At 46.6% G+C, this 71192-nt stretch overlaps 1 protein-coding gene and 2 non-coding genes across 3 annotated transcripts; 1 reads left to right on the top strand and 2 right to left on the bottom strand.

Moving 5' to 3' along the window:
- Positions 1-6491: 6491 nt before the first annotated feature.
- TRNAQ-UUG lies at positions 6492-6563 on the bottom strand. The gene has a single exon. It is a non-coding gene; the product is annotated as a tRNA-Gln (tRNA).
- A 7766-nt stretch (positions 6564-14329) lies between these two features.
- B4GALNT2 (beta-1,4-N-acetyl-galactosaminyltransferase 2) lies at positions 14330-35469 on the bottom strand. Its single transcript, XM_032871344.1, has 10 exons — positions 35237-35469; positions 34552-34689; positions 27360-27466; positions 26125-26162; positions 24528-24708; positions 23308-23394; positions 18391-18578; positions 17307-17447; positions 15103-15322; positions 14330-14614 (listed from the first exon to the last, which is right to left on the bottom strand). Exons 1-10 carry the CDS (start codon positions 35458-35460, stop codon positions 14409-14411), a joined length of 1530 nt encoding a protein of 509 aa, XP_032727235.1. The 5' UTR covers positions 35461-35469; the 3' UTR covers positions 14330-14408.
- On the top strand, positions 23826-23929 carry LOC116876127. Its single transcript, XR_004384345.1, has one exon. It is a non-coding gene; the product is annotated as a U6 spliceosomal RNA (small nuclear RNA).
- Positions 35470-71192: the final 35723 nt, after the last annotated feature.

A 71192-nucleotide genomic window follows, 5' to 3' on the forward strand; every position in this document is an offset into this window, starting at 1 on the left:
AAACCACTGGAGGTGACATCTGGTAATACGGAAGGAGGGGAGTCCGAGAAGGATGACTGTGTGGGGCAGGATGGGGAGAGCCCAGCGGTGGCGCTTGGAGAACAATCAGGGACTCGGGATTAAGTGGAGAAGGACGGGCCATGGAAAGGACCAAGTAGGGAGGGTCATGCTGTGAGGAGGCTAAGCAGAGACCGGGCCATTGAAATTCTAATGATTCTGAGCGATAAAGTGATGCTAAGTCAGGAAAAGGATTCTTGATTTCCCGGTCAACTAACAAACAGCTGAATCGTTTTCAAATTCTGTCACCTTCCTTCCATGCTCCATATTCACCAGAGTCCCTGGGTGGGATCCCCGGGCCTCAGAAGGAAAGGAGGGGAAGAAGGGAACCGCTGTCTGGTTAATTCAAGGCTCAGCACCTAGGGCTCGGGGCTGGCCACAGCTAGAAATCCTTCTTAGTGGATCAGGCAGCCCAGCACCCCCAACCCTCCCTCCCCCCACCCCCACCCCCGTCTTCCGTCTTCTGGGTGTTATCCTTGCACCTGGAGGAGTTGGGGGTGGGGAGGGGAATAGGCTGCTTAGGATCTTGGTGCTTTAGGCAGAGGATATTACCCAACCCTGATCTCAGGGCCTCTAGGAAAATCAGTCCAAGCCCCCACTGCCTGCCCCTACTCCAATTCCCTACCTGAGCTTGGGGCCTGGGAACAAGACCAGTTTTTATGGGTGCTTTCAACCTGTGCTGTCCCATAGGGCCTCCTACTGAGAAGGGCCCCGTGCTTGGTGTAACACTTTCCTTGAAAATTTTTTTTAAGATTTTATTTATTCTTTTTTAAAAATTTTTTATTTATAAGATTTTATTTTATTCTTAATTTTTTAAAAAGATTTTATTTATTCATCTGAGAGAGAGAGAAAGAATGGGGCACGAGCGGCGTGGGGAGAGGCAGAGAGAGGGAGAAGCAGACTCCCCGCTGAGCAGGGAGCCTGATGCTGGGCTCAATCCCAGGACCCGGAGATCATGACCTGAGCCGAAGGCAGAGGCTTAACCACTGAGCCATCCAGGTGCGCACTTTGCTTGAAATTCTGAATGATTTTTGAACAGGAGCCCCACATTCTCACTTTGCTCAGGGTCCCGCATATTCCATATCTGGTCCTGTGTAGGGAGGCAGAGGCTCCAGCCTGATGGAGGAGGCAGGATGCTTACTGAGGAGCAGAGTTCAAGGCAAGGTTCAAAATAACACCCTGATCACCTATTCCCTGCCCTCCTCCCTGATCTCTGAGGGTTAGAAGAGGAGGTGGGGGAGGCAACTCTGAAGTGGTTTCTCAACATGCCCTTGGCCTCTCTGTCTTCTGAGTCCCTAGTGTGTCCCCCATACTCCCCCACCTACTGCTTTTCGTTTTACACACTACTTTATTTTATTATTATTAAACCATTAACAGACAAGACCTACAGATTTATTTCATCTTGGACACACCCACCATGCACACCCTACTTTAAAAAAAAATTTTTTTTTAAGATTTCATTCATTCATTTGACAGAGAGAGAGATCACAAGTAGGCAGGCAGAGAGAGTGGGGAAAGCAGGCTTCCCGCTGAGCAGAGAGCCCGATGCGGGGCTCGATCCCAGGACCCTGAGACCATGACCGGAGCTGAAGGCAGAGGTTTAATCCACTGAGACACCAAGGTGCCCCTACACCCTACTTTAGTCCTCATTTTATCAGCCCAGATTTCAAGCACCCTGAAGGCTGAAGTCGAGTCTTTGATTTTTGTATTTCTGGCACCTTGAGCACAGGTGCATGTTAAATGACTGTGTGTGTCCCATAATTTATAGACTTTGTATGTGTCTGGCATTGTGATAAGTGTTGTATACACATTATCTCAGGCACCAACGAATAAACAAAGAAGATAATAAACCGACAACTCTGGGAATCAAGCATGAGGGAGAGAGAGGCCAGGCAAGGCACAGACCTGGCTTCCCTGGTGGCCTGGCCCTCTGCCCTCTTCTGGTGACTCTGGTCAATCACAACGTAGGACAGACACTACCTTCTGGAAACTGCTGCCTTTGGGTGAACCTTTCTGGGGATAAAGGCCTTGGGAGGGGCCCCTCAGACTGTTGGAGGAGAGAGAGGTTCTTTCCTGAGCTAAGAGGGATAGAAAGAGATAGAAATGTGGAGAGGCTCTCAGAGAATCTGGACCTAGGAGAGGAAGGACGGAGTGGGCTGAGGTGGGAGTGGCAAGTTTTGTAAATGTTTTCCTAACTGTGGGTTAAGAGACAAGAGTTATGAAATCAATGTAGTGATTTTACTGAAGTTAGTGAGTTATGAAATCTATTTAGTAGATCGGGACCAAGGTTTAGAAATCGTCCCACACCTCTCGGTGACAATGACCTTCGAGCACCCCCAGAAGACTTCCAAGCATGAGATGATCAGAATTCCTCAGCCTGTTCTGTGGATGGACAGCAGGAATTGTTAGAAAGTTCTTCCTACTGCTGCTCTAACTTCCACCCACAGGTTCTCATTCCCTGCCTCTGTTGCTACCCTTCAAGTTTGGTTTTCCTCCCCAACAAAAGCAGGTGTTTCTTTTCTCAGGAGCCTGGGCTTCTGTAGTCCTCACTATTCTTTCTAGCAGTTACCATTATAGAGCCTATCTTGGCTCAGGTGCAGAGAAGACAACTTTTGCTTACGATTTTACTAGTTCCTGACCCCACTGCTATGCAAAAGGCATGTCCCTTTTCCTTTACAAATGAGGCTCCTAATATTTCTTCCCAGATTTATTGGGATGTAATTGACATGTACGATCATATAAGTTTAAGGTGTACAAGAAAGTGATGTGTTTTACATGTGAATTGTGAAATGATTACCACAATAAGTTTAGTTAACCTTTCCATCACCACATAGTTACGATTTCAGAACATCCGAATTGCTTACCCAAATGCACCCAGACAGCTAGTGACGGGGTGATATTCATCAGTGTTCTCCTGCAATGCCTAGGATTGAAGCTGATCCTTAGAATGCCCTTGGGCTGGCTCAGGGTAGAGGATCTCTATCCTGACTCCCCAGTCTGTGGACAAACTTTTTTTTTTTTTAAAGATTTTATTTATTTATTTGACAGACAGAGATCACAAGTAGGCAGAGAGGCAGGCAGAGAGAGACGGAGAAGCAGGCTCCCCGCCAAGAAGAGAGCCCAATGTGGGGCTCGATCCCAGGACTCTGGGATCATGACCCGAGCCAAAGGCAGAGGCTTTAACCCACTGAGCCACCCAGGCGCCCCACCATAATGTGCATTTTAACAAATTTTTGTCGTGAATAAGCTACGTAACCTCCACCCAGGACAAGAAATAAAATAATACCAGTACAGGGTATCTGGCTGGCTCTGTCAAGAGAGCACATGACTCTTACTCTTGGGATCCTGAGTTCAAGCCCTGCACTGGGCATAGAGATTACTTTAAAAAATAATAATAATACCACTACCCCCAGAAGACTGTTGTTGACCCTTTTCCAGTCATGGCCCTCTCTCTTCTCCAGAGATACTGGATATCCTCACTCACGTGGGAATTTTTGCTTTGCCTGATAGTTGTACCGTCTAAGTTTACAGTTCTAAACAATATACAGTAGTTATTTTTGCCTATTTAGCAATTTTATATAAATGGAGTCATATATTATTTACTCCTTTGTATCTGCCTTCTTTTGCTCAATACTTTTTTAAAAAGAAGACTCATCCATTTTGTTGCTGTATAATATACTTTCGTATGGCCTTACAATAAATTATTTATCCATTCTGCTGGACATTTGAACTCTTTCCCATTTTTGGCTATCGTGTAGCCAAAACCATTCTTATACATGCCCACCTTTCTGCAGATATAGGTACAAGACTGAAATTGCTAGATTATAGGGTATGAGTATCTTCAGTTTCAATAATTAACATCAAATTAGTTTCTCCAGTTTACATTCCCGTCAGAGTTCACGTTATTCTCTACTCTTAAAAGGAGTCAGCATTGTCATTCTGGCGAGTGTATAGTGGTATTTCATTGAGATTTTAATTTGCATTTTGATATGATTAATGATGCTCTACATCTTTTCATATGTATATCAATTATTTTTCAAAAGGTTTTATTATTTATTTATTTGACAGAGAGAGAGAGCACATGGTGGGGAGGGGCAGAGAGAAACTCAAGCAGGAATGTCCCCCGACTCTCTGCTGAGCACAGAGCCCTATAGGAGGTTCCATCTCAAAACCCTGAGATCCTTATGGACATTGGGGAGGGTATGTGCTATGATGAGTGCTGTGAAGTATGTAAACCTTGAGATTCACAGTACCCCTGGGGCTAATAATACATTATATGTTTATAAAAAAATTAAAAATTATTTTAAAAAAGGGGGGCACCTGGGTGGCTTAGTGGGTTAAAGCTTCTGCCTTTGGCTCGGGTCATGACCCCAGGGTCCTGGGATCGAGCCCTGTGTTGGGCTCTCTGCTCAGTGGGGAGCCTGTTTCCCTTCTTCTCTCTCTGCTGGCCTCTCTGTCTACTTGTGATCTCTCTCTGTCAAATAAATAAATAAAATCTTAAAAAAAAAACAAACCCAAAAAAACAAAACAAAAAAACCCCTGAGATCACCAACTGAGCCAAAACCAAGACCCTGAGCCTTAACCCACTAAGCCACCCAGGTGATCCTTAAGACTTTAAAGTAATCTCTACACCCAACTTGGGACTTGAACTCACAACCTCAAGGTCAAGAGTTACATGCTCTATCCACTGAGCCAAGCCAGGTGACCCTATGTCAGTTATTTGGGATTTCCTTTTTTTGTGCAGTGCCAGTTCAAGTATTTGCTATTTTTCTAGTAGGTTGTCTTTATTCTTACTGATTTTTTAAAAATTTTAATTTTATATTCTTACTGATTATTACAAGTTCTTTGGCGGTCATGCATTACAAATATCTTTTCTTATTCTGAGGCTTGCCTTTTCACTTTCTTACTGGGTTTTTTTGATATGAAGAACAGAGTATCATATTAATATAGTGACGGAGACTAAGCTTTTAGAACTTTTTGCGTTTTGTTTAAGAGGACTTTCCCTACCCTGAGGTCATAAAGATATTCTCTTATGTTCTCTTCCACAAGCTTTATTGCTTTTCCCTTCCTGTTAAGGTCTATGATTCACATGGAATGTATTTCTGTCTTTAGTGTAAATTGGGAGGAATCTGATATCATACTTTTCCACTTGGACTCCCAATTCTCCCAGAATAATTTTTTGAAAAGTAGATTCTTTCCCCTCCTGCTCTGCTGTGCTACTTTGTCCTGAATCATTTGTCCAAATATGTGTGGGGCTGTATCCGGCCCACCCCCTTATGTGCCATTGGCATGTTTGTCTCTCCTGCACCAGGACCACACTATCTTAATTGCTATAGTTTATAGCTGATAATAACCTTTAATGTCTGGTAGAGCAAGCCCTCCCACCTCTCATGCCTACGTATTTTCGAGGCTGGGATCTTTCATACACACAAATCCATTCAAACGTATTTGCAGTGTATGGGGGCGGAGGGGTGGGGAGGAGGAGTGCTTAGGGGAAAGAGAAACGAGCATCCTGTTTCCGTGGCATCCTCCCAAGGGGCGGGCACGTAGAGCCACAGTGCCAATCACCCTGTGGGGAGATCACAAATGCGTCAATGGGCTCCCTCGTCACTCATCCCAGGGGGCCAGACAGCTCTCAAAAAACCCAGATACAACTCAAAAGAAGACAGCACTCCAGGCGCGCCTCTTCCCCTCCATCCCAGAGACTCACCCTTGCCTGCAAATCAGGAGCGGCTGGCCAGCACCTAAAACACCAGTCCTGGACAGATTCTCCAGGAGACGTGCTCAGCCCTGTGGTGAACCCCATAGAGATTCCTACCCTCTAAAGGATCAACACCCCATCCACGGGGTGAGAAACCGCGTGCGGAGATCCCCTGACCGGCTGGCATGGCCTTAAGAATCCACATGGACAACCTCACTGCCTACTGCCTGAATCAGACCCACTTCACCATCTGACCGCCTAGACTCACAGGCGGACTTGGCCCCAAACACACTCTCCTCTCCCCAAACACACTGCCCTCTCCCCAGCCTCCTACGGGTTCCCGCGCCCCTTGGCTCCGCCCAGCATTTCATTCCCGGTTGATAAAGGAATAACTGATCGCACTCTGCACATCAGCCAATAGGAAGAAGGGACTCCCAGCAGCAGGAGGGAGGTGTCGGAGTCCCGAAGGCCGCGGTCTCAAGCAGGCTCACCGGGTTCGCTCGGCTTCCTCCGCCCTCCTTTTCAAGGTAAAATCACTCTCGGTCTCCACCAACACTTTTCCGCCCGAACTCTCACGCATGCGCACTGCGACCCACAGGCCGGACCTAAACGAGAGAGGAGGAGGGACCCTAAACCGCGATCCCTTAGGTCACGGGGGTAATGGCACAGCCCGAAGTGGCCGCCGCCGCCAGCAGTCCTCAAAACAGTAATTGTAGAACCAAAAAGTTTGAAGAGGTCCCACCGAGATTTGAACTCGGATCGCTGGATTCAAAGTCCAGAGTGCTAACCATTACACCATGGGACCTGCTGGCGGCTTGAGGCGGCCGGGAGGCTTCTCAAGCCACATGGCGCGCTGAACAGCCTTTCAAGAGCGGCGGCGGCGTCGGCGTCGGCGTCGGCCCGGTTCCCCCGGCCCGGGCTGGGCGCTCTGGACGCGAGGCCGCTCGGGCGGGCGGAAACAGCAAGGGCTGCCGTGGCCCCGATGTGGCCAGTGCCGGGGTGTCACCTCTTGTCGCCGCTCTTCCTGCTCTTCTCCCGAGGTCCTGACCTGCGCCCGGGGAAGCCGGGAGGACGGCGGCTGGGGGCGGAGACGGCCGGCGGCGGAGGCGGCGGCGGCCCCTGCCGGGAGCGGAAGGCTACGCGCACGCAGCCGGACCCCGGACTCGTTTATTTATTTATTTATTTATTTCCACGAAACGTTGTCTGCGTGGCCCCTGTGGCCAAGTGGGGAGGAGAGTGGGCTGGCACGTGCTAGGACAGCGGTTCAAAGCCCGCGTTCCTTTAGTGGGACTTGAAACCACGGCTTTCTGCGGAAACCCAGAACATTCCGTAGACCCTTGGTGGAACCTACGGTGGTGGGTGGTACATTTCAACCTGTAGGTCTTAATGAGTGGGGGACTTATCAAACCGTTTTGGGGTTTTCCAGGTTAACTGCCTAGTTAACCTTTTATAAGATTTGACTCCGCAGTTTCACTTTTGTAACTTTATCCTAAAGGACAATGAGGACCAGTGCCAAGTGTTCAAGGATGTTCTCAGCGGTGATGTTCACAATGGTAAAGAAGAGAATATAAAAGCGAAAATCGATTTAGTAAATATTGACAATATCTATATGATTAATACTGTGCAGGAATTTAGGGGATGAGTTTTTATTGTATTGACATTATTTTGATGTATAGGACATTGATTTATTGTATTGACATGAAAAGAGCGATAGGTCTACCCAGATGGAACCAACACCAAAAATCTCCCTACCAGTTAGTATGCATAATAAAGTCCCACTTTTCTACAAACAGAAAAACTTCATACATGTGTAATAGACATTTGTCATTTATTTGTCCCATCACATCTGACTGGCTGCCTTTCTTGAGGGATCCAACATGGTGTGGGTCTGCGTGACAGCAGAGTGACTCTGTGTCCTTTAGCCTGGCCAGCTGGACTTGGAATCCAAAGCGACTGATGCCCAGAAGTGGGGACATTTTAGAACTTGTTCTGCTCCTCGTGGTAGCTGTGACACACAGTGTCTCAAGGGCAGTGACAGCAGCCATGCCATCTCCACTGGCAGCAGAAGCTGGGTCCTAATCAGACTGCCCTGGATCCTGACCTTGGCTGGGTTCCTGGTTGCTTAGGTCCCCTTAGTTCTTGTCTGTTTTCTTGAGTTGCTTTCCCTCATGCTATGAGCTATCCGACTTTCTTCCAAGGAGTACTGTTCCTGTTTAAAGTACCCGAATCTGTTTCTTTTCTTCTGTCAAAAACCTGCTTGGGGGGCGCCTGGGTGGCTCAGTGGGTTAAGCCTCAGGCTTTAGCTCAGGTCATGATCTCAGGGTCCTGCAATCAAGCCCCACATTGGGCTCTCTGCTCAGCAGGGAGCCTGCTCCCGCCCCCCCAACTTGTGATCTCTGTCAAACAAATAAATAAAATCTTAAAAAGAAAAAAAAAAAAACCTGCTTTGCTCAAATCCAAAAAGGTCTGCTGTGGACAGATATCCCCGGGAAATACATTTATGAGGCCCCTTTCTTACAGTTTATGATTTATTGTATTGCTTGAAAAAGTATTTGATAACTCTTGTATATTGTCAGAAGAAACATTAAAGCTTTTCCATTTTGAGGAGTGAACCAAACTCCCATTGTGTTCCCATGGTGAGATAAGGGTGTCTCTTCATTAGGCTGGAGTAACAACACGGAATTGACTTGATATCAAATGGCTTTAGTCTCTCGTTTCCCATCTATTTCCTTCTTACAAGCACTCTGTACCCGTGAAGGTGTATTGAAATTAATTTTTCAGAAGCTACGTAAAAATCCTAAAGAATTGTGATTATGCCCTTTGAAAGTGTACAGGAGGTAGTTCCTTCTGTCCAGTAGGAAGACTTCTCCCTCCTCCCATTCCCTAGTTCTTCCTTTCCGGTTCCCTCCATCTTCTCAGCTTGAAACATCTTACTTGCCCAAATGAGACCCTTCACTGAAATCCCCACTCGTGACTTCCTCAAGTTACGCAGAAGGATCCTCTCCCTGACAGCTCTTGTCATTACTTGCTGGAGTTATAGGTGTTTGTGTTCTGTGGCTCAGTCTCTCCCTTCCTCCCTCCCCATGTCCCCTTTGGTTGGACTGTGAATTGCTCTGGGGTCAAGGCCCAGGACTGGCTGATTTATAAATGTGGCTAGTGCCATACCAGAACTCAGGAGGGAGAAAGAACATTCTCTTTTTTTTTTAAGATTTTATTTATTTATTTGACAGAAAGAGACACAGCGAGAGAGGGAACACAAGTGGGGGAGTGGGAGAGGGAGAAGCAAGTTTCCTGCTGAGCAGGGAGCCTGATGTGGGGCTCGATCCCAGGACACTGGGATCACGACCTGAGCTGAAGGCAGACGCCCAACGACTGAGCCATCCAGGTGCCCCAAGAACATTCTTTTTAACATCACATTGGTTATTTGAGACAACAGAGAAAACAGAGACAATATGTAATCCCCCTGCGTGCCCATCACTCGTTTCTTTTAACATAAATCCGTAATGCATGACACCCCAGAGATGGCATCCCAAGAAGGCTCTGAGCACAGACCCTCAGCCTCCACAAGGGGGCTCCTCACACGTGGGGAAGTCTGGGCTCTGTGGGAGGCGGGGTTTGCCTGGCTTCAGCGGTGCCACCCGGGATTGAGGGCTGAACAGAGGCAGAGGGTGGCCCAGAAAGTTTAATGAGGTCAGAGGTTAAGAAAAGACAGCTCAAGGGGCGCTTGGGTGTCTCAGTGGGTTGAAGCCTCTGCCTTCGGCTCAGGTCATGGTCCCAGGGCCCCGCATCAGGCTCCCTGTTCCGTGGAGAGCCTGCTTTCTCCTCTCTCTCTCTGCCTGCCTCTCTGCCTACTTGTGATCTCTGTCTGTCAAATAAATGTAAATCTTAAAAAAAAAAAAAAGATTTTATTTATTTATCTGACAGAGAGAATGAGTGCAAGCAGGGGGAGCAGCAGAGAGAGAGGCAGAGAGAGAGCAGAGAGAAGCAGGCTCCTCACTGAGCAGGGAGCCTGACGTGAGACTCCATCCTAGGACCCCAGGATTATGACCTGAGCCGAGAGCAGACGTCCGAAGGACAGAGCCACCCAGGCACCCCCTGACTATAATTTTCTGCTCTCAGAGGCAATTTCTGATGCTCTCCTTCTAGAGATATTTTATCCTTACACAAATATACATGAATATGCATACTCCTTTCTTTTTCCCACCTTTTAAAAAGTAAGCCTTATGCCCAACATGGGGATTGAACTCACAACCCTGAGATCAGGAGTCTTATGCTTCACTCATTGAGCCAGCCAGGCACCCCATATTCCTTTTCTTTTAAAAAAGTAGAAACACTGGGGGTGGGTGGCTCAGTGGGTTAAAGCCGCTGCCTTCAGCTCAGATCATGATCCCAGGGTCCTAGGATCGAGTCCTGCATTGGGCTCTCTGCTCAGCAGGGAGCCTGCTTTCCCGCCCCCCCCCCGCCCCCCTGCTTACTTGTGATCTCTGTCAAATAAATAAATAAAGTCTTAAAAAAAAAAAAGTAGAAACACTGTTCCACACTTTGTTTTACTCACTTAGCACTGGATCTTGAAGATTGTTCCATAATAGAACAAAAATCTAATTAAATGGTATTTTATTAAGATGTCATTTACATAAAGTAAGCACAGACCATTTCCCTGATAGCTAATGATGTTGAACCTCTTTTTTACATGCTCCCTAGCCATTTGGATGTCTTCTTTTCTAAGTGCTTCTTCAAGTATTTTGCCCATTTAGAACAACTGCCCTTATCTTATTGATTTATAGGAATTCTTTGTATATCTGGGATATGCAACCTTTTGCCAAATATTTGTATTACAGATCTTTTCTTTTCCCAATCTGTAGCTTTTCTTTCTTTCTTTTTTTTTAACATTTTATTTATTTATTTGCCAGTGAGAACAGGAACACAAGCAGGGGGAGTGGGAGAGGGAAAGCAGGCTTCTTGCCCAGCGGGGAGTCCGATGCGGGCTCGATCCCAGGACCATGGGAACATGACCCAAGCTGAAGGCAGATGCTTAACGACTGAGCCACCCAGGCGCCCCTTCTTTTCACTTTCTTAGTAGTGTCCTTTGATTGGCAGAAGGCTTTAGTTTAATTTCAACCAAATCAAATATATCCTTTTGTTTTCCTTTTATGAGTCATGCCTTCTGTGTCCTTGCATGCAGAGAGCTGGGATCCTTTGCCAAGCACACGGGATAGGAGAGGGACAGATTATTCAGTTACATAATTAAAACTTTGGTAATCTCTTGATAAAATTTCAAGTGGGATAAGAGACATACATTTTGTATGGGAGACTTTTTGAAGCCAGAGCAGGAAGGCTGAAGGGCATGAGGCTGGCTGGAGCATCTAGGCAAAAGATTAAGAAAAAGAAGAGCCGGGGCACTTGAGTGACCCAGAAGATTAAGCCTCTCCCTTCGTTCAGGTCATGATCCCAGAGTCCTAGGATCGAGCACTGCGTTGGGCTCCCAGCTTTGCGGAGAGCCTGCTTCTCCCTCTCCCTCTGTCTGCCGTTCCCCCTGTTTGTGCCCTCTCTCTCTGTCAAATAAATAAATAAAATCTTTACAAATAAATTTTAGGGGCGCCTGGTTGGCTCAGTGGGTTAAAGCCTCTGCCTTCGGCTCCGGTCATGATCCCAGGGTCCTGGGATCGAGGCCCGCATCGGGCTCTCTGCTTGGCGGGGAGCCTGCTTCCTCCTCTCTCTCTCTGCCTGCCTCTCTGCCTGCTTGTGATCTCTGTCTGTCAAATAAATAAATAAATAATCTTTAAAAAATAAATAAAAATAAAAGTAAATAAAAATAAATTAAAAAACAAAGAAAAAGAGCTGCATTCAGCTATGACTCCTCTGTGAAGGTCATTCGATATACGGCTGAGTGGAAGAGATGCAGTAGAGACAGTGACCAACTGGGAAACGGGTGATTCTGAAACTTGCTGGTGTCCAGAACAGACTATGTGCCTATCAAGACTCTAGAATATCAGGAATGAGAACTGGAAGGAAAAACCAGCGTGCTGGCATGTTAGTGATTTCCTGCAGTAGTCTTTAGGATGGTCCCATAAGGAAGACAAGCTTCAGGCTGAAGTGCCCAGTTTTAAAGCAGGTGTAATACGGTTTCTTTAAGAGTGGCTTGCAATCCTAGCTTCCTGGAAGTCCTGTAATTTGGAGCCTTGCAGGTCCAGAAGAGCTTAATTCTCTACCCCAAGAGAAAGCACCAACAAAGACAGGAGACTTAGCAGGAGACCAGGTTAAGCAAGAGACCAGCCTATTTACATTGTGATGTTTTCATTATTTTCTGCGCACAAAGAGGAAAAGCCTGGGAGCAAAGAGCCAATTACAGTTTCTTTGTCCTTCAGAGGAAGGTTTTGAACAGCCTCAAGGCAGAAGCCATTTAACTGAGTGCCAGAGGGTAAAGGAGGCACCCGAGGTGCCTCCTGGGGTTACCAGAATGGGTTTCCCAGTCTCAAAGACTATGTCTAGGGAAGATTTCTGAAATTGACTGGAAATGACAGAAAAACCTCTTAAGTTTTAAGGAACTGCTAACAAAATTTCATTAGCAATTCAATTCCCTTAAAAACCTTACTGATAACTTCCAGTGAGTTTTACCTCACGGCCATTCCTGGGCACGTGAAGGGCACTAACAGGAAGTGGGCAGATAAAGCTTTGACAAGCCACAGAAGGGTCACCCTGCCCCAGGACCACTCAGATGGGGATATGGACGATAGTGGACAAGGGCACCCCTCCTTGACAGAAGAACCTGGAACTGCCAGATGGGCTGAGCAAGGCACCCCCTCCTCTTGCCAGGCTTGGAATCCCTGATCTTCCTCCTGATCTCAGCACACCTGTGGTCTGCCCTGCCTCTTTATCCCACCTGAGACTGTTCAACACAAGTTTAAACTTGGGTCAAGTCTCTGGTACTTGTAGGTAAAAGCATTCTAATAGATAATCTTTTCATAGTGGCTTATATATACTTTCGGTATATACTGAAAAATATATATTGAAAAATCAAAAACAGGGCCACCTGGTTGGCACAGTTAAGCTTCTGACTCTTGGTTTCAGTTCAGGTCCTGATCTCAGCGTCGTGAGTTCGAGCCCCGCCTCCGGCTATGCGCTCAGCACCAGAGTCCTCTTGAGTTTCTTTCTCCATCTCCCTCTGCCCCTCTCCCACTCGTGCTCTCTGTCAAATAAATAAATAAATCCAGATAACTAACAGTTGGGGTAGGACCTTCCCGGGTGGAGGAGAGAATATTCAGAAGAAAGCTGATCCCGGTCCCATTTCCACTTCCGGCCACGTGAAACACACACACCCACACATGCCTGGTGGCCTGCAGTTCCCTCTTTCCTGAAAGTCCCAGAAGCAGTTTTCCTTTCCTGAGCAGGGGATGTGGAATGAGCCGGTGGAGGGGAGACAGTGAGAGCAGGCTCGAGCTCCACCTGGAGGCCCGTACAATGATTTACACCAACTTGTCCTGGAATTTGGGGTTTGACCAGAGTCTCAGGAGAGATGACTTCACTGTCCTTTAGTGTCACTTCCCTGGAAGTGATACTTCACTGTCCTGCAGTGTCCTGGAAGGAAACCTCTGTCGCCGGTCTGATCTGGGCTGCTGGGTTTGTGTCTGAAATGCAAGACTGGACGGAGGTCCGTGTGGCTCTTATCGTCTGTTTCCTGATTTTTGCTTCCAAACCACCCAAGGAGAAAACTTTTTAGTTACGCTTTTCTGTTTTGAAAACAGGCAGACACACAGAATGGTTGTATTATTCGGAACACTGTGGTTATAAATAACAGGAGCCAACTCAAATTAGGTTAAGCAAAAAGGAAGAATTATAAGGGTATAGTGTTTCACAAAATCCCAGGGCAGGACTGTAGCCAGACCTCAGGAAAGAACCAGAAGGCTGTTAGGAGGCTCTCATTTCAGCTCCTCTTTGTGCATATGTTGCCTTTTTTTTTTTCCTGGCTGAAGGCTGGCTGTCTCAGCTCCTGTCACATGGTGTAAGGAATACATCGTCAGCTCCTGAGTGTGATGTCTGAAGTCCAGCCATCCACAGAGACTTGCTTTGCAGACCCAATTCAAATTTTTTTTAAAGATTTTATTTATTTATTTGACACAGACACAGCGAGAGAGGAAACACAAGCAGGGGGAGTGGGAGAGGGAGAAACAGGCTTCCAGCTGAGCAGGGAGCCCGATACGGAGCTTGATCCCAGGACCCTGGGATCATGACCTGAGCCGAAGGCAGAGGCTTTAACCCACTGAGCCACCCAGGTGCCCCTAGAGAGGATATTTCTGACTACGATATCATCTCTCCCAAATAACCCTCAAAAATCCCACAGCCATTCCTAAGGAATGACTAAGGGAGCCAACCCATACTCTACTCTTTTGCAGGAGATCCAATAGGGGATGTGCAGGTGTTCCATAAACAGTACGCATATAAAAATAACGATGGGCTTCTGTTGCCCTTCTCGGGGACTGGTCCATTTCTAATGAGCCTCTGATGGGTATTTGTAGTAACTGAGCCCCACCCCCTGCCCCACCCACTGGCTTGTCCTCAACAGCCTTGTCTCATCAGGTGTCCCACCCCCAGTTCCAGTGTCTTAGGTACTCAACCCCAGTAAGCCTAGAGCTTTTCTGATGCCCAGGAGCCTTCACGAAGAGCACTGGAGATGGTTCTTGAAGTAGTGGAGTGCCAGCTTGAATTGGACCTGTTCCTTGGTGTTGGTCCGGAATGCGCTGTAGGTCCTCTCCAGTGCGGCCAGCTCCGGGTCGGTCACTGGAGACCGGGCCTGGTGACCTATGATCACTTCTGGACATGACCCCACGAGCAAGCTCCCGAGCCCGTCAATAAAGAACTCTGCCAAGAGATGGAGAGCGTAAGCTTCAGCCAGAGACCCCGGGGCCATATTCCAGGTCTGGGGGGAGAGGCGGGTGGGGAAGGGTGCGGTGTGTACCCACGGGGAAGTTGAGCGTCAGGCAAAGCCCCCTGCTCAGGCTGATGAGTGGGAAGGAAATAAGTAAGCACATTTCTCCGAGGTGTGGCCAGAGAGGCAGAGAGACCCAGAACAGCAAACTCCAGAACTGAGGGAATCAGAGGGGAGTGAGGGAGGGGACAGAGCTGCAGGGGAAGGGTGTCTCACATGGGAGCAGCAGACGGGAGATAAGAAATCACAGTGAGAGGAAGAAGGGAGGCAAGAGAGACCCTGAGCTCCCTCGTTGGGGGAAAGGGAGAAGAGCCCACTGTTGCCGGCAACGACCATGATCAGTGACTCGCAGCTCTTGGAAAGGACAAACGCCTGAGGTTAGTCCACGGGCCAGCACCTTCCCCACTCAGCTTGTCCCCACCTGAGTGAGCCACCCGCTGTAGGCGGGGGTCGAAGCCAACTCTCTGGAGCCGCTCCGTGTGGGCCAGGAAGAAGTTGACAACGCCACTGGTCACCACGCAGTGGGGGAAGCCATCCAGAGGTCCGAAAGCGCCTGGCCTCCGGTGAAGACAGTCCCCATTCTGACTCTTCTCCAGCAACAGCTTAAACTGGAACACATTTCCAAGTACACTGCCACCGACCTAACCGGTGGGCAGAGAAACGCATGTTAGAGAACATAGACTCGACATCCACGTTGCCTCTGCCAGGAAGCCTTCCTGGAATGAACCTGAGTTACAACAAGAATCACACCTGTTCTGTATCTACCCTCCATACTAGTCCTTGGATATTCTCTTGTTGCTGTTGTGGCCACAGTCTTCCAAACACCATGGCTGGGTCCCTTGATCTTCTCATCCTGCTCACCGCAGAAAATCTCCTTGGTAGGAGCAGAAAGCGCCAAGTCCAAAGGGCACACGACTCTGCTCCACTCACCCGACAGCAAGTTCACTCTTTCCAGAAGGTAGGTCACTCCCTTTCACAAGGAGGAGCAGTGTTTGCGTGCTGACAAGCAGCAGCCTGCGTGCACACGGGTCCTTTTGTGGAGTCCCCACGGCCAGGCTTCTTGCAACAAGCCGTGTGCCGTGTGTCTCAAGCTGCCTTCCTCCCACTCCTCTGCTCCTGGCTCTCCTCCCTGAGCTGTCTGTCCACACACTCACGGAAGATCTGTGCATTTCTACGTGTGAGCCCCAGCACAACAGGATGAGTCCTGAACCCTCATAATCCTCTAGGGTGGCCCTTAGTCCACCTGTCACTAGTTCCTTCCTTCTTTCTTTAGCAAAGAGACCCTCCGAGTTGTAAGTGGACTAAATGAAGAGAGCCAGCTACACCAGTAAAGACGGACTCTTCCCCACTTCCCTTGCGAGGTCTGACCATGTGTCTAAGTCCTGGCTGAAGGGATGTGAGTTAGAAGGGATGTCTGCAACTTCTCACACATTCTGCAAAGGCAAATGCTTGTCCTTCATGTTCTCTCCCCCTTTCTTCCGGCCACACAGCCGAGGACCGTGAGGACAGCACAGCACCGAGGGAAGGAGGCTGGTCCAGGAGGACCCTGGAAACAAAGTTAAGGGCCAGCTTGGATTTTCACACGACAAGAGTTCTGCTTTCTACTCCACTGATGTACTGTGATCTGCTCTCTGGAAGAGTAGCCAGGAGATACCCTGGTCTTTTCTTGTTGTTTGTTTTTTTTTAAGGTTTTATTTATTTGACAGAGACAGGGAGAAAGGGAACACAAGCAGGGGGAGTGGGAGAGGGAAAAGCAGGCTTCCCACTGAGCAGGGAGCCCAATGTGGGGTTTGATCCCAGGACCCTGGGATCAGGACCTGAGCCAAAGGCAGACTTTTAATGACTGAGCTACCCAGGCACCCCTAGCCAGGGGACATCTTAGTCAATACAGATGTCTTGGGGACTGTCCTCCTGGAAGAGAGAACTGTGATCTCAATGCCACTGATTTTCTTATCTATTTCCTGTTTTTCTTTTCTTTTTTTTAGAAACAGCTTTTATTGAGCTATCTTTGACACATTAAAATTGTACATATATTTTTAATCCTACATATTTAAGGTGTAGGGTTTGATGTTTTGATATGTGTAGACATTGTGAAACCACCGCAATCAAGCTGATTACCATATCCATCACCTGCATTGTAACCATTGTGCCCTCAGCCAGAAGACTGAAGATCTGTTCTCTTCACAGATTTCAAGAATACAATACACTATTATTAACTGTAGCTGCCTTTTTCTTTTCTATGAAGCAAATGACTTTTGATGTTCTCATTCTTTTCTTTCTTCTTTTTTAAATGTCATGAGGGCGATGTGTGCTTTTTAGAACTTTGTACCATTTGCATTTTTTTTTTTTTTTACATCAACACACCATTTTAAAGACAGAACGAGGGTTAATGTGGCTGGGGGGATGTAATTTGCCCAAAGAAAAGAAAATTTGGAGGCAGAAGCCGAAACCACACAGCTCCTGATTCCCACCGAGCTGTGCCAGCTTATTCCTCTTCTGCCCCAGACCCTCCCCCGACCCTCCCCCTCCTTCCCCTTCCCTCCCCTCTCCCCCTCCTCTTCCCCTTCCCTCTCCTGACGGGCTCTACAGGTTGCAACTGGGGTGAAACTGGCCACTTTCCCTTACCACGTCCAATTCTGTTTTCTCGAGGACATCCACCAGCACCTCAATCTTGGTGTCGTTGTTGAAGAAGAAATCGTCATCCACCCAGAGAACGTATTTGGTGGTGACCTGAGAGATGGCCAGGTTCCTACCAGCAAACCAACCCTGCGGGTGGAATGAGGTCAGATCAGCGGTTGCCATCCCCGGCCACATTTTAGAATCACCTGGGAGCTTTCTAGGGGGGCACCTGGGTGGCTCAGTGGGTTAAGCCTCTGCCTTCGGCTCAGGTCATGATCTCAGGGTCCTGGGATCGAGCCCCGCATTGGGCTCTCTGCTCATCGGGGAGCCTGCTTCTCTCTCTCTTCTCTGCCTGCCTCTCTGCCTACTTGTGAGCTCTCTCTCTCTCTTCTGTCAAATAAATTAAATCTTTAAAGAAAAAAATAAAATAAATTCCCCACCGCCAGGCTGCACCCCAAACAGCAGTTGAAAACCACTGAGTTCAAGGGAGCTCGTGTCTCAGAGACATGGGAGGAAGGACAGTGACTCCCTGAATCAAAGGCTGAGGCGGGGAAAGGCTAGGAAGTTCTCCCTTGGTCCTAGGACCAGTGTGGAAGGATGGAAGTCCTTTTTCACCCGAGTCTCTGTGGCTCTCCTTCCATTTCCCCTGATGGTGCCTGGAAGGTGATGGAGGGTGGGGAGCTACAGTTTGTATAATATCCATTTCCTTGTGTGTCCTGGAGGAAAGAGGGTATGTGTGCGGGAGAGAGAGAGCGAGCCTCTAGCCTGGGAGGAATCCTAGGGATCACAAGTTTCTCTGCATGTCAGGAATCCCCAGAATGTCAGACACCTCAAGTCACGTAGAAGGACCTCAATTAATGTCCGTACCAAAGACAGATTAACCACTTCATTCATGCAGAAACATGAGGGTGGTCCGATTTCCCTGTGAACTTGGAAGTTGGCGAAGGGACACAGAGGAAAGTCCCATCCCCTCTGCTCCGGCATCATGCCATCCTGGGAAAGCCACTCAAGCATCCCCATCCGGGGCAGAACCTGACTCCAGGGCCCTCTTTCCCAGGACCAGACACCTCCCCATGTGGGCGGTATGTACCTTCCTGAAGGGCATGGGGTAATATTCCACATGATTGTCATCAATCTTCAGGGGCTCCTTGCTGTCATCGGCCACGATCACTGTCAAGTCTGGGTAGTACTCACGAAGGCTCCGGAGCATGGTCATGAGCTTGTGGGGACGGAGGAAGGTTTTGGTGGCAACGGTCACCAGGTCTCTGAGCTTCCTCTCTGGACGAGAAAGGGTGGGGTGTCAGAGCTCTGCCTTTTGGGAAGCCTCACTGACTTGACTTGAGCTGTTCTGGTGATTTCTTTATGCCACGCCCTCGTGCCTCTCGTATACAGCACTTGGTAAGAGTTTGTTAGTAGTAACAGAAAATAAATGTATTTAAAACACAGCCAGCTTGTTGAAATTGCATGTGTCTTCTAGAATTTCTTTCCCTGGTTCTGTTGGCTTGACTATGCCATCTCCTCCCTTCAGTGTGAATGCTCTGTCTTACCGAAACTATTTGGATCCTGCTGTCATGTTAATACTAGGAATCGAGATGCACAGAGCTCTGCCCATCAGGGGGTTTAAGATCAGGGTCAGGGGAGGGGAGAAAAGATCTAAAGGACTTGAGACCTGCACCCCCGCCATCAGCTGCACTCTTAGAGAGAAGCACACTTGGTCTCCCTGCTCAGGAAGACATCCGTGGAAGAAGGTCTACTTGGAGAGTGGAAGGTCTGGACCAGATAGTCCAGCTCAAGGCATGTGGTCAATATAAAAATTTGGAAAAGGAACAGCTTTTCTGCAGAAAAGGCTTCATATGAATCAGCTGGAGCTGTGGTGTGTTTTTGGGGTTTAGTCACCAAACGTGGAGGCACGCCCGCTGACCGAGGCTGTGGGATGTCTGGGTGGGGTGGGCTCTGTTGGAGTTAATGCCGGCTGAAAGCCACAACCCTACTAGTGGCTTGTGGGCGAGTGCTCCAGAACACCACCGCAGAGCTCCTTCTCAGAATGACAGAAATCAGAAGTCCTTCCAGAATCCTCTTTTTAATACCTATTGTACCATTACAGCAGCTCCCCCGGGGGGCTGAGGGCATGAGGGAAAAATGACCGGCGGGAAGAGTCAAGTAAATTGTGTTCAAGGGCATGCCAAGTGAATTATGTCCTCCCTTTTCTTGGGCCACATGCCAAGTTGGGTTCTTTTGTTACAGTAAAGAGAGAACCAGGAGCGTGAATTACTAGAGGATGTAGTCAAGATTGGGGGGCTCCTGGCTAAGTTGGTGGTGTAGCTTTCTGTTTGAGAGTCCCTATTTTTTTCCAAATATATAGCAACGATAAAAATACAAAGAACGATGCACAAAAATACCCATTACTTCCAAGGAATAAAAATAAAGATCAGTGAGCAGAGCTGGGACCTCCTGCATTCTGGGATCAGAAGTAACAGAGGAGGGGCGCCTGGGTGGCTCAGTGGGTTAAAGCCTCTGCCTTTGGCTCAGCTCATGATCCCGGGGTCCTGGGATGGAGCCCCGCATCAGGCTCTCTGCTCAGCAGGGAGCCTGCTTTCTCCTCTCTCTCTCTGCCTGCCTCTCTGCCTACTTGTGATCTCTGTCAAATAAATAAATTAAATATTAAAAAAAAAAAAAGAAGTAACAGAGGAGGCTGATTCTGAAGGGTAATGGAATTAAGATATCTCACGCAATGTGTGGGTCCAGAATCAGGCTTTTTGCTAGAAGTCATGGACTAGAGCTAGGTGGCACACCCTCCATCCCTCACCCCTACCTGCCAGGCAAGGAATCCCAGAACAGCCATCACCCCTGCACGCATCTCCAGGTGCAAACAGAAATGACATCACTTCACAGACACGACCTGTGCCAAGCCATCCTCAGCCCCAGCAACGGGCTCTTTCATAATTCCAATATCACTATGAGACAGGAATCCCGAGCCTCCAGTATCAGAAGGTAGACCAGAAGGCTGAGGAGACAGGGATCAGATCCAAGGCTAAAGCTGTGAGATGGGAAGGAGCCAGGAGAGAGAAGGGGGAGAGAAGAAAACAAACAAGCACAACCTCCTACTCATGATGAGCTCACCCACAAAAATTACAGAGCACTTAAAGGAAATTAGCATGAACGACAGCCAATGAATCTCCCGTATACAGATGTACCCACTCCGGACAGACAGAAAATAACAGAGAACTCCAAAAATGATTTAAAATAAGAATGTTCAAGCAATGGCATATATATATTCTTCCTCCTCTTTCTTTATCGGAAACAATAGCTTCCTCTTCCCTCTCTCATTTTGTGTCAGTATTAAAAAAACCTTTCCCCTGTGTTTTCTCCTCCCTCCTTCTGAATGCTTCTGCACAGGATTTCATTATACGGATGGACCACAGTTGATCTGATCGGTGCATCCCACTTCTAAGGTTTTTGTGCTTGCAAACAATGCTGCAGTAAAGAACCTCGAACAGACATCATTTCACACAGATATATCTGTATGATAATTTGTAGAAGTACAATTGCTGGGCCAAAGGGAATGCATATTCCAAATGTTGATCGGTATTGCCAAATTACCTCCGGAAAGGCTGTGCCCATTTCCATTTCCCAGCAGGAGTTTGTAAGAATGCCTGCCCCTCCCCACTCCTTGTCCAGTACTTTCTGATAATGAATGTATTTTTCATTTGCACTTTTTTTAGTATGAGACTGAGCATATATGCTAACAGCAAAAAGTACTGTTGAATTTCATCTGTTGCCAACTGTGCATTTTTCCATTGGCTTACTAGGTGTTTGGCTTTTTGTTTTGTGTTGTTTAGGTAGTTTAAACAAAAACAAACACATTTACTTATTTGGGATGCCTGGGTGGCTCAGTCAGTTAAGCATCTGCCTTTGGCTCAGGTCATGATCCCTGGGATCGAGTGCCCCATCGGGCTCCTTGCTCGGTGTGGAGCCTGCTTCTCCCTCTACCTGCTGCTCCCTCTGCTCGTGCTCTCTCTCTCTGATAAATAAATAAATAAAATCTTTAAAAACATTTACTTATTTAAATACTCTCTACACCCAAGGTGGGGCTTGAACTCCCAATCCCCAGATCACGAGGTACAAGCGCTACTGACCGAGCCAGCCAGGCACACAAGCCTATTAACAGTTCTTATGGATTCACAGGTGATTTCAAGTAAAAGTACACCCTTGGGGGCACCTGGGTGGCTCAGTGGGTTAAAGCCTCTGCCTTTGGCTCAGGTCATGATCTCAGGGTCCTGGGATCGAGCCCCGAATCAGGCTCTCTGCTCTGCGGGGAGCCTGCTTCCTCCTCTCTCTCTGCCTGCCTCTCTGCCTGCTTGTGATCTCTGTCAAATAAATAAATAAAATCTTAAAAAAAAAAAAAAGTACACCTTTGACTTTAACGTGTGTTGAAGATTTTTTTTCCCCAATTTGTTCTTTGTCATTTGCCTTTGCTTTTGGTGGGTTTCTGCCCAAATAGCATTTAAAATTTTTTTGTATTTTATGTGTGTAGTCTTCTCTTTCTGGTCTTTGTGTTTTTGGTTTATTTTTTAAGATTTTATTTATTTATTTGACAGAGAGAGACATCGAGAGAGGGAAGACCAGCAGGGGGGTGGGAAAGAAAGAAGTAGGCTTCCAGCTAAGCAGGGAGCCTGATGTGGGGCTCAATCCCAGGACCCTGCCCAGGACCCTGGGATCACGACCTGAGCCGAAGGCAGACACTTAACGACTAAGCCAACCAGGGGCCCCCTGGTCTTTGTGCTTTATGTCATATTTAGAAAGGTCTTACACTCTGAGTTTTTGTGTGTGTTTTTTTTAACTGCACATGTTTGGGACGCGTGGGTGGCTCAGTCGGTTAAGCTGTTGCCTTCGGCTCAGGTCATGATCCCAGGGTCCTGGGATGAAGTCCCGCATTGGGCTCTTTGCTCGGCAGGGAGCCTGCTTCTCTGCCTTTGCCTGCCACTCTGCCTGCTTGTGCGCTGTCTCTCATGCTGACAAATAAATAAATAAATAAAATCTTTTTTAAAAATTAAAAAAATAAACTGCATGGGTTTTTTTTCTAGCACTTAAAAATATGAGATAGTTGGGGCGCCTGGGTGGCTCAGTGGGTTAAAGCCTCTGCCTTCGGCTCAGGCCATGATCCCGGGGTCCTGGGATCGAGCCCCACATCAGGCTCTCTGCTCAGTGGGGAGCCTGCTTCCCCCTCTCTCTCTGCCTGCCTCTCTGCCAAATAAATAAATAAAATCTTAAAAAATATATATATGAGATAGTTGATCAGTTTGGAATTTGTCTTGGTGTGAGCTATAAGATAGATTAATCTTTTTATCTTCCTTTATCAATGCAGTTGTCCCATGTGACTTCTTGGATCATCCATCTCTGCACCCTTTAATTTGGAAAGCTACCTTTCTCACAGGGTACAACTCCAACGTATCATTCTCTGGGTTTTCGATTCGATTCCATCGATATTATCTAGCCATGGTCCAATACCGCTCTGTGTTTATTACTATTACTTATTAAGATGTTATAATTGTTATTTTTTTCCAGAATAAGCACAACCACATAATAAGTTAAATACAATTTTTTTTTAATTTTATTTATTTATTTGACAGAGATTACAAGTAGGCAGAGAGGCAGGCAGAGAGAGAGGAGGAAGCAGACTCCCTGCTGAGCAGAGAGCCCCATGCGGGGCTCGATCCCAGGACCCCGAGATCATGACCTGAGCCGAAGGCAGCGGCTTAACCCACTGAGCCACCCAGGTGCCCCTAAGTTAAATACAATTAAGCAATATGAGAATATTAGAATTTTTTTCTAATTTTTTCTAATTTTCTAATTTTTTTTCTAATTTTTCTAATTTTTGTCAGGAATCCTATCAGAGCGGTTATTTTCATCAACTCTCCTCCTTGGCCTCAAGAGCTGATCTCTTCTGAGTTTCACCAACTAGCTCGACAAGACCCCACCCTGCACCCCCCAGGAGCCAGGGCCTTACCTGGTCCGGGGTCGTATAACTTGGGGATGACAGGATAGCGGATGGTCACTGGAAACTTGACCACCGAGGACTCGGACTCCAGACTCACTGGAGGGAGAAATAAGGTCAAGGAGGGCAGCACGGAGTCTAGGTCACTTTCCATACTGCCCCAAGGTAGACGATCTGCAGCAGGGAGTGAAGGCTCCGTAAAGAAATGTCCTGCCTGGAATGAGACCCCACTGAGTTGACAGCATTCTGGCCCCTGACTTGTTGTGTGTCCCTGGGGTAACTGGCTGAGTGCTTTTTTTTTTTTTAATTAAATAATCTCCATGCCCAACATGGGATTTGAACTCACAACCCTGAGAACAAGAGTCGACTGCTGACTCTTGACTGAGGCAGCCAGGTGCCTCCTGCTGAATGCTTCTTAACTCGAATTTCTTCCACTGTGAGAGTCTGGTGGGGTAGAGTAGGTTTCGAATCAGAGGGCCTGGAATAAGTTTGACTTTGCCATTTATTATCTGAGCTACTTGGGTAAATCAGTGCTTGCTTCGGCAGCACAAATACTCAAATTGGAAAGATACAGAGATCACCATGGCCCCTGAGCAGGGATTCCACACAAATTCGAAATGCCTTGGGTAAATCACTTACTCTCCTTCTCCAGCTACAAAACCAGGATACCACCACCCGCCCTGTTTTATCTCACAGGGTCATTTGGTGAAGGGAGATGTTTGGGAATCTATAAGTAGAAAGGGTGCTTTCTTTAGTTCATGGTCATGCATAATCTATCCTGTGTTTCATTTTTCTGCTGGTGTCCTGGGAATGCATCCTGGGTAGCTAGTGAAAAGAGAAAAGAATGACTTTAATTCCCCCACATCCCTCTTTTTCTGTTAATAACCAGGACGAGATATTGATACACAGACTGGGTCCCTCCTCTCTCACAGCTGAAGTCTTCAGCTCTGAGAGCTACGGATAATGGGGAACGGAGCCGGCTGGTTTCCAGGTGCAGAGCACAAAGGATCTGCCCTCACAGGGAAATGCATTTTCTTCAAGTCACACTATAGGGTCAGTGGCAGCATGGGAGTAATGCTGGGGGCAGTAATTGAGAAGTTGGACGTCTACAGTTGGAAACAAGAGTAAGTGAAGAATCCTAAATGCTGGCAGGCTTCCTGGAGGAGGAAGACTGAGAGGGCCCAGTGGTGTTTTCCCACTCCCTAAGCATTTTGCTTAGGACAGGCTCTCACCCACATCCACCCTGCGGTGCTGGTACACCGTGCTGGTATAAGTCACGTGCTGGAGGATGAAATTCAAAAGCTTCCGGTCACTGGTCGAAACGGTCAGCCGCTTCTGGCCTCTGCCCTGCACCACACTGTCTGGGATGTCAGCGAGGGTGTTCAGTGTCCCCAGAGAAGCGGTCAGGGTGACCTAAGGCCGGTGAGGCAGAAAGACGCTAAATGCGAGGGAAGGCACAAGCCCAGGATGGCCAGCAGGGGGCAGAGAGGAGGCGCCCCCTAGCGTCCCTGGGAGCTGGGGTCTGGCGCCAAAGCCGTTTGCTGCTCTGTTCCCAGAGAAGGACAACCAAGTCCTGGGGACTCGTGTGTTCAAAGGCCACTGGTCTCTTAGGTCTTGGCTTACAGGATCCCATTCTTCTAGATTTCTCCTTACTCCTGCTGGCTGCTCCTTTTGATTTCCGACTTCCTCCTCCGCCTCTGTCTAACCTCCCAATGCAGTTTTTCCGGGTTTGGTTTCGTGCCCTTTTTCTCTTCCTATTCAACACCTTCTCACTAGAGGGGGCGGCTTGAAATACCATTCATATGCTAATGACTTAAATGTTTGTCTCCAGCTCTCCTCTCAAGATCCAACTGCCTGGCCGGTTGCTCCGCTAGGAGTGCCACAGGCACCTGAAGTCTTCACAACCGAACCACTGATTTTTCTCTATACACCTGTTTGTCACCCTCTTCCTGGTTCCCCCTGCCTTGTGAATGGTACCTTCATCCATTTAACTGTTGCGGTCCCTAATGGAGGTCATTCCCGCTCTGCATGAGTCCCGTCGCGTCTACCTTCAACGTGTAGCTAGAACTGGTCCCCTCTCTCCATCCTACTGCTACTCCCTAAAGCCCATCTCCTCTCCTGCCTTCTCGTCCTCTGGGCAGCCGGGTATTTTTATGAAAAGTACAGTGGGTTCCCCCACACCTGCTGAAAACACTTCGGTCAGCCAACAGGTGTTTTCTGAGATGCAAATTATAGGTCCTGGGAAAAGAGTAGTGAATAAAATCAACTCCCCACCTTCAAGAGGCTTATATTCTAGTTGGGGAGAATGGCGGTTAAGTATATCATGATGCATACAAAATAATTCAGGTACAGACTCATCACCCACTCCAACCTCTGGTGTGCAGAGTGGGAAAACTAAAACTACATTTCCCAGACTCCTTTTTATATTAGGATTCTGGTTGCACTCTGCCTCCCCCCACCCCATCAGCTCTATGCACAAGGGCTGGATTCGGAGCTACATTAAGCAGGAATGAAAGGCAAGGGCACAGAGCCCCCGTGTTGCTGGCTGGAGCTAAACCTGATGGAGATGACAGGCACCCGAGCCAGGTGTGATTTGTCAGCCTCTGCACTGACCTGGGTTTCTGCAAGTCTTCCTTGGAGCTCTGGCCACTCACACGGCCGGAAAAATCATGCCTTCTGGAGGCATCCCTCCCCCCTCTCCCCACCTTGGACTCATGGTAGATACTGAATCTGGATGAGCACTCTGTCAAAATCCGAGACTGGCCACCACTGGGGACAGGGTGTGGGCAGTGATGCCAAGTGCAAAAGGGGGCTGGGAAGGGGACTTGCCTCATAGACGGGGGCCTCTGGTCCTTCAAACTGGAGACCTGGAGGACACAGGAGAAAACGATAAAAAACACCATTGCAGAGAATGCCAAGGGCTCCCTGATGCTCACTACTTTCCTAATGACTCCCTTACATCCTTCCAGAATCCCTTCCAAGCTCATCTCCCGTGCACAGTGTTTGCTGACCGCTCCCCGCTCCCTGGGGTCCTGCTGGGTGGTGTCCCATGGTCCTTCTCAAATTCCAGTGGATCTAAAGCCTCCGATGTCCATCCTTAGCCCTGGATGGGTACTGTGAATTAATCCCGCCCCTTCCAGATATCTCTGTTATGGAATGGAAGGCAGCAATGGATAAGTAATGAAACATCTTTATATGAGGTTACTAGAATAGTCAAACTGGTAGAGATGAGACAAGACATTCTACAGAACAGGCAGGAGGGGAGGAAGGAAGGCAGAGCTAGATGGGTACAGAGTTTCAATTGGGAAAGATAAAAAATTTCTGGAGATGGATGATGGTCACAGTTGCAGAACACTGAGAAGATACTTAACGCCACAAAACTGTGTGCTTAAAAATGATTAATATAGTAAATTTTATGTTATGCATATTTTACAATAAAAAAGGACTCATCCAAAATGGCGAATTACTTTTTAAATGACTATTCAATTCATTTAAATGACTAAAGCAATTCATCCAAATGTATGTACTTTAGAATCTATCTCTGTGCTCATAATATGACTTAATTCAAGTTCTACTTCGAATAGAGCCTCCCTATGGGGCCTTAGATAACTTACGTCATCTGTAAAATTGGCAAAATAACTTTTACCTCCCAGGAATGTGGTGCTGAACTAGAGAAGTGTGTAGAAACCCCTTGTGGAGGGGAGTTTTAACCAACATTAAATATTCTTTTCAATATGCTCCCCCAGGAGATGGGCACATCTTTGCCTGATCTCATGATGCTGGAGGACACCAAAAAGCCAATCATGTGCTAAGATTCCTTGAGGCACACAGATTTCTGTCCTCTTCTGTGTGATTCCGGATCCCCGGGGATGTCATAGCACCTAAGGGTGATCCCCAGTGGTGGAAACTTTGAAACTAACCACTAAGTGAAATCATGTCAAGCTTCCCGCATTGTGCTGAGTACACAGCAGGTACTCAATAAATGACTGTTCCCTTTCACTCCCCCATTTTGCTTAAGAGTTAAGAAAGTTGTCTGGCTCCTCTCCACATGGAGAGCTACCCACCTGGGATGGGAACTGTATGCAGGGGCATCACCTCTACCCCATGGACCGGGTATCCAAAGGGGAGGTTGGGCTGAGCCAGCAGCGGTGGTGGATGGGGCAACCCTTCTCTGCAGAAAACAGAACCAGAACTGTCAGCAGCTGCTCTCACGCGCCTCCCTGGTTAGTTCTGAAAGTGGTACCTGTACCTGGTGCTCTGTGCTGTCAATGGGAAGAAATTGAAAGTAGACTGCCCCATTCATCCCTCCATTCCTTCCCTCCTTTATTCACCCTTGAATTCCCTCCAGCCTTGAATTCCACAAGAGTCCAGGCCCTTTACAACAAAGCACAAACAAAATTAAAAAACACAACCAGCAGGGGAAGAAGAAGCAAAGTAAAAGACCATCTGGGCGAACCCAGTTGCAGCAGACGAATGCCAGGGTCACAGGTGAACTTCCTGGTAGTCAGGGTGTAAAGCCATGGGCGGTCAATATTCCAGTCTTATCAACAGTACAAAGCAAACAACTTCAGAGGCAAATAAACCTTTTCCGGGCGCTGAACTCAAAAAGAAAATACATCACAAGAAATGTGATTTGTTGCCTCAGTATTTTCAGAGCAAACACGGTGATGATTTTCATATGGTTTTGTGGTTATAACAACCTCAGTCAAGGGCAAGCACATCACGAGCCAGCGAGATCGATTCTTTGGTGGGCTAAGGTAATATGGTTGAAATGCAGCCGTTGGGGATCCAGTGTAGCCAAAGGTATCATTTAGATCCCCTGGAAGAATGATTAGACTACTGTAGTGAATATTTATGGAATACAAAAGAGATGAAATTTTAAAATGGGAAATGATGTAAATAGGCAATTAACAGAAGGAGTGCAAATTGCTAATGCATAAATGAAACAAGCTCAGCTTCAGAATTAACCTGGGAAATGGAACATTAAAGAACTGGGGACAGCTGGGTGGCTCAGTTGGTTAAGCATCTGCCTTTGGCTCAGGTCACAATCCCAGAGTCCTGGGATCGAGTTCTGCCTCAGGCTCCTGGCTCAGTGGGGAGCCTGCTTCTCCCACTGCCTGCCACTCCTCCTGCTTGTATGCTCTCTCTCTCTTGCTCTTTGACAATAAATAAATAAATAAAATTTTAAAATAATAAGAAAAATACAAATACAAATAAATTACAAAATAAAAACAATGAACTGGAGATGCCTGGCTGGCGACTCCTGATTGTAGGTTCAAGCCCTACGATGGGTGTAGAGATTGCTTAAAATAAAATAAAATCTTAAAAAAAAAAAACAAGGAAATTTTTTTTGATTAATGTTTCAAAATGTAATGATAAGGAGTACTGGTTAGGTAGTGGGTATCTAAGATACCCACTCATCATGAGAATGTGAATTAATGTAGACACTCTTGAATGCTATCTGCCTGTATTTATTAAAAGTAGAAATAAGCGCCTCTCATGAATGAGGGATTCAGATCCTAGTTAAGGGGGAAAACACCTGCCTGTGTAAGCAACAACATGCACAAGGAGGTTCATTTCAGTTCATTTGAAATGAACATCTTTATACACATCTAAAGGAAATAAGGAAAGAATGTAAATATAACATAAGATGATAATTATAAATTATGTAAATGTAATAATGAAAATTTCCCCCAAATTTGAATATCATTCAATAGGAGAATGGCTTAATAAAATTCATTGTATTCATATTCATAGCTGTATAACAATTAAAAGGAGAGAACTAGGGTGCCTTGGTGGCTCAGTGAGTTAAAACCTCTGCCTTTGGCTCAGGTCATGATCTCAGGGTCCTGGGATCGAGCCCCACATTGGGCTCTCTGCTTGGTGGGGAGTCTGCTTCCCCCCCACCCCCCAATCCCGGCCTGCCTCTCTGCCTACTTGTGATCTCTCTCTATATATAAAATTAATAAATTAATAAATAAAATCTTTTTTAAAAAATTTATTTATTCGACAGAAACCACAAGCAGTCAGAGAGGCAGGCAGGGGCGGCGGGGGGGGGGAAGCAGGCCCCCCGCTGAGCAGAGAGCCCATCTCCATCCCAGGACCCTGAGATCATGACCCGAGTCGAAGGCAGAGGCCCAGCACACTGAGCCACCCAGGTGGCCCTAAATAAATAAAATCTTTAAAAAAAATAACTAAAAGGAAAGAACTAGACATATAAACGGCTCTTAAAAATGTACTTAACCAGGGACTCCTGGGTGGCTCAGTCGGTAAAGCATTCAACTCCTGGTATTGTCTCAGGTAATGACCTCAGCATCATCAGTTTGAGCCCCGTGTCCGGCTCCAAGCTCTCAGCGGAGCCTGCTTAAGACTCTCTCTCTCCCTCCCCTTCTGCCCCTTCTCTTTCTGCCTCCTTCCCTTGCTCAAGCACTCTCTAAAACAAACCAAAAAAAAATTTATAAAAAATAACCAAATTGAATGGAAAAAGCAAATTCTAGAGTGATTTGTTCTTATGGTGTCAATTACATTAAAACCATACACACAGATGGGTGAAACAGGAGAAGGGGATGAAGCAGGGAACTGTGTATAGAGTTGCTGAATCACCGTATTGTACGCCTGAAAATAAAAGAACACTGTGTGTGAACTACACTGGAATTAACATGAAATTTAACAATACACACAAAACCCCAAGAGTATATGTTTATGTGGCTATAGCTACACTCACATATGTATGTGATTATGTGTGTTTGTCTGTGTGTGTAGCTGTATAGAACAGTGTGGGGTAATCTATACCAAACTCCCAAGGGCAGATTCGGTTGGCAAGGGAGCCTATCATATAAGGTAGGGGAGCAAGGAGAGTTGAGGGGGTCGGTTCAAGTGGACTTTTTTTAAAGGAGCATTATCTGGGGTGCCTGGGTGGCTCAGTAGGTTAAGTGTCTGCCTTTGGCTTGGGTCATGGTCTCAAGGTCCTGGGATCGAGCCCCGCATCAGGCTCCCTGCTCAGCGGGGAGCCTGCTTCTCCCTCCCCATTTGCCTCACCCCTGACCTGTGTATGCTAGCTTGCTCTCTTTCTCCCAAATATATAAATAAAAGAGCATTATCCGTGCACTACTCTTTTTTTTTAAAAATATTTTATTAATTTATTTGAGAGAGTGAGCAAGAGAGGGGGGACGATCAGAGGGAGAAGCAGACTCCCCACTGAGCAGGGAGCCCCATGAGGGACTCGATTCTGGGACTCCAGGATTATGACCTAAGCCCCAGGCAGTCCCTTAACCGACTGAGCCACCCAGTTGTACCCCTGTACTACTTTTTAAGTGAAGTATCATATGGAGCTAATCAGACTCAAATGAACCAGAGATCTGACCCAGCATCAAGCTAACTCATGATTTCAAGGATACAAACACGTGGTGGAGACCAAGCACGCAGGGGTGGTGCATGCACCAGGGTGTTCCCCCGCCCGCCTTCCCACATCAGACCTGCGTTCCCCAGCCGAAGGTAACAGGTGTGATCTCCAAATGGGGATTTGCCGGGTTCCCGCACACAGCAGAGAGCATGTAAGTCATGAATCATCTCCATTTTTTACTTGCAGAGAGTTGTCCGGCTTAGGTGACATTCGCCAGGGGCCAAAGAATTATTTACTTTATGTGATCCCTTTGCCCCTGTGCTAAAGTGGGCACAAAGAGACTAAGAAAATCCCATTCCTGGAGGGGGGACAACCCAGACCAAGACACCAAGAACTAGAATACGACATCACCCGTTCAGGAACAGGAATGAGGCAGCTCTGAATGCTACCTTCTGGAACATTCCTTTTGTAAAATTCTCAGAACTGGAAACTGCTCTCCTTCCTAAGACCCACCACAGCACTTCTCCTGACTGGTATCACAACACCGAGCTTTGGATGGAGCTCCTGGGTTCTACACCATTTGCTGAACTCACCCTGGGGGCCATAGAGCGCCCACGGTCACCCCCAGGCTCTCGGTATGTTATGGTGGCAGCAGAGAGGGCGACACGGAGGGTGGGAGGGACGCAGGGAGGACCCACTGACTGTACCCTCTTGCTTCTGTTGCGAGCTCCCTGGGAGCAGGCTCTAGATCAGCTCTGTCTTTGCATCTAACTCAGCGCCTTGCTCAGGGCCTTCTGGCTGTTTCTCTGGCTAATGGAGAAAGATCTGAGGCTGGGGGTTGGGGAGGGAGCTGAGCATCTTCTTCCCTGGCTACAGCCATGACGACAGGAGGCCTGGTTCACATCACTGATTATTACTGGGCTGTTTGTTCTGGTACCTGCGTTGCCAGGTATAATCCCAGGAGAGTTGGGCATTTCCCCAAGCAAAGGAGGCCAAGTGAGGACATGACCAGCTCATAGCCTTCCCTGCTTGAAGTAATGCTCCTTCTTATAATTAATTCCTCTGCCCAGCTCCCTCCAGACAGCACCCCCTCCTATGAGTCCTCTGCTTCATGTTCTCCTACTCACTCTGTTCCCCCATCTCACTGTCTCCAGTGTCTTCCAAGCTCCCTGCTTCTTCTCCCTTCCCCCACCACGCACCTCCTGCAATGGGTACACCTGAGATGTTCCTTGCTGGAAACAGTCCTAACCTCCCTTCTCCCAGCAGCCCCACACTGCCCAGACCAGAGACAGAAGCCCTCGTCCTGCAGGAATGAGCCTGTTTCCCCCACACCATTCATTACATGTCACAACAACTCTCGGTATGATTACTATCCCCCCTTTTTCTTTTTTAAGATTTTATTTATTTATTTGACAGAGATCACAAGTAGGCAGAGAGGCAGGCAGAGAGAGAGGAGGAAGCAGTCTCCCCACGGAGCAGAGAGCCCGATGTGGGGCTCGATCCCAGGACGTTGGGATCATGACCTGAGCTGAAGGCAGAGGCTTTAACCCACTGAGCCACCCAGGCGCCCCTACTATCCCCTTTTTACAGAAGAGGGTAGGCAGCCTGCCCAAGGTCATCTGGGTGGGATGTGGAGGATACAGGACCCGAACGCAGCCCGTCAGCCTCCCTTGGCCGCCCTGTTAACTACAGCGCTGTTGCTCCTCACACAGTTACGTGGGGGCAGGGTTCAAATCCGTGCCAGAATCCTCTGTCTAACCCACTGGTTCTTTGACTTCCAATGCTGCCTCCTGTTGGTGCTCCCATTTCTGTTCTGTGGGGTCTCCCATTTGTATGTAGTTGGGGGGCGGGGAGGTGGTAGTTGAGTCCCCAGATCAACCCTGGAGGGCCCGACTCACCCTTTCTCTTCCTTGATTCATGACTCAGGCTCAGCCAACCGGGCACCTGGGGACCGTGCATCCGAGAGGCACAACCACCACTGTTCCAGCAGTAGATGAACATTTACCTTCCCACCGACTATGCAACGGGTCTCCCTGCCTCCCCTATACCTTCCCTATGATGTATTCTCCACAAAAAACCAGAGCGATATTTTACGAAAGTATCTCTAAGAACTTGGCACTTCTAAAAACCATTCAGTTCTTGGGGCGCCTGGCTGGCTCAGTCAGTGGGGCATTGGACTCTTGCTTTCAGCTCAGATCATGATCTCAGGGTTGTGAGATCAGGATCAGCCCTGGGTTGGGCTCTGCATTCAGCGTGGAGTCTGCTTGACCTTCTCTCTCGTCGTCTTCCTCTCCCTCTTCCCCTCCCCCCATTCATGCTCTCTCTAAATAAACAAATAAGATCTTTACCAAAAAAATGGTTCCATTCTTTGCATTACTCAGAAAGCAAAACGCATGCTCCACCTCCTGGCTTACTGGCCTCTCTCTGGGCTCATCCCACCAGCCCTCCCCTGAGTGACCAGGGCTCCGACAGCCATCACCTGCTTGCTTGTCATCCAGCCATCATGAAAGCACCCCATGCCCAAGACTCTGGGCCCTGGATTAACTCTTCCTTCCGAGCTTCTCCTTTACAGGAGGTGGTGGGGACTCCTGCTTGATATACAAATCAGAGTTCAAGGTCACCTTCCTTCATCATCCCATTAAATTTTATGCCATCAAGAAATATTCTACCACACTATTTTTAATTTGCGTCTCCATGAAGCACTTACAATGATCTAATATTTAGGTGATCTGTGTATCTCTTAATGAATTATGTGTCTCCTGGGAGAACCAGAAGAGCAATAATTTTAATAGCAAACCACAACAATAGCAGCAGGTGATATTTTTGTAGTGCTTGTATATTCCAGGCCCTTCATGAGTTATTAGCTCTTTGTATGTTAATACAGTGCACACTACAAAGCCTTCAAAGGTTATGAAAGAAGTATCTTTATTATAATTTTCCATATGAGGATAGTCAAGTACTAGGAGGTGAAGTCACTTGCCATCCAGACTATTCTAGAGTTCAAGTCCCTAATCATGGTGCTCTTATTTTTATTTTTATTTATTATTTTTTAAAGATTTTATTTATTTATCTGACAGAGAGAGAGATCACAAGCAGGCAGAGAGGTAGGCAGAGAGAGAGGGGGAAGCAGGCTCCCTGCTGAGCAGAGAGCCCGATGCAGGGCTCAATCCCAGGATCCTGGGATCATGACCTGAGCCAAAGGCAGAGGCTTAACCCACTGAGCCACCCAGGCGCCCTTATTGTTATTTTTTATTATGGCATACCTTCTGCTATAACTCATAAATGATTGCTGGAAGGAAGGAGGGAAGGGAGGGAGGAAGGAGTGAAGAAGAGGGAGGGGAGGGAGCAAGGGTGGGCCTGTCCAGCCCTTCTGTGCTCCTTGGTTCTTGATTTCTTAACCTGGTCATCCTATCACCTATAGTTTTGAAGAGGTTCCAACATCCTTCCACAAACACCCTTTTGATATAAGCCCATCAGAATCAATCATCGCTCTTTTCAATCAACAACCCTGGACTATACACCCCAGGTGTGTCATTCTAGGCCCTGCATATAGCACGGGGACATATGTTCCCAACATAAATGAATTAGAAGTGCACCTTGCTTCAAAGTCACCTGCTGTGAAGGCCTGGATGCCGGAGTTGTGCCACCAACACCACATGGACATCCCAGACTATTTTCATTCCTTTGCTCTGTTCTTACTATGAAATGTTGTAGACATCCAAAGTTTGGTAAATCTTCATTTATGGGCCATTTTCCTCTGTTCTCTCTCCTTGTTTTATTCCTAACAGTTCTCCCCAGGGACTCCTGCCAGCGAGGAGTTCCTCCCTATTTTCTTGGGACCCACACCTTCAGGACACAGTAGAGAGAGTTTTTGCTCTACCCCAGGACCGAAGAGCCCTCATGGTCTGCATTACCTCCTCTGGAAGTGTTCAAATTCAGCCTGTCTCCTTGCTTTCACCGCTGGGAGCTCAGTCTGGCCATAGGCATCCTGAAAGTTGTAGCTTCCCTGCTGTGTGGTAGCATCGCATTTGCACTGGTTTTTTGGGAAGAGCCTAAAACCAGAAAAGGACTGTGACCATGGAGTGGGCGGGTGGGCTGGTGGGTGACAGACCCCAGGGTCTAATCAGTGTGAGTTTCACCCTAAGAATCTCCTTTCCATATACTACCTGCCCTACTCGGGAGGAGATTCTGGAATCCCAGCAGTGGCCCCTCCCAGAAATACAGGGGTCGGGTGGAGGAAGGGGAAGAAAGCCCGCTCTCTAGAATTATCCCCAGCACCAAATGGCTTTGAACTTGAGTCATGTGAATGTCCATGGCATCTGGGCCCCACCAGAAGAGGAGGCCAGCAGGACAGAAAGGCAGCATCTTTCTTACAGTTTTAGCCAAACAGACCCTTTGTAGTTTTAAGGGACTTTGCTCGGTGCTGCAGAGAGCACACAGCACCCTGCAGACCAGTCCTTCTCCAGGTCCCCCAGTTTGGATCACTTGAACAACAAGCACAGGTTCAGGAAGGCGGGGAACTGGCAATAAATTGGGCACAGTAAACCGTCGGAGGAGCAAGGGAGACATCGGACCAACATGGAATAAATTGACTCTCACCAGATTCCTTCGTAGGTAAAGAGGTTCTTGAGCCGTTCCTCAGGTAGAAGCTTTGGGATCTGGTCGGGCAGAGCAGAATGAGGGAGCTCTGGCGTGGGGCTACTGAACTCCACACTTCTGAGTAGAAATACAATAGTGCCAAGTCCAAAGAGCAACACTGAGATCTTGAGAAGCCACAGAAACTCAGACCTGTTAGAAGACAAAAGAACAAATTCCATTAACATCTTTTTTTTTTCTTGATCACCTAATAAATGACTTGACTGTGTAATGTTCGTGGGAATAATAACTTGAGGAAAAACGTAAGTGAAATACCTTATACTGCTTACCAAAAGTGATTTCTCATTTTAAAAAGAGAGTAAAGAATCAAGCCACATCAAAGAGACTCGGAAAAATCACAAAGCAAAGAATGGGCAAAAACATCCCAAGGGGGACAAAAAAGAAAGTAAGGTTTGCAATATTTATGTCAGCATAGTTGAATTCAAGGCCAAAAAAAAAAAAAAAAAAGTATTAACTAGGACAAAAAAGATCACTTACAATGACCAAATACATGACCCACAAAACAGATGTAGTGGTCACGAACTTTATCCACTAAATAATAGCATTAAAGTACAGATAGCAGGGCACCTGGGGGGCTGAGTCAGTTAAACATCTGACTCTTGATCACAGCTCAGGTCTTGATCTCAGTGGGTTCAAGCCCCGTGTTGGGCTCCACGCTGGGTGTGGAGCCTACATTTAAAAAAAAAAAAAAAAAAGCACAGAAAGCAAAAAAAAAAGGAAGAAAGAAAAGAAAAAGGCAGAAGGATTACAAATACAAAGATAGTCTTAGACTCTAACATTCTCACATCTAACACCTAACACTCTCGCAGCTCAGTGCTTCACAAATCAAGTCTCCAAAATATATAAAATAGTACAGCAACTAAATGATATAATTCATATTCTGTTAAAGAGCTCTTACAACACTTACAAAAATTGGCCACGCAAAGAAAACTGTAATCAAGTAGAAATAGTTCAGATCATGTACTCTGACAGCACAGTAAAAAATGTAACCTCATGAAAAGCCCGCTTCCCCAACAGCATGGAGATTTCAGAAAGGCTTTCCAAAGCAACCCTTGAATCCCGGACCTCGGAATGAGAATATAAAGATAATAAAGACATTACCTTCCAGAACTATGGAACACACTCAAACTGTCCTGAGAGGAAAAATTGAAGTTTTAAATGCCAATTTCTAACTATGAGACACAAAATTAATAAATTAAGCAATCAAATAAGAAGCTTGGAAAAAAGGAGCCCCTGGGTGGCTCAGTGGGTTAAGCCTCTGCCTTCAGCTCAGGTCATGATCCCGGGATCCTGGGATCGAGCCCCGAATAGGGCTCTCTGCTTGGTGGGAAGCCTGCTTTCCCCTCCCCTCTCTCTGCCTACTTGCGATCTCTGTCTGTCAAATAAATAAATACAAATCTTAAAAAAAAAAAAAGAAGCTTGAAAAAAGGACAAAGAAACAAAGCTAAGAAAAGCAGAGAGAGGAACGTAAGAACAACGCAAGGAGAAAGTCGTGAATTCGAGAAACTTAAAATGGAGTAATTGCTAACTCTACGCCCTGAGCAGAAAGCTTTTGTGGTATCTGCCCCGTTTATAACCTCTTTTCTGTAAGACTTTTCTCCTGACCCACACCGGGGACACCTAAGATCCCAGCTTATCTCACGGTACTCCCCGGCCATGGTGGATTGGACCAAGGGTGATCACCTGGTCTGAGCTGGGCCATCAACCACAATTTCTTCCCTAGGAATTAGAAATGAGGTCAGATTATTCTGGTCCCCTGAACCAAGAAGAGAAGGGGGAATAGAAAGCGAGAGACACAAAGTAAAACCTGGATCTTGAACACCCCAATGAAAGGGATGACTTTCCAGAAAAACACAAATGACCTCAACAGACCTGTGATAAAGTCTTTGAGAAAATTATCAAAGGCCTATCTACTCTCCCTTTCAACAAAGTCTCAGATCCATGTTTCACCAGTAAACAATTCCAGCCTGGTTTATAAATAAAAGCTTTACAGTAGTACAGACATGAGTACTCATGAATAGCTATATACGTATGCTAAATACATATTAGCAACTAGAATACAATGGTAGGTTACATGAATGATTCATCATCAACAAATGGGAGTTCAAGGATGATTCAATATTATGCAGTTTATTAATAAATTTCACCAGGTGACAATTCGGAATATGGTTATATTGACCATTGATCTTAAAAGCATTTAATATGGGGCGCCTGGGTGGCTCAGTGGGTTAAGCCTCTGTCTTAAGCTCAGGTCACGATCTCAGGGTCCTGGAATCGAGTGTTGCATCAGGCTCTCTGCTCAGCAGGGAGCCTGCTTCCCCTTCCCTCTGTGCCTACTTATGATCTCTTTCTCTCTCTCTCTGTCAAATAAATAAATAAAATCTAAATTTAAAAAAAAAGCATTTAATAAAATCCAACATCCATTCTTCATTTGTTAAACATTTAAGAAAGGACCCAGAAGAAATGACACCTCACTAATAACCACCAGCACATCTAACACCTAACACCTGTATCTTGGTCTCTAAACATTCTTCCCCTCTAAAGGAAACCAGAGCACCTGGGAGAAATGGCCCAATTCTGGGTTTGGGGTAAGGGAAATGTAAAGTGAGTCGAGGATATCCCATAGTGCCAGAAAGGACAGGAGCTATCTAAGAAGACCACAGTCATCTTCAAAGAAATACGAGCCAGTTTATGGGGCACCCTGGTGGCTCAGTGGGTTAAGCCTCTGCCTTTGGCTCAGGTCATGATCTCAGGGCCCTGGGATCAAGCCCTGAATCAGGCTCTCTGCTCAGCTCGGAGCCTGCTTCCCCACCCGCCCCCCACCCCTCTCTCTGCCTGCTGCTCTGCCTACTTGTGATCTCTCTCTGTTAAATAAATAAAATCTTAAGAAAAAAAAAATAGAAGCCAGTTTAGTCTTCCACCAGCCATATTTGGGACAATTAAAGCATACACAAGAACAATGGCTACAATGAGCTACACCACATTGAATAAAATAAAATCTGGGGCGCCTGGGTGGCTCAGTCAGTTAAGCAACCAACTCTTGGTTTAGGTTCAGGTCATGCTGTCAGGGTGGTGAGACTGAGCCTGGGTCGGGTTCTGCGATCAACGTGGAGTCTGTTTGGGATTCACTCGCCCTCTCCCTCTGCCCCTCCCGCTTTTTCTCTTTCTCTTTCTCTGAAATAAAAAAATCAATCTTAAAAAAACAAAATGAGGGGCACCTGGGTGGCTCAGTGGGTTAAGCCTCTGCCTTTGGCTCAGGTCATGATCCCAGGGTCCTGGGATCAAGCCCCACATCAGGCTCTCTGCTCAGCAAGGAGCCTGCTTCCCCCTCTCTCTCTCTGCCTGCCTCTCTGCCTACTTGCGATTTCTCTGTGTTAAATAAATAAATAAATAAAATCTTTAAAAAAAAAAGAAATCTATGGGTCTATTGATACTTCAAGGGAAAAAAAAGCAAGAGGTGTACTTTTTTTAAGATTTTATTTATTTATTTGACAGACAGAGATCACAAGTAGGCAGAGAAGCAGGTGTGTGTGGGGGGGAAGCGGGTTCCCCACTGAGCAGAGAGCCCAATGTGGGGCTCGATCCCAGGATCCTGGGATCATGACCCGAGCCGAAGGCAGAGGCTCTAACCCACTGAGCCACCCGGGCGCCCCGAGGTGTACTTTATAAAAGATTTTTATTTATTTATTTGGGAGCGAGAGCACATGGGAGAGAGGCAGAGGGAGAGAATCTCAAGCAGACTCTCCACTGAGCACAGAGCCTGCCGCAGGGCTACACCTCATGACCCGGAGATCATAACCTGAGTAGAAATCAAGAGTCCGACGTTTAACCAACTGAGCCACCCAGGCACCCCAAGAGCGCACTTTTAATTAACTTTTTAATTAGAGGAAAATTCCAAGCAGACACAGAACATCAAGAGAATAGTCAAGCAAAGTTCCAGGTACCATCACAAATTTTCTGCTCATGGGCAAAATGGAACTGTCTATTTCTTCCTATTCCCCTTACTTCCCAAACCATTTTGAAGCAAATCCTGATACCATATGATTGCACCGGTAAGTATTCTTGTACATATCTTTGAAGGGTAATGGGGTAGCTATGCACTTACCGCATGACTGAGCCAGAACCACATTTCCAGAACTCCTTTCCCTGTGTGATTCCAGGTGAGGGGCAGCCACGAGAGAAATTTGCATACAATTTGGGAGGCAGAAGTGAAACTGTAGCCATTGTGCTCTGAAGGGGGTCCTGTCCTGTCCTTCCTTAGAGGCTGTGAGGGATAGCCGAGGCACTGGCAAGTTCCATCTACTTGGTCTGCTTTCCCCCACTCCTCATCCAGCCCTCCTTCCCACTGACTGGACCTGCTGACCAACAACCCCCAGTTCACTACCAGAACTTCCTCTGTGAGCTCATGGTAGCAGCAGCCACAAAGAACAAACGATTTTCCATAACCATCTCCACCAACTCTTTCTGTGGTTGTCCTCCAGAAGATGGATGCTTCCAACGTACTTTGCCAAAGCTGATTCATGACTTCTCTGGTCCTTTTTTGAGCCTCTACTTCCCTAGCTTGTCCCACAAGCATACCAATTCCTGTAATGAATTTTTTAAGGAAATTTTTAAAAAGATTTTACTTATTTGAAAGAGAGAGAGATCCACACAAAGGGACAAGCAGTCTCCCTGCTGAGCAAGGAGCCAAATGTGGGGACTCGATCCCAGGACACTGGGATCTTGACTCTATAATTGATTTCTTATTCTATAATATGCATAGTAGTTGTTTCCTTGACTGAGGCTTGACAGATAAAAAGTTTCTTACACACACTGCCCTGCCACAGACCCACACAATACTGTATCACAGCTAAACAATTAACAATCATTCTTTATTACTATCAAGTGTCCACAAGATTTAAATCTCCCCATCGTCTCTCTCTCTCTCTTTTTTAAGGATCGAATCAGGATCCAAAGAAGGTCCATATATCAACTGATAGGTCTCCTAAATTCATTTTTATTTTTTTTCTTAAGATTTTATTTATTTATTTGACAGAGAGAGAGAGATCACAAGTAGACAGAGAGGCAGGCAGAGAGAAAGGGGGAAGCAGGCTCCCCGCTGAGCAGAGATCCTGATGTGGGGCTCGATCCCAGGACCCTGAGATCACGTCCCGAGCCGAAGGCAGAGACCTAACCCACTGAGCCACCCAGGCACCCCGCCACGTTAAAATTTTATTTTTATTTTATTTTAAAAGGTTTTATTTGGGTGCCTGGGTGGCTCAGTGGGTTAAAGCGTCTGCCTTCGGCTCGGGTCGTGGTCTCGGGGTCCTGGGAGCAAGTCCCGCATTGGGCTCTCCGCTCAGCCAGGAGCCTGCTTCTCTCTCTCTCTCTGTCTGCCTCTCTGCCTACTTGTGATCTCTCTCTCTCTCTGTGTCAAATAAATAAATAAATAAATAAATAAATAAATAAATCTTAAAAAAAAAAAAGGTTTTATTTATTTTATTGAGAGAGAGAAAGCACGAGTGGGGGGGAGAAGGAGAAAGAGAATCCCAAGCAGATGCCACACTAAGGGCAGAGTCTGAAGCGGGACTCCATCTCGCCAGCCTGAGATCACAACCTGAGCCGAAATCAAATCAGACACTCAGCCAACTGAGCCACCCAGATGCCCCAACTTCACAATTTTAAAAAATTACTGAGGACCCCAAAGAGTCTTTGTTTTGTGGATTTCACCTATCAATGCTTACCACCTTGGACATTAAATTGGAGGAATTTTTAAAGTATTTATTCATTTAACAATAGAATACTAAACCCCACACACATTAACACAAGTAACATATTTTTGTGAAAAATATGTAAAATTATGTAACACAAGTAAAATATGTAACACAAGTAACACAAGAAAAATATGTAACACAAGTAACAAATTTTTGCGAACAAAAAGTAGTGATAAGACCAGCATCACTTTAACATGTTTTCATATCTCTTTAACACCTAACTTAATAGAAGACGAAGGAATTCTCGTATTTGTTCCTGCATTCAATGGTACACGTTGTCAGTTGACATATATGAAGGAAATATGGCCTCGCGCAGATATGTTGTTGGAAAAGGGAGAAATATTTTACTTTTTCAGGTAATTGTGGCTATTCATCCAGATCCCACACAAAAAAATCAAGACCAAAAATCCAGACTTTCTTAAAAGGTTCATAGTCATTAAAAGGAATGCAAAACCGTATCAATGATTTTTTTGTGTGTGCTGTTACATTAAAATCCACTAATCTACCCTGTACTTTGATCTCTTACCCGAGTATGACTTTACAGCATCATTCATTGGTCATATGGAAAATATCGTTACCCTGAGTTATGCTGGTCTTCCAAATGTTAATGCATCTCATTATGCAATATCGAAAGTCCACATTCACTGATAACCAACACCACCCTCATCAGAGACGTCTCTACAAACCGAGAAGCTGTCAAGCTTGTTGCAGGGGACAGAAGGTGTACAAAGCTCTAATTTTTTGAAAGCTTGAATTTTATACATTGGCAACAAATACTATGAGTTGTTCTTCTGAGGGAGGTAACAGGATCACTTCCATTTTTTGAGATGACACCTACCAAACACGATGGTTGATTAGTCGTACTTTTAAGCTAAAGATCTCTCTATTAAAAACAAACAATAAAACACCTAGTTCATCTCACAGCTCAAATTGCACAAATGTTTTCTCTCTCTTTTTTTTTTAAGATTTTATTTATTTATCTGACAAAGATCACAAGTAGACAGAGAGAGAGAGAGAGGAGGAAGCAGACTCCTCACATAGCAGAGAGCCTGATGCGGGGCCCAATCCCAGGACCTTGGATCATGATCTGAGCCAGAGGCAGAGGTTTTAACCCACTGAGACACCCAGGTGCCCCACAGATGTTTTCTCTTGAGACAACTACCACTGTACTTCAGTATACACCAGGAGTGTTTTTATGGGTATATTTCATCAAAAAGATATATTTAGCGGTGCCTGGCTGTAGAGCATATGACTCCTGATCTTTGGGTCATGAGTTCAAGCCCCACACTGAGTGTAAACATTACTTAAAAATAAAATCTTGCAGCGCGTGGATGGCTCAGTGGGTTAAGCTTCAGGTCATGATCTCAGGGTCCTGGGATTGAGCCCCAACCCCCTACTCCTCTGCTCAGCAGGGAGCCTGCTTCCCCCTCTCTCTCTGCCTGCCTCTCTGCCTACTTGTGATCTTTCTCTCTCTGTCAAGTAAATAAAATCTTTAAAAAAATTTTTTTAAATAAATAAAATCTTTTGGGGGTGCCTGGGTGGCTCAGGGAGTTAAGTGTCTGCCTTCGGCTCAGGTCATGGTCCCCGGGTCCTGCGATCAAGTCCCACATCCAGCTCCCTGCTCAGCGGGGAGCCTGCTTCTCCTTCTCCCTCTGTAGCTCCACCTGCTTGTGCTCACTCTCTCTTTCTCTCAAATAAATTTTTAAAATCTTGAAATAATAAGAGAAAAAAAAAAAGAAAACCTCCGTTTGGAAGGAAGCACAACCATAAAGTCTTCAGACAAAAGCCATACAGTTCACTAATGTGTGCATGTAGTATGCAATTTAGCAGGGAAAGCCTGAAAAACAATGAGAGGGCTATTCATGTTTTTAATAAAAGATTGCCTTTGTCTTGCGCAGAACATGTAGAATACATATTTTAATTTAGTAACTATTTTTTTTTAAGATTTTATTTATTTATTTGACAGAGAGACAGTGAGAGAGAGCATGAGAGAGGAGAAGGTCAGAGGGAGAAGCAGACTCCCCGTGGAGCAGGGAGCCTGATGTGGGACTCGATCCCAGGACTCTAGGATCATGACCTGAGCTGAAGGCAGTTGCCTAACCAACTGAGCCACTCAGGCGCCCTAGTAACTATTTTTTAAAAGGCGGTGATGCTTTGTTCCTGAAACTAAAATGAATTTTAGTCATAAAATCTCTGATCTCATGATTTTATGAGTTGTTTACCACTTTTATTTTTGTTTGAAGTGCGATTTTTTTCTTTTCATCCCAACCTCTCCTTCAAAAAAAAAAAAAAAAAGGAAGTGAATTTCTGGCAAGGAATTTAGCAGAAGTCTAATATATGACAGGTTTGCCCCATTCTTTGAAACTAGAGCAAGCGACCGTATGAGACCTTTCGTAAGGCAAAACGGTGCAAAGAAGTAATCATCATGAATTTATATAGAAAATTTTTTAGTGTTGCCAGACCTCCAAACTGACCACACTTAGACTTTTCTGATACCTTACAAACCTCTTGCTACAGGATGCACAAAATAAAATTGAGATAAGTCGTTGGTCGCAGGTCTGGCGCCTTTGATGTTGAGATGCTGAGTGTAGTTCCCGGGAAAGATGCTTGGTGGCGCCACTGAGACGGCTCAGGGCGCACGCCGCCTCTACACAGAGGGCTTGCAAAACAGACCCGGAGCGCTATTTTTGCTTTTCACCTTTTTTCGCTTTTCATCTTTTTTCACAAAAGCAAAAATCCTCTTTGGATTTCTTTTGGCTAACAGAAGCAAGTACAATGTCGGTCTTTCGTATAAGTGAAGTGGTGTTACAAGAACGTGCAAAAAGCAGGAGACACTTGCAGATGAGCTTTGAGCTGTGTCACCTCATTTTTGGATACTTGAGAATTTGTTTTATTATGAGAGTTTTTGTTTTATTACTTGATAATCCGTTTATAAAAACATCATATACGTTGATACTAGTTCAATTATATATTTCTGTTGTCTGGGAATGTATGTTAACAGTTCTCTGGGAGAAAGAATTTGCCAAATGTTCACTGGCTTGCAAAACCCCGGTGTGAGAAATCAAATATCTAAATAAATATTGAAATGCGTTTTTTTTTTTTAAAGATTTTATTTACTTATTCGACAGACAGAGATCACAAGTAGGCAGAGAGGCAGGCAGAGAGAGAGGAAGGGAAACAGGCTCCCTGTTGAGCAGAGAGCCAGACTCGGGGCTCGATCCTAGGACCCTGGGATCATGACCTGAGCCGAAGGCAGAGGCTTAAACCCACTGAGCCACCCAGGCGCCCCAAAATGCATTTTTTTTTTAAAGCAAATTACTGAACATAGTATAAAGCCTTTAAAAAACTAGGACCTTATTGGATTGGATACAAGACTACATGTCTAAAGTGTGCTGTGGTCACAGAAGAAATATCTGAAATGAGAGGCACCTGGGTGGCTCGGTCGGTTGGGCATCTGCCTTTGGCTCAGGTCATGGTCCTGGGGGTCCTGGGATCGAGCCCCTCATCGGGCTACCTGCTCAGTGGAGAGCCTGCTTCTCCTTCTCCCACTCCCCCTGCTTGTGTTCCCTCTCTCACGGTCTCTCAGTTAAATAAATAAATAAAATACTTTTAAAAAAATATCCAAAATGACATACACCAAGTTGTTAATTATAGTCAGTGCTAGGAATCGGATTACAGTGAGGAATTTTTCAGTCAACGTGTCCTTCTATCAGTATATTCCGATACTCTTTCTTACTTTTTGCAGTGATCAAGAATTACTTTTGGGACATGTGAGTGGCTCAGTTGGTTAAGCCGCTGCCTTCCACTCAGGTCATGATCCCAGGGTCCTCGGATCCAGTCCCACATCGGGCTTCTTGCCTGGTGGGGAGCCTGCTTCTCTCTTTGCCTCTGCCTGCTTGTGCTCTCTCTCTGACAAATAAATAAATAAAATCTTTTTTAAAAATTACTTTTGTCATTGAACAAATCAAGAATTAAGAATTAAGTACGAGGATATTAAGGAAATATGAATAAATGGAGATAAATTCTTTATCCTTTTTTTGTGTGCAAACGAGTAAAGTGGTGGAAGTTTATTAAGTGAAGATACAGAAAAAGCTCTCAAGAGTGAGACGGGTCCCAAGAGAGTTGCCCTAAATTCCTTATTCTTAACTACAATAACTCTGTATTTCAGAGACGTAACTTCACTCTCTATTAATCTATAAATTCAACAGAACAACCACACCAGTGAATCTGCAACAAGATTTGTTGTTGGGCACCTGGGTGGCTCAGTGGATTAAAGCCTCTGCCTTCGGCTCAGGTCATGATCTCAGGGTCCTGGGATCGAGCCCCACATCGGGCTCTCTGCTCAGCGGGGAGCCTGCTTCCCCCTCTCTCTCTGCCTGCCTCTCTGCCTACTTGTGATCTCTGTCAAATAAATAAATAAAATAATAAAAAAAAGGTTTGTCGTTGTTGTTGTTAAAATGACTCCAATGGGAACACGAGAATAGCAAGGAATATGTTATAAATAAGAGGGATGGCTGCTGTATTCTTACTGAAGAATAAAATTATTAGAAAGCTATAGTTATTAAAAGCATGATATTGATTCCAGAATAAGCAAATAGGTAAAGGGAATAAATCAAAGCCTAGAAATAGGAGTATGTATAAAAATTTTATATGGAATTTTCACTACTTTGTAACTTCTGCATTTTCTAAAATGGCCTTCAGACAAGGAGGGACACACTTCAAATAGTCAAGTTATAGAAACCCATGCAGAAAATAGGAGTTCACTTCCTCTTACTCATGTTGGACCACATGATCAGACGTTTCTCAGCTTTGGGGTTCCTATTTACAAAACCTGGTTCCAGCCAGCGATAGCGTTTGGGATGCAGTCATGAAGGGGAATTGTTTGGTAGGAGATTACCAATAAGATATGAAGCAGTTGAATTTTTATCAATTTTTTGGATAATTGATAAAAAATTCTGATATTTGATTTTTTTGGTGGTTGATAAAAATTTTTTTTCAATTTTTATTTTAGAAGTACAAGTGTTCTACAATGTTCAGTCTGCGCTGTTTGTGTCCTGGTATGGGGACTGGTTAAAATTATTATCACATGAGTTTGCTATCCTGGTTGGACCCTGTTTGAGAAACATTCAAGAAAAGGCCAACGTGCAATTTCTAAAGTCAGTGAGAAATAAGGACAGAAGCCAGTCATCCGTACCAGCTGGTGTCAGCCTGTCCCTTCAAGGTCAAGGTGAAGCCACTTACCCCCGACAAACAGTTCTCATATTCCAGGTACAGAACTTTTGGACCAGGGAGAAACTGCAGGAGCAGCCTGAGTCCCGGGTCCGAAGATGGGGATACTCACTTCCCTGAGGGGCTCTTGTACCCTAGCAGGTTTGGTCCAGATGCCCGCATCTCAGCAGACAATGGAAGCCGGTTAGGCAGGATTTTCCTGTTGCCTATGAAAGCAATCTCATAATTTCTGTTTGTTGTGAACCACAACACTTTACGACCTAGAAACACCCACAAGGGGAAAGACCAAAATGCTTAAGCATGCACCCAACTTTTTAAAAATACGTACACAGTGTTGGGGTGCCTGGGTGGCTCAGTCAGTTAAGCGTCTGCCTTCAGCTCAAGTCATGATCCCAGGGGTCCTGGGATCGAGTCCTGTGTTGGGCTCCCTGCTCAGCGGGGAGCCTGCATCTCCCTCTGCCTGCCGCTCCCCCTGCTTGTGCTCTCTCTCTGACAAATAAATAAAATCTTTAAAGAAAATATTTAAAATACCTATACAGTGAAAAACACCCCTGAAATAAAAATAGGAATATTGGACTATTGAAATGGTTCCTAACAAATATGGGAGCAGAGGTTTAATCTCAATTCACTTACATAAAAGACATCAAGATACCAATGAATAAGTGGACACAGAATATGAAAAAAAATGACTAACCCAAGGATATATTTACTGTCAAACACATAGGAAAATATTTGTTCTCACTTGAAAGTTAAAAGTACTGAAATTAAAAGTAACTTTGAAATAGCCTTTTTATACATATTAAATTAACAACCAAAAAGTTCTGGTGAGATTTTAGGTAAACATGTTATATAGACACTGCTTCTGCATACTGTAGTTAGGAATTTGTTGCCAGTATCAGAAACCCATTCAAATTATATACATAATAACTATGAATTATTATACACAACTGACTCTAGAACAACATGGGTTTGAACTGTGTGGGTTCACTTATATGCAGATTTCTCTCAGTAAGCATATTGGAAATATTCGGGAGATTTGCCACAATATGAAAAACTCACAGACAAACCATGTAGCCTAGAAATACCAAAAAAGACAAAAGAAAAAGTTAGGTATTCTCTAAGAATACATTATATAACACATATACATATAACTGTGTATGCCATTGGGAAGGCGTCCAGTCAACAGAAGACTACTAGTAGTTAAGTTTTGGCGGGAGTCAAAAGTGCTATGTGGATTTTTCACCGTGCAGGAGTTGGGGGTGGGGGGGTAGTGCCCCTAATCCCCATTTTGTTCCAGGATCAACTGTAATTCTATAATAATAACTATTAATTGTTTTGCCATATTAGAAGTACAAATAATATCATCTTTATTTTCTTGGACTCAATTAAAATTAGCTATACCCCACCTTTGCTATAAGACTCCAAAATCAGTCTCATGGAGCTTTTACCTCCCCTGATGGCTCATCTGCTCATCCTAGAACCTTTTTTTTTTTTCCTTAAGATTTTATTTATTTATTTGACAGATGGAGATCACAAGTAGGCAGAGAGGCAGGCAGAGAGAGAGGGGGAAGCAGGCTCCCCACTGAGCAGAGAGCCTGATGCAGGGCTCAATCCCAGGACCCTGGGATCATGACCGGAGCTGAAGGCAGAGGCTCAACCCACTGCGCCACCCAGGCGCCCCTCATCCTAGCGCCTTAGGGGCAAGAAGGACTTCTGCTTCCAGCAAGAGAGAGGACAGAGCAATTTATTATTTATTTATTTATTTATTTTTTTAAAGATTTTATTTATTTATTTTACAGAGAGAGATCACAAGCAGGCAGAGAGGCAGGCAGAGAGAGAGGAGGAAGCAGGCTCCCCGCTGAGCAGAGAGCACTATGCGGGGCTCGATCCCAGGACCCTGAGATCATGACCTGAGCCGAAGGCAGCGGCTTAACCCACTGAGTCACCCAGGCGCCCCAGGACAGAGCAATTTAGACCAACTTTCCTACTGTTGATAACTGGAAAAGTTGAACCAAAACCCAAACCAAAAACACATCTGCCTGAAGCACTCAGATGGCTACCAAGGTAGTGAATTACAGGGGCAGGACTGGATGGGTAACGGAGGCCAAAGAATGAGGGTCCTTTTCCCTCTGGCTGTGTTTACCAATTCTTAAGGGGGCAGCTGAGAGGCCGGGCATGCTGTTCTCAGCCTTTCAGAATTAGAGGACTAGATATTAGAGTCCAAGATCCACTATGGGTAGAGGTCAGGATGGGGGTTCCAAGTGAAGCCCATCGCTTTCAAGGGACTCCTCCTGGAAAAGCGGATTCAGGCGTGGCTGGCTGGGCTGCCCACCGTCTCTCGGAAGCTGAACTGAGGCAACCACACATTGCCCGTGCTCCCAGTGCCTAGCAGAACCAAACACGAATCCTCGATTCCGGCGGCAGCCTACATCTCAGATGATTTCTGCAACGTATTTTGCAAAGACGATATTTAGCACATACGGAGATAACATTTTCTAATGAGGCAAGTAAGGCAAAATCAAACCAAATCACAAGGTCTCTTCAGAGACTGGAGTTCTCAGACACACTGCAAAATAAATAGACTTATGACACTGAAGAATTATAAGTTAGTGATTTGGGAATTTCAACACAGAATTGAAGAATAGAAAAAAGAACCAGATGGAACTTTTAGAAGCAAAAAAATAACAAGTATTGACAGCTCGGTGGTTACACTAAACAATTAGGCAAGACTAAAGACAGAGCAGGAGACAACCACCAACACGAGAGGCAGAAGAACAGAGGACTTTAAATACTGGAAAGGGGCACCTGGCTGGCTCAGTCCGTAGAGTGTAAGACTCTTGATCTCAGGGTCGTAGGTTCAAGCCCCACGTTGGATGTAGAGATTACTTAAAAAAATAAAATCTTGGGGACACCTGGGTGGCTCGGTGGGTTAAAGCCTCTGCCTTCCACTCAGGTCATGGTCCCAGGGTCCTGGGATGGAGCCCCGCATTGCATCGGGCTCTCTGATCAGCAAGGAGTCTGCTTCCCTTCCTCTCTCTCTGCCTGCCTCTCTGCCTACTTGTGATCGCTGTCTGTCAAATAAATAAATAAATAATCTTAAAAAAAAAATAAAATCTTGAAGAAAAATAAATTAATGTAAAGAAATTACATTAAAGAAATAAGGATATAAAGGATACAGCAAGTAAGGGTGGGGTAGACTAATATTTGAAGGAAAAAATGGTTAAAAACTTTCAAAACTAATGAAAGACCTCACTGTGTGCTTTCCAGAAGCTCTACAAGCCACAGGGAGGAAAATGTTAAAATAAATACACACCAAAGGACATCAAAACAAAAATGCCAAAAACTAAAGGAAACAATCTTTTAAAAGCAGCCAGAGAAGAAAAGATTACCTTCAAAAGAGGTTGTAAGCTGACTTTCCCACAGGATACATGGGAAGCCAGAGACATGGAAATATTTTCTGTACCAGAAAAAAATATTAAAAAATGAAGGTGAGGGGCACCTGGGTGGCTTGGTGGGTTAAAGCTTCTGCCTTCAGCTCAGGTCATGATCCCAGGGTCCTGGCCAGCATTGGGCTCTCTGCTCAGCGGGGGAGCCTGCTTCCTTCCCCCCAGCCCGCTCTCTCTGCCTGCCTCTCTGCTTACTTGTGATCTCTGTCTGTCAAAAATAAATAAATAAAATCGTCAAAAATTAAAAAAAAAGAATGAAGGTGAGATAACATTTTCAGACGAATAGCGGTTTGAGGAATTTGTCACTAGTGTACTCACACTAAAGGAGCTACGGGAGGCATGTTATCCCCAATAGAAGGTCATAAGGAAAAGAATGAAGAGAAATCAAAATGGCAAGTAAGTGGGGAAATGTAGGTAACTACTGTCTACATAAAGCAGTAATACCATTTTGTATGTCATAGAACAACAACACACAAAAAGTAAAATAAGTCAGGAAAGGCAGAAAAGTGTTGTGAAGTCTTTGCGTTGCCCAGGAAGATAAAAAATACCAGGTAATTTTAGACTCTGATAGGTCAAGAATACGTTACAACCTATAGTGTAAATACCATGGAAACAGTACAAATAGTGAATAACTTTCAAGCTAATACACAGGAAAATGGAATGATAAAAAATAAGCAATACAAAAAAGTGAAAGAAAAGGAAGAAGAACATAGATCAGGTGGAATGAATAGAAAGTTAGATTTAAACCAAAGTAAATGAGTTAAATGTTCCAGCTAAAATACAAAGATAGTCAGGCTGGATGGAAAAAAGAAGCCCACTTATATGAGGTGTTGCAAGAGACACATCTAAAACACATGGATATAGAGATGTTGAGAATTTAAAAAGGAACATAAATAAACTAAGTACCCAAGATAAAGTTGGTATCTCTATATTAATATCAAATGAGGTAGATTTTAAAGACAAAAAGCCAAATCAACGATACCTCAAAGTTGTAAAATATTCGATTCACAAGAAGAAATTCCTTTTTGGGGGTGCCTGGGTGGTTCACTCATTAAGCATCTGGCTTTGGCTCAGGTCATGATCCCAGGGTCCTGGGATCGAGCCCCGCATCGGGCTCCCTGCTCAGCGGGGAGTCTGCTTCTCCTTCTCCCTCTGCCCCTTCCCCTCCCCCCTGCTTGTATGTGTACTCACTGTCTCTCTCTCTGTGTGTCAAATAAATAAATAAAATTTTTTTAGAAAAAGAAAAATATCAGCATGGATATATGTTATGGTGGCAAATGTTAACATTCAAAACAAGTCTGGTTTCATCCCGGGAATGCAGTGTTGAAATTTGATGAAGCCTGTCATTGGCTGTCACATAGGAAGGGAACCAAATTTAGAAGGCTTGGCTACTGCACAGTTTTTAAATTTTTTTTTTTTTTTTTTTTTTTGACAGACAGATCACAAGTAGGCAGAGAGGCAGGCAGAGATAGAGAGGAGGAAGCAGGCTCCCCGCAGAGCAGAGAGCCCGATGCGGGACTCGATCCCAGGACCCTGAGATCATGACCTGAGCCGAAGGCAGCGGCTTAACCCACTGAGCCACCCAGGCGCCCGGCTACTGCACAGTTTTAAACAATCGTTTTTAGAAGTGAATTATTTCCTTGCTTGTGTTTTCAACCAACCGCGGGGAGCGCCTTTTCTCATCTTTGTTGAACCTGCAAATGGTTTAGTTTGTTTGATCTTGTCAAGGTTGAAGGCTGCTCAGTCAGGCAGGCCTCCTAAAAATGCCTCTGAACACATGAAAAAAGGATCTGTTGCCCCCTCCAGGACACACCACGCCCGAAAAGCTGAGACAACTTCACGGGAGTAGATGCCTGCTCAGACCAGCCCTTTCCTGTGAGCATGCAAATCTACTGACACAGAACTTTCCTGGACACAATTACCTGAAGCTGCCAAGTTTAACAAAATTTCACACAGAGAAACAATAGAAGGGGGCGCCTGGGTGGCTCAGTGGGTTAAAGCCTCTGCCTTTGGCTCAGGTCATGATCCCAGGGTCCTGGGATCAAGCCCCGCATCAGGCTCTCTGCTCAGCAGGGAGCCTGCTTCCCCCTCTCTCTCTCTCTGCCTGCCTCTCTGCCTACTTGTGATCTCTGTCTGTCAAATAAATAAATAAATCTTAAAAAAAAAAAAGAAACAATAGAAGGAGGTTGAGAATCTTGGCTTGTCAAACCACACAACAACTAGAGATATAATTAGACATATATGTCTAGACAGACAGACACATAGACATATAGAGATAAAGAGGTATAGACAACCATAAATCCCCTGCGTCATTACTTAACACTGAAAAACCAGAGGGGTGCCTGAGTGGCTCAGTGGGTTAATCCTCTGCCTTCGGTTCAGGCCATGATCTCAGGGTCCTGGGATTGAGCCCGCATCGGGCTCTCTGCTCAGCAGGGAGCTTGCTTCCCCCTCTGCCTGTCTCTCTGCCTACTTGTGATCTCTGTCAAATAAATAAATAAAATCTTAAAAAAAAAAAAAGAAAAAGAAAAACCCATAAACAACCTACCTGCCAATCCATAGGAGACTAGTTAAAAGAATTATCATATATCCTAATAATAAGATACTGGTAACCTGGGGCCCCTGGGTGGCTCAGTCTGGTAGGCGTCTACCTGGGGCTCTGGTCATGGTCTCGGGGTCCTGGAATTGAGCCAGGGAGTTGGGCTCCCTGCTTACTGGGCAGTCTGCTTCTCCCTCTGGCCCTCCCCCAACTCTCGCTTGCATTCTCTCTCTCAAATAATAATAATAATAATAATAATAATAATAAAGATACTAGTAACCCATCGAACAGAATGGGATAGAATACAAATGGATGAATTTTCTGCCAATACACTTGAAAATGCAAAGGAATTAAGAAAACTCTTACAGAATACAACTTAGAAAAACTGACACAGCCAAAAAAGAGAAAAGTCTGAACAATCCTATATTTGCCAATTTTTAATGTACCAAAGGGGCACTCTAACTAAGATAAATGTTTTCATGAATGACTTAAATATTCAATGCTTAGAGAATGGCAAAGTAATTTATGGTAAAATCACTTATTGTTGGGGCGCCTGGGTGGCTCAGTCATTAAGCCTCTGCCTTCGGCTCAGGTCATGATCCCAGAGTCCTGGGATCGAGCCCCACATCGGGCTCCAGCCCCACATCGGGCTCCCTGCTCAGCCTGGACTCTTCTTGTCCCTCTTCTTCTGCTCCTCCCCCTGCTCGTGCTCATGCCCCCTGCCCCCTGCCCCCAAATAAATAAATAAAATCTAAAAAAAAAAAAGGAAATATACACTATAAAGAATCATCAAAGCCAAAAATTGTTTTATTTTTAAAAACTAATAAAATAAACTCATCATAGATCAACCTCATCTAGGATCAAGAAAAAGCAAGAGCAGGCACAAATCGCCAGTGGCAGGAACATTGAGAGCGTCACTAGAACCTTACAGCCATTAATGAAGTAATAAGAGAATATAAATTAACAATTTGTACCAATAAACTTGAAAAAGTAGAGGAAATAAAATTCTTGGAGAAGAATATAACTTACAAAAACCAACACGGGCAAAAAGAGAAAATTCTGAATAATCCTATAGTGCCTAATTTTCCTTCTTATTTAATTTTCTACTCTTCCAAAGAACAGGAAGAGAGGGAACCCTCCCCAACTTGTTTTGTGAAACAGCATAAACAGTTTATCAAAACCTGAGAAGGATGTGATAAAGAAAAATCAGAGCTGGGGTGGGGGGGGTGCCTGGCTGGCTCAGCAGATGGAGCATTGGACTCCTGATCTCAGGGTTGTGAGTATGAACCCTTCATTGGGTGTAGATTACTTAAAAAATCAAAATAAAATCTTGAAAAAAAAAAAAAAAAGGAAAACCACAGCCAATCTCATTCATAAAAATAGATGTAAAAGTCCTGTGGTCGCCAGTCTCCACTGTGGCCCCCAATGATCTCTGCCTCTTAAGTAGTCATACCTTAGTGTAGCCCCTTCCCACACACTGGCCAGGGTGACCCATATGCAAAAAGCATAGGTCATCTCTAAGGTAGGTAATAAAAGACACCGTGGCTTTCATCTTGATGGCATACCCCCTCTCAAATCATCAGTTCTGGTGAAGCCAGCTGCTCTGTTGTGAGTTGCCCACAGAGTGCCCCGTAGAGGCAGACCAAAGTCTCCAGCCAATAACAGCTAGCAAGCACATCAACCAGTCCTGGTCAAGCCTTCAAATAATTAATTTTTCATTAAAATGCACGATGCATGGGCGCCTGGGTGACTCAGTGGGTTAAAGCCTCTGCCTTCGGCTCAGGTCTTGGTCCCGGGGTCCTGGGATTGAGTCCCGCATTGGACTCTCTGCTCAGCGGGGAGCCTGCTTCCCTCTCTCTGCCTGCCTCTCTGCCTACTTGTGATCTGTCAAATAAATAAATAAAAATCTTTAAAAAAAAGTTATAAAATGCACGATGCTAACATCTGGCAGGTTGAGGATTGTTATTTTTAATGCCTTAACAAATACTTTTTTTTTTTTTAACTTTCTCAGCTTCGGGGTACCTGGGTGGCTTAGTCAGTTAAGCGTCTGCCTTCAGCTCAGGTCATGATCCCAGAGTCCTGGGATCCAGCCCTGCATCAGGCTCCCTGCTCAGCAGAGAGCCTGCTTCTCCCTCTCCTGCTCCCCCTCCTTGTGTTCTCTCTCTATCCAATAAATAAATAAAATCGTTCAAAAAATAAAAATAAATTTTCTCAGCTTTAAGATCTCATGTCATAGTGGGAATAAATACAACTCATATCCACAAAAGCTCCTGGGGTACCTGGGTGGCTCAGTCTGTTAAGCATCTGGACACTTGACTTTGGCTCAGGTCATTTTTCTCAGGGTTGCGAGATCAAGCCCCATGTTGGGATTCTCTCTCTTCCTCTCCTTCTGCCCCTCCCCTGCCTCTCATAATTTTTTTTTTAATTTTAAGATCCTGGGGGTCCTCCATTTCTAAGACTGTAAAAGTTTCTGAGACAAAAAGGTTGAGAACTGCTGTTTTATGTCTACGTCACTTACGGTGACAGTTTAATAATATACATGAGCACCATTTACTGCTTATCCTTTAGAAAAATCGTATTTTTCATGGAATTTGATCTAAACAACCCAGTTACATACTTGGCTCCCAAAACACACCCGGCTCAGCTCCATACGTTCCTTTCAAAGGTAAGCTTGCAACCAGGGTAAATGGAGAAATAGTTGAAGCTGGCTTAGGGCGCAGCTTGGTTCTAATCCATGTGGTCTTACCTATTCCTCCATTTAAGCAGCAGATGTGAAACACACATGGATAGCACACTTTTTTTTTTAAGCCCCTAGGGGGTGGACCCGGAGATACCGCAATACCATGTCCATGTGTGGAATGAATGAAGCAAATCCCTCCTCTATCTCCCTGTCATCTATTTTATTGTATTTTTTTAAAAGATTTTATTTATTTATTTGACAGAGAGAGACACAGCGAGAGAAGGAACACAAGCAGGGGGAGTGGGAGAGGGAAAAGCAGGCTTCCCGCTGAGCGGGGAGCTCAATGCGGGACTCGATCCCAGGACCCTGAGATCATGACCTGAGCCAAAGGTAGACGCTTAACCACTGAGCCACCCAGCAGGAACCCCTCCCTGTCATCTAATTTAAAGATGAATAAACCAAACTTCAGTCACCTCAATTCTGTCATTATGCGTGTGTGCCCACTGATTTTTCATTAGTGTTTAAGATTGAAAGCAGCCAAATGGCACAAACTGCCACGTGTAATATTTTGTTTGGTAATCACCCATTTTAATTCATACCTAAAATAGTTTATCCAATTTTGGTATTGCCGCTTCCAGTCGGCGACGGGAGAAGAATTAGGCACAAACAAGTCAGCTGCAAGAGATTGGGAGCAGGGGACAACAGTCGAAAAGGACTGCTGCCCCGAGCAACTCCACAGTCTCAGTTTTATTGGATAGAAACAATAGCCAACAGAAGGACCGATGAAGGTCAAACGTTAGTCACAGGTCTTGCAGACAAGCGAGGAGGAGGAGAAAGTTTATAGTTAACCAAGCATATTCAAAGGACACACCTAACTAACAACGGGCGTTTCTGGGATGAGAAAGGAGCGATAACGGAAAAGGGAAGCAGGCGGTTTTCGTTCCACCCTGAGCTGACCAGGCGTTCCCGGCTGCCCAGCTTCTGTGAAGGGGCGGCCTTCCGCCCTGAGCGAGCCGGGCATCCCCAGCTGCCCAGCTTCATGGTTGTATATTGTCCTTCTCCCCAAAGACCTGTTGCCAGTATATGTATTTCTTAAGGCCATATCTAAATGTGCTTGGCAACTAGTAAAATCCTCCAGGGGTTACAGTTTAAGTAACAAATTGTTCGAGGCGCAGCGTCAGGTATCTTTAGGAATTACAGTTTACTTCAATTGTCTTTAAATGGAAGAAGCAAGAAAATATTATTATTACATGATTATTACTACAAATAATTCTGTCCTCTAGAGGAAGGGGATGTGAAAAATAAGTAGCTAAGAGGAGCAGGTGGGTGGCTCAGTCCATTATTCATCTGACTCTTAAGCATCGGACTCTCGATCTCAGGGTTGTGAGTTCAAGCCCCATGTTGGGCTCCATGCTGAGGGTGAAGCCTACTTAAAAAAAAAAAGGACAGCTGGGAATGAAAGATGCTGGAGTTACCACTTCTCCAAGAGGTGAGGACAGCTGTGTTCCTAGTACCCAGCACAATGCCTAGCAAATAGCAGATTATCAAACATTTGTTGAGTGAAATATTACAAATGAAATGTCCCAAGCAATTGAAAAGCATCAGCTTTAGTCTCAAATGGAGCTGAATTCCAATCTGCTCCTTCCAATGCATTCCTTGGGCGACTTCTTTCCTCAATTTCCACAACTGTAGAGTGGACATAATAAGAGAATATTCTCCACAGGGAGAATCTAGAGTCAATCTAGAACAGGGTCTACACCTAATCAAAAAGTGATCCACAGGGGTGCCTCAGTGGCTCAGTGGGTTAAGCCTCTGGCTTCGACTCAGGTTATGGTCTCAGGGTCCTGGGATGGAGCCCCCACATCGAGCCCCGCATGGGGCTCTCTGCTCAGCAGGAAGCCTGCCCCCCCACCCTCACCCCCACACCTGCCTTGGAAAAAAAAAAGTGATCCACAGTATATGAAATGAGATGAATTCACCAATTTACTGAGTTTAGCACCTGACACTGTAACGATCGTTTCTGGGGTTGGCAGCATGTGTCAAGTGAACTAGCCTGTTCTAGAGGACAAAAACAGAAATACCCATTTCAAAATCAGACTTTTTTTTTTTTTTAGGTAGCTCCACGCCCAACAGGGCTCAACTCACTCTGAGATCACCACCTGAGCTGAGATTAAGTGTGGGGTGCCTAGCCCACTGAGCTACCCAGGTGCCCCCAAATCACACATTTTCTTAATTTAAAAAGAAAGGAAGAAAAAAAGAGAGAGAAAGAAGGAAGGAAGGAAGGAACAAGGCAGAGAAAGAAAGAAAGACAAACTAGAGGCCTCTAGCTGGCTCAGTGGAGCACTGGGACTCTTGCTCTCTGGGTCCTGAATTTGAGCCTCACCTTGGGTGTAGAGAGTACTTTTTAGAAGAATCATAAAGGAGAGCCTGGCTGGCTCAGTGGTTAAGCCTCTGCCTCAGGCTCAGGTCATGATCTCAGGGTCAGGGCATCGAGCCAGGGTCGCCTCTTTCTCTGCCTGCCTCTCTGCCTACTTGTGATCTCTCTGTCAAAATAAAATCTTCAAAAAAAAAAAAAAAAAAAAGAGTCGTAAAAAGGCAAACGAAAGTTTAAAAGAATTCGTTGAAAGAGACGTTAGCTCCCCCCATGGCCCCGTAGGCCAGCAGCCTTAAGATCAGGGCTATAACCATGGCAAACAACATCAGTTAAAACCAAGACCTCTTGGGCCTTCCAGCTGTCCATGTGTGAAGGAAAAGTCAACCCTCTCAAGGCCTTGCCAGTTTTAAATTCGTTGGCACCCAGCCTGATGCCGGGACTGCTCAGTCACACATTAAGAAACGAGGGGTGGGGGGATGCTGGAGAAGGAGAGGGAACATGGAATGAAAGCCGGAACACTCCTGCACGCGGGGCTGCCTCCCTTCCCCTCGCCACATCCTCCGTAGAACCCCGGCTACGTGTTAATGCTTATAAAGCATTCATCATCGCACGAACACTCTTTTGCAAGATTTGCAAGATGACTTCCTTGTCCGTGTTTAATAATGGCTCTAATACTGAAAAATACAAAGAAAATAAACTTTGGGGGTAAAAAGGCACAGAATGTATTTTGATCCTTTTTTTGTAAGCTATAAAAATTAAAGCAGACTTCCACCTCTCCTTGCCCGCCGCACCCCCCCCCCCCCCCCCGCCCCCGTGGCTGTTCCTCTAGGCCTCCGGCTCCTGCGCTCCGGGGTTACGGAACAGACAGACGCCCACTCTGCCTCGAGGCTGCGCGCCCTGGGCGTCTGAAACCCGACTTTCTAAACTCCCCGACTGCTCCGGCTGTTTTCTGAGCGACCTCGGCTTTCCGTCCGCCGGGAGCCCGCGGTCCCCTGGTGGAGCGCCCGGGTCCCAAATCGCGCCCCGCAGACCGATTCCCACGCTCGGACACCCGAGTGACACCTTCCCCGGGACCAGAGGCAACCTCCATGTCCAATTTTCCGACTGTAAGATCAGAGTTCCCTAGGATGCGGCGATCGAGAAAGAGCGGGGGCTCGAAACGGCGTCCCGTCCCCTTCCCGCCGCCCTACGTGGGGGGGACAGGTCCGGCTCAGTCCGGAGACCCGCGGCGTCCCCGCGGCGCGCCCATCGCCCAGGGCCCACCGCCCACTCTTCTCTGCTCCCCGGACACTCACCTGCACCAAGTCATCCCGAAACCGCCGCCCGGCGCTGGCCCGGCCACCCCGCCGACTGCCTCAGGCAAATTCCTGGGAACTGGGCAGGTGGAGGAAACGAGGAGAGTCCCGGTCGGTCCCCTCCCACGTCGCCGCCAACCCCCGCCAACCCCCCGCTCCCGCCGTGCGCCCAGCCGGATGCCGGTCCGCCAGAGCGTCGGTGTCGTCGTTTGGGGACCCCCCGAACCCCACACGGGCCCACGCCCTGGGGATCTGGAGAAGGTGGGGAGAAGGCCCACAGCCCCCGCTGGTGATACTTGTTAGGGACTTTCTCGGCGCTACACGCTTTATTTGCGTTGTGCCACTTATTTGTCACAACGGCCCTAAGAGGGGAGTGAGTACGGTCATTAGCCCCACTTTTAGGACGGGGAAACTGACGCAAAGTGGGGTGGCCAGCCAGGAGGTGGAGGGGCTGGGGTGGGAACCGCATCGGGGGGACTGGGCAGAGCCCCCACCTTCCCAGCGAGTGGAGCATTTTCTGTCCCGAGCCGGCCAGTCTCCGCCGCGTCGGGGGCCCAAGTGGACAGAGGGGCCCTCTCTGCCGGGGACCGCGTGGATGGAGCGCGTACCCCGAACCCCAAATAGCCTGGGGCGGGAGGAGGCGGGACAGGAGAGCGGTCACAGCGACGCTCGCTCGTCCCTCCTCCCGGGGCTGCCGGGGCGGGTCCTCTTGGCGCATCCCGAGGCCGGGCGCTCCTGCTCCAGGCTGCAGCGCCGCCCGCCCCCCGCCCCCCGCCCTTCTCTCGCCATCTTCCAGCCTGTATCTGGGACCTCTTCTCCTCCTCGGCTGGTAAAGGGACTTCTGTCTCCCCCTCACATAGCGACACAATCCGTGCGGTCCCCTAGTCCAGCCTCCCGACCACCGCAGCCCTTCCCTCTTGCTTCGGTGGAAGTTGGGTGCAGGCGAACCCCGAGTCGCGGGGCCCCGCCCACAGCTCACACATCCGTTCGCCCGGTTTTGCCTCTGCCCCGCCTCCATCCCTCCCCCCTCCCCCACCCCCAGGGACTGTTCTGGCACGAGACGCGGGGGTGGGAAGCTGGAGTGGGTTGAATCCCCCTAACACACCTGTGCGGCCACCAGTGCCCAGTGCATTTCAGATGAAAATATGGCAGGACCCTTTTCACGACCCACGCGCAGTGCTGGGCACTGTGGTTCAGCAGTGGTTCAGCTCCAGTGGGCCTGTATTGTGTTTTCACCATGACCTAGCCCGCATTGCAAAACCTACCTTTTTTTAAGTAAACAAAACAATAGCAGGCAAAGTCTTGCCAAATGACTGGTGTTTCTATTTTGATATAGGATGTACTTCATTACACCCTGTTGTGTCCCAAAAGGGATTTAAGACAGATGTATACAATACAAGGCGGTGCAAATTAAAAAAAAAAAAAATGGTACTCCAATCAATCAAACCAGGTTAAGTCCAGAAAGAGTAGAAAGAAATGCCAAAGGGAGCTACAATCTGGGTACAGGTGAGTCCCAAGTTCAGTTCCCAGCTTCTCCGCAGCCAGCAGAAAAGACAACCTTGCCTGAGGGGAGTACTGAGGTAGCAATACAGATGACTGCTCTCTAGAAACAGCTGGGAAAGGGATGTTCTGCTTTCTTGGACAAGACTAATCAGTAAAGCATTCTCCTTAACCCTGTGCGGGTAGTACGGAGACCTCATTGCTTACAAAAGACTGTCACATACATTATCCTCCTTCATTCAACCCTTGTGATAATGCCCTGCGTTGCCTTTCGGATGTGAAACCCAGCCCAAGAAAGATTTCATGATTTGTTCAAACTTTTGTGACCCATGATGGAGCTAGGACATGCTCCCAGGAGATGGGTCTATAAAGGGGGGTCCGGGCTGGCTTTGCTGTACCCCCCTGCCTCGCCAGCTCCGCCTAAACAGGAGGACTTTAAGATTTTATTTATTTATTTGACACAGAGAGAGAGAGCACAAGTCGGGGGTGCAGCAGGCAGAGGGAGAGGGAGCAGCAGGCTCCCTGCTGAGCAGGAGCTCGATCCCGCTGGTCCTGGGATCAAGGCCCAGGACCTGAGCCGAAGGCAGACGCTTAACAGACTGAGCCACCCAGGCACCCCTAAACAGGAGGACTTTTCTCAGGACTCAGAAGTGGGGTCTGGGTTCATTCAACCATAACTTCTGCCTGGCAAGTTAGCTAAGTGAGGTCGTGTTTGCTGGATTTCAGCCTGACCAGCCAGGAGCTCTAACACCAAGCTTTCCGTGGCGGAGGCAGGCTGTGGTCCCCGGCTGGTGTTCGCTCCTGCCCTGAGGGGTAGAGAAGAGATGGCCCCGAACCACCACTTGGAGCACGGATGGGTGGGTGGTCGGGCTGGTGTGCATCTCACTCCAGATGTTGCCTGGGGTTGATCCGGGGATAGCCTCTCCCTGCGGGTTATGTCAGGCTTCGTCACTGTGGCGGGTTACTATTTACCACCAGGACGTGACCTCCACGTCTCCCTGGCTGTGGGCCCGGAGCAGGCTACCACTTGAACAAACTGGTAGGTTGTTAAGTAATTAAGTCACCTCTGTGCTTGGTCATTCCAGCCACTCCCTGAGCCCAGGACAAACATCTCTGCCACTGGTGTCACTTGGCCAATGGCCAAACTCTTTATCTTTGATAATCAGGCTCTTTTCTGCTTGTCCCTTGGGGAAGAAGCTTGGAGTGGCTGGCAAGGACCTCACCTGCATCCGGCAGATCCTGGTGTCCTATGCAAGCCTTCTCAAAGGCGTTCTGTGAAAGACTGATTCAGCCAGCTCTGCATCCTGGTCCACTTAAAACAGTGCTCTTGGCCAAGAGGAGGGGTGCTCAGCGAGGAAGGAAGTCAGATGATTTCTGACACCCTCCCAAAGTGCTGGTGATTGATAGCCACTTCTTAGCTCCAGGGGAAGGTGACTGGGTCCTAGTCATTTTGGAACTCCCAGAGCTCCACATGGGGCAGGGTGGCTCAGAGTAAGTCCGCTGAGTGAATGATTGCCTGGAGCGCTGGGACTGTTTTCTTACCCGAAGGCACTCCTCGCCCCCCTCCCCAAATCCAGCCCTTGCTCATGCTCAATAAATGGGTATTGGAAGAAAAAGAAGTTAGGTGTTCAGGGGACAGAAGGGGTAGGGACAAAACACTCTGATCCTCATTCCCAAACTTCATGTCCCCCAAACAGGGGAGACAAGGAGAGATGGAAGAAAAAGCGGACCATTCCAGATGGGTGGGTGGCAGTTCTAAAAAGAGGGAACTTGCAGAACACAGTCCACTGCAGGCAAGAAGCTCTGCACATCTCCTCCCCAGGCTGGTAAAGTTTATATGGGTGGGGTGGGGGGGGGAGGCAGGGCTGGCCTGGGTGGCTCAGTCGTTAAGCTTCTACCTTTGGCTCAGGTCATGATCTCAGGGTCCTAGGATCGAGCCCCTGCATCCCATCGGGCTCCCTGCTCAGCAGGAAGCCTGCTTCTCACTGTGCCCTTCCCCCTGCTTGTGTTCCCTCTCAAGCTGTCTGTCAAATAAATAAATAAAATCTTTTAAAAAAGTTTATACCACAGGGGCCTTTAACTGGGTTTGGTCGCCGGCACTGTTCAGGTGGTCTTTGGAACAGCTCTCGCTGTGGGGGCAGTGCACAGAGCATACATTGCAGGGCCAGGAGAGGGGAAGAAGGAACCCCTAATTGCTCAGGGTCAGCCTGAAGGTCAACCAAAGGTCACATCCTCTTGGTCACCTACCTTCTCCAACACATACTTGTCATGACCCCACAGGAAAAGGAAGTGGTATCATTATTTGCTTGAGACTAAGAATTAAGTTCTGAGGGCACGAAGTGAGACCCTCCAGGGGGGAACGTCCTCAACATACTGAGGTAGGATCTCAAGGAGCTGTGAAGGCTGTTCCAGGGCTCACATGCCTTTCCCCTCCCTCAGAGACTCCGCCACACCCCCATGCTTCTGTTGTCTGGCTTTTACTTTCAGCCTCTGGTTAAATGTCACTTCCTCAAAGAGGCCTGTTCCAGACCCGGTCAGGTTCCTCTTCCGGTGTTTCTGTAGCACCCAGGACTTTCTCATGCCTGTGTAGTCACGTGTGAGTGCGTGCACGCGTGTATGTGTGTCTGCTGCCTGGTTCCCACGTTCCCTGAAAAGCAGCACCCCTGCCGCTTCCAGTCGGCGACGGCAGAAGAATTAGGCACAAACAAGTCAGCTGCAAGAGATTGGGAGCAGGGGACAGCAGTCGAAAAGACTGCTGCCACGAGGAACTCCACAGTCTCACTTTTATTAGATAGAAACAATAGGGGCGCCTGGGTGGCTCAGTAGGTTAAGCTGCTGCCTTCGGCTCAGGTCGTGATCTCAGGGTCCTGGGATCGAGTCCCACAGTGGGCTTTCTGCTCAGCAGGGAGCCTGCTTCCCTCTCTCTCTCTCTGCCTGCCTCTCTGTCTACTGTGATCTCTCTCTGTCAAATAAATAAATAAAATCTTTAAAAAAAAAAAAAAGAAATAATAGCCAACAGAAGGACCGATGAAAGTCAAATGTTAGTCCCGGGTCTTGCGGACAAGCAAGGAGGAGGACAAAGTTTATGTTAACAAAGCACATTCAAAGGACTCATCTAAAAAACAACGGGCCCTTCTGGGAAGAGAAAGGAGCAATAACGGAAAAGGGAAGCAGACGGTATTTCGTTCCACCCTGAGCTGACCCAGCATTCCCGGGTGCTCCGCTTCCCGGAAGCAGGTGGCATTCCGCCCTGAGCCAGCCGGGCACCCCCAGCTGCCCAGCTTCATGGTCGTATATTGTCCTTCTCCCCAAAGACCTGTTGCCAGTATATGTTTTTCTTAAGGCCATATCTAAATGTGCTTGGTAACTAGTAAAATCCTCCAGGGGTTATAGTTTAAGTAACAAATTGTTCCGAGGGGCAGTAGCAACTCCTCTGTTTTGATCACCGTTGTATCCCCTTGCACAAGGTCTGGTTCGTAGTTAATACTCGAAAACTGTCTGCTGGAGAAAGGAAGGAAGGGATCTTACCAGATCTGGTCTTTGGGTGTTGGTCTGTCTCACTCTCACATGAGGAAGGTGAATCTCAGAGCCCTGCTGGGGGACCCAGAGGGACTGGTGCCTCCTCTGTCGGCTGGGAAGCCCCACACCTGCCCTGCAGCCTGGTGTCCGGGAGAGACCTGGTGAGAGACAGAAAGAAAGTCAAGAAAGAGCAGAGCCAGTTCTCCTATTGGCGTCAGCTTGACCTTGACCTTGACCTTGACTCATGGGGACCAGGGCAAAAGGGAACACAGACTTGAGAGGCTGCAGATTTCTTCTCAGATGTCTTCTGAATGGTCTGGATGTCTTCAAGAGGCAGTATGGCATGCTGGTTAGAAGACAAACCCTAGAAAAAATAATTTTTAAAAAATTTAAAAAGATGAATTCTAGAGCCTGGCTCTGCTCCTGCCCCCTACCTGTTGTGTGACCTTGGACAAGTTACTGAACATCTCTGTGCCTCAGTACTTTCAGCTGTAAAAATGTAGAGAGGTTGCTTTAAGAATCAAGTGAGTCGATGGGCACGTGGGTGGCTTATTGGTTGAGCATCTGACTCTTTTTTTTTTTTTTTTAAGATTTTATTTATTTATTTGACAGAGATCACAAGCAGGCAGAGAGGCAGGCAGAGAGAGAGGAAGGGAAGCAGGCTCCCTGCTGAGCAGAGAGCCCGATGCGGGACTCGATCCCAGGACCCTGAGATCATGACCTGAGCCGAAGGCAGCGGCTTAACCCACTGAGCCACCCAGGCGCCCGAGCATCTGACTCTTGATTTTGGCTCAGGTCATGATTTCAGGGTTGTGGAATTGAGCCCCGGGTTGGGCTTGGTGCTCAAGAGGGAGTCTGTTTCTCTCTTCTCTCTCTCCCTCTGCATCTGTCCACCTCCTCCAACACCTCCACCACCCCCCAGCCCGTTCACCCCCTCTCTCTTTCTCTAAAATAAATAAATAAATCCTTTAAAAAAAAAAAAAGAAATTAGTTGATACATGTAAAGTACTCCAAACAGTGTCCAGGAAGTAATATTTCCACAGTCAGTGTTAGCAATTATTATTTGAAGGGAAGCTTTTGTGCTTTGAGAAGTCTCTTTGTGATTGCTAGGGTTTACTTTAATATTGAATTTAGTGAAGTCTCAAGCGCAAGCTCTGTTTTCAATGAACAGATCTTATTACTTGCTGACTGATCGCTTCTGAGGCTTTGTTCCCCTGAAAGAGTTACACATCACACCCTTGCCCTGCCTCCCGGTGGGCCCCACACTGCCACCTGAGGCTTGGCCATAACACCTGTTTTGGCCAAATGGATGTTAGCAAAGGCTGCACTACAGTTTGTGTGAATCTGCTTTATCTCCTGAGTTCCGGCAATCTGCCGTTAGAAGAGACTGCCCCAGACAGTTATTGTCCCTTCAGCTGTCCCTCCAGAAGAAAACCCAGGAAGCAGAACCACCTGGAACCCATGACCAGCAGCTGAAAGCAGAGTTCCCCAGCTGAGCCTAGCCTAGATCTGTTGAACCACAGTTGGTCTTTCAACCAAAGAGCCTGAGACTAAAGGCTTGTTATATGGCACTATTGGGACAAAAGTCAACTAAGACATATTGCTAACAAAAATCCAGTAAATATTAATCCTGAGTTTCAAGGGAAACTTTGATTAATATTTAAACTTCCTTCAACAATGCTATATGTCCGTCAATGTCAATTTCACAGGCAAAGATATGACTCACTCAAATGGCGGAAGGGAGTTTGAGTAAGGAATGACTGCCAGTGCTGTGGGTGGGGTGAAGCCCTCAGCCATTAGCACCAGCAGGGAGCTGGACCACCTTGGGCTGAGGGGCTAAGAGTGGGGAGTGAGAAATCTGAAGTGGTCAGACTGGTGGCCTTAGGGAACCACAGCCCTTGCCAACCACAGGGAGGGAGCTGGAGGAATAAATACTCCCACGCTCTACTCTCTTGCTAGTTTCTCTCATTGGCTGAACCCAACTGGAAGCAGGAAGACGAGGGAGCATGAGTTGTATAGACTATGTCTTCTTGGAACACTGGACCAGGCAGTGAAAGATGGCAGATAGATCTGGAAGAAGAGAATAGCTAGCACACAGTCCCATTGACAACTGGATCAATCACTGTACCATCATAGCTGTTAAGAAACCACCCCCAAATCATGGGACTCCTGGGTGGCTCAGTCGGTTAAGTGTCTGACTTCAGCTCGGGCCCTGATCTCAGGGTCATTGGGATCGGGACCTGCATCTGGCTCCACGCTCAGCAGGAATCTGACGTCCCTCTCCCTCTACTCATGCTCTCTCTGTCATTCTCTCCAATAAATAAATAAATAAAATCTTTTTTAAAAAATGGAAGGAAGGAAGGAAGAAAGAGGGGAAGAAAGAACCCCCAGATCTTAATGGCTTAATGCAGTGGAACTTTATTCCTTGCTCATGTAAAGACCATTGTGGATGTTCCTGGTTGGGTTGTTCTGTGGAATGACAGAGTGATTCAGGGACTTGGGTTCTTTCCAACTTTGAAAGCATTCATCCCCAACAGGTGGGTTCGAAAGTCACCACTCCATAGAAAGAAACTCATGGAAAAGATAAGCCAGATAAATGTCCTCTCTGTTCCGAAAGGGACACCTAACTTCTACTGCCTTCCACTGATCACAGCTGGCTCCTGGACCCACCTAATCAGAGGAGCCTGGGGAATGTGGACCCCGGCTGGGCAGTCAGTTCCTGGCAACAACCCTAGCAACAGGCTATCAGGGGATTTCCCGCCATAGGAGGGAAGCCCAGCTCTCTGGATGGTTGGATAGTCTTCTTTTCCACAACAATCTTATTTAATTAAATTCCCTAAAACATTTCTACAGATTTTCCTCAGCATACAGTGGGGTTCCATCCAGTAAGCCCATCATAAACTGACAATATCCTAAGTCCAAAATGCACGTAATATGGGGTGCCTGGATGGCTCAGTGGGTTAAAGCCTCTGCCTTCGGCTCAGGTCATGATCCTGGGGTCCTGGGATCGAGCCCCGCATCGGGCTCTCTGCAAGGCAGGGAGCGTGCTTCCCTTCCTCTCTCTCTCTGCCTGCCTCTCTGCCTACTTGTGATCTCTGTATGTCAAACAAATAAATAAAATCTTTTAAAAAAATGCACGTAATATATCTCACCTACTGAACATCATAGTTCAGCCTAGGTGAACTTATGTGCTCAGAGCACTTCCGTTGGCTACAGCTGGGCAAAATCGTCTAACACAAACCCTCTTTTAGAACAAAGTGTTGAATGTCTCCTGTAATTTATGAAATACTGTACTGAAAATGCAACCGTATAAGTACAGAATGATTACAGGTTCTCAGTTGTTTGCCCTGACAATCAGGTAGCGGACGGGGAGCTACCGCCACCCAGCATCATGAGAGAGCATTGGGTTATGTATTGCTGGCTGGGGCAAAGACCAAAATTCAAAATTTGGAGCACAGTTTCTACTGAATGCATATTGCCTTCGTACCACCATAAAGTCAAAAAAATTGTAAGTCAAATCATCGGACCGCCTGTACTTGCGTATTTTTTTTCCTTCAAAGATTCTATTTATTTATTTGAGAGAGAGAGAGCACAAGCAGGGGGAGCAGCAGAGGGAGAGGGAGAAGCAGGCTCCCCGCCAAGCAGGGAGCTGGATACAGGACTCCATCCCAGGACCCTGGGACCACAACCCAAGCCAAAAGCAAAGGCTCAACCATCTGAGCCCCCCAGGCACCCCTGTACTTGCGTTCTTAAGGGGAACATATTTCTATTCACTTTTTCCTATCTTTCAAGCACTTCTGATCAGACAAGCAAAACGTCTCTAAGTGCTTATCTACCTAGGAAACCCTAATCAATTAAACAGGATAAAATATAGTAAATCTCAAGTTCTTTTTTTTTTTTTATAATTTTTTTTTTTAAGATTTTTTATTTATTTATTTATTTGATAGAGAGAGATCACAAGTAGGCAGAGAGGCAGGCAGAGAAAGAGGAGGAAGCAGGCTCCCCGCTGAGCAGAGAGCCCGATGCGGGGCTCGATCCCAGGACCCTGAGATCATGACCTGAGCCAAAGGCAGCGGCTTAACCCACTGAGCTACCCAGGCGCCCCTCAAGTTCTTTTTTAAAACAACCCATCGGGGTACCTGGGTGGCTCAGTGGGTTAAAGCTTCTGCCTTCGGCTCAGGTCATGATTTCAGGGTCCTGGGATCGAGCCCCACATCGGGCTCTCTGCTCAGCGGGGAGCCTGCTTCCTCCTCTCTCTCTCTGCCTGCCTCTCTGCCTACTTGTGATCTCTGTCTGTCAAATAAATAAATAAAATCTTAAAAAAAATAAGAATAAAAAATAAAACATCCCATCACTTTATAAACTTAATCCAGGGTCATACATTTCTCTTAAATCTCACAATTCTTAGGAGCACCTGGATAGCTTGGTCAGTTAAGCCTCTGCCTTGAGCTCAGATCATGATCCCCAGTTCCTGGGATCGAGCCTTGGGTCGGGTTCCCTGCTCAGCAGAGAGCCTGCTTTTCCCTCTCCCCTCCTCCTGCTTGTGCTCTATAAATAAGTAAATAAATATATAACTAAACAAGTGATCAATAATCAATAACCCCATTACTTACTAACACACAGATTATTCCTGAGTATGGCCCCAACAATATAATATAAATACAATGGGTTTGATTTATTTTATTATTTCATCTTTTTTTTAACTTTTTTTTAAATTTTATTTATTTATTTGTCAGAGAGAGAGAGAGAGAGTGAGCACAGGCAGACAGAGTGGTAGAGGGAGAAGCAGGCTCCCTGTGGAGCAAGGAGCCCGACTCGGGACTCCATCCCAGGACCCTGGGATCATGACCTGAGCCAAAGGCAGCTGCTTAACCAACTGAGCCAGCCAGGCGTCCCGTATTATTTCATCTTTATATTTACCTCTGAACTATCCAGGAATTAAACTTCATTACTAAGAAAACTAGTTCACTCTATCCAGAAATAACTAGAGTTACCATCTCAGCAGGCTGAGTTGTTTACCAGCTGGAAATTTTTCACTGGGATCTGAGACTTCACCACTCCCTGATTTAAATAAACACTCAGCCAGCTAAGATTGCAAACCCGTATCCTATCATTAGAGAGCCCTAATAGGACCTATCCCTTTAAGTCCACACTACACCATTATCTAATCCTTTCCTTCAATTTGAGTATGCCAAAGAAAAATTAAGAATTGAAAAATTTTAAAAAAAGATAAAACTAGAAAAAAACTTGCGTATACTGAAGTCTTCACTCTCACCAAGATTTGCATCTAATTTTTTTTTCTTTTTCTTAAGGTGTAATTGACACACAATGTTGCGTCAGTCTCAGGTGTATGACACAGTGACTCCACAAGTCTCTACCTCATGCCCTGCTCACCACGAGGGCACGAGTATATCCTGTCACCATGCAAAACAATGATATTCCTTGTGCTGTGCCTTTCATCCTCAAAGATTTCATCTAATTTCCTCCCTTCTTGGGAGGAATTTGCATTTCTTTCATTTTATTAAGGAGCAGTCAATTAAGGTAGTCAAGGGGATAAAAGCATAGATTCTGGAGCCAAATTCCGGGTCTACCTTGTAGCTGTGTGACCTTGGGCAAGTCCTTTAACTTCTCTGTGCTTCAGGGGTTTTACCCGTGATCTGCGATCACATGATCCATGACCATGTGATCAAGTGATCATGGTAATCGGACCTCATTCACAAAGCTGTTAAGAATATGAAAAGTTGGGTGCCTGGGTGGCTCAGTGGGTTAAACCGCTGCCTTCGGCTCAGGTCATGATCTCAGGGTCCTGGGATCGAGTCCCGCATCGGGCTCTCTGCTCAGCAGGGAGCCTGCTTCCCAATCTCTCTCTCTGCCTGCCTCTCTGTCTACTTGTGATCTCTGTCTGTCAAATAAACAAATAAAATCTTTAAAAAAAAAAAGAATATGAAAAGTTGGGGCACCTGGGTGGCTCAGTGGGTTAAAGCCTCTGCCTTCGGCTCAGGTCATGATCCCAGGGTCCTGGGATCCAGCCCCACATTGGGCTCTCTGCTCAGCAGGGAGTCTGCTTCCCTTCCTCTCTCTGCCTGCCTCTCTGTCTACTTGTAATCTCTGTCAAATAAGTAATAAATAAAATCTTTTTAAAAAAAAGAATATGAAAAGTTCATACAAGTAAAGCACTTAGAATAATGCTTGACACGTGAGTAAATACTATCCACTTATCCATACTTATTCGCTAACATCTGTAAGCTTCTAAAGTCTCTTTAATGCCATTTCATCCACTCCTTCACACCCTTCTGAAATTCCATCAGAACATCTTTCCGTGCCATCTTCTGTGCACTTTCTCGCTCTCTCTCCAGGCATAATTGTGCCTGAATATGCCTCCCTGGGCTGTGTGTGCCCTTACACGACACACAGAAAAAGCACACCCTTGCGCTGAGCTCGCTGAGCTGCAAAGCACAGGAGCTCAGTGGCCCTGATCTCGAGAACATCATTCTAGACCTCTCACTGATACTCATTTCTCGAGTAAACAAGGAATGAGGTCTTCCTCAGAAACAAAGAAAGACATGTGTGGGGAGACCGACTCCCGAATTCCCACAACACCATTTCCCCTCAAAAGCAAGCACCGCCAGTTCTAACCTTGGCTCTGAATGCCCGGGATTGTTTGGAATCTGCACTGAATTTCTTTTCTGTGTCAGCTCGACTGGGGCCCCTGGGTATTCGGATACTTGCATCTGGTGGGCTGTTTCCGTATGAGATTCCCAGTTGAATCTGTGGACTGAGGGAAGCAGAGGTGGGTGGGCCTCAGTCTGCTGAAGGCCTGAAGAGAACAAAAAGTTTGAGCGAGAGGGAATGTCCCGTTTCTGACTGGCTTCAGGCTGGGACATCAATCCTCTCCCGCCCTCAGACTCAGATTGGAGCTCCCACCACCGGTTCTTCTGGGCCTCAGGCCTTCAGACTTGGACTGGAGCTCCCCTGTGAGCTCTCCTGGGTCTCCAGCTTGCCGACTGCCAATCCTGAGGCTTCATAGCACCAGTCATGACAGGAGACAATTCCTGGTTGTGAGTCTTCTATCTACAGAGAGATAAAGATGTCTAGATGTCCTATGGTTTTCTGGTTCTGTTTTTCCAGGAGCCCTGACTGACACAGAGTCCCAGCTTGGAACATCCACTCTTAGGAAGGGGATTTGAAACATCCGGTCCTTCTCTCCCTGCACCACACAGGTGGCCTGGAGCGGGGCTGGGAAGGAACTTGGAGGACGTGTGCTCCGGGAGGCATGAGACAGGTAAGAGGAAGAGGGCCTGCCCCATTCTCCCCATGAGAGGAGCTGCTGCCCACATCTTTCCACAGTAGAGAGGACAGAGGAGGAGGAAAACAGCATGAGCTTGGATCCTCTGCGACACCTGTGAGCCGGACTCCCCTCCCCTAGCTTCTGGTAGTTTCTCCCTCTCTCCTGGACCCCTCCAGGCAATATTTAAACACATTCACGCCTCATGAAGAAAAGAAAATTTCTCCCCAGTTTTTTCTTCCGCCGCTATTCTCCTTCCTCCCTCTGCAGCCAGATTTC

The sequence above is a fragment of the Lontra canadensis genome, unplaced genomic scaffold (genome assembly GCF_010015895.1).
Source record: "Lontra canadensis isolate GAN:19392208 unplaced genomic scaffold, GSC_riverotter_1.0 scaffold43, whole genome shotgun sequence".
Lineage (NCBI taxonomy): Eukaryota > Metazoa > Chordata > Mammalia > Carnivora > Mustelidae > Lontra > Lontra canadensis.

Excerpts from the sequence above, each read along its gene's own strand:
- B4GALNT2 (XM_032871344.1), bottom strand. The coding sequence starts at position 35,460 with ATGTTAATGGAATTTGTTCTTTTGTCTTCTAACAGGTCTGAGTTTCTG. Across the intron at positions 18,579-23,307 it reads GTTATACGACCCCGGACCAG|AGAGGAAGCTCAGAGACCTG; the intron begins GTAAGGCCCTGG and ends TTTCTCGTCCAG. Across the intron at positions 17,448-18,390 it reads ACCCCATGCCCTTCAGGAAG|GGTTGGTTTGCTGGTAGGAA; the intron begins GTACATACCGCC and ends TTCCACCCGCAG.